The following is a 71,621-nucleotide window of genomic DNA, read 5'->3' on the forward strand; positions in this document are numbered from 1 at the left end:
ATCAGAGGTGCCACCCTCCTCGTTGTGATACCCCTCAATGATGTTGGCCCCCACGAAGGCTGTGGGTCTTTAGGAACACAATGGCCTCAAGGAGCTCACCGGCGGGTACCTCTTCAACCCCAGGCACTCGGAGAAGATCGGTAATGGAGCGGCAGGGTCATTCTTCAGGTAGAACTGATGCAAATGCCACCCCTTATTAGATCTAAAGAGCTGGTAGGGCATGTACTCAGCCACCCACTGCCCTAGAGGTGGATGCCACGCATCCCATCAGCACCAGGGTCTCCCGGCCTCTCTCCTTCTTCTTGATCAAGGAGATGGAGAAGAAATATCTCCTAAGCTCAAAGTAGGGCTTGATCCCTAGGTACCCCTAGCACAACGTAATGAAGGCCACGATGTGCTGGATCTCATTGGGGTTCAGGTGATGTAGCTCGATCTGATAGTGGTGTAGTAGACCCTAGAAGAATGGGTGAGGAGAAACTGTGAGTCCATGCTTGTGGAAGGGCGCGAAGGAGACGATGTAGTCATCGGGCGGTGCCAGCGCATCCTCGCTGCCAGGCATAAGCCACTCTGTCGCATCAGTCCTCTAGCGGAGAAGACCATGCTTGACGAGGCCCTCTATGTGTGCATGAATAACATCAGAGTGATACCACGAATCCATGGAGGATGGAGGTGGCTATGAAGAAGCAAAGGCGGTGGCAGAGGAGCAGAAGCTATGGATCTAGGGATCCAGCGTTGGATTAGCGAGCATGGCAGATCTAAACGACGGCGACGAAGAAACAAAGAAGGTAAGGCTATAGTTTTGGTGTGCAGGAACACAAAGGGGGAGGCCACTATTTATAGGGCAGAGTAGGATGAGAAGGCAAACCATCCGCCTAGATTCACATGCCCGTTGCACCGCATCACGTCACCTCCCTCTGAAGATCACGCGTACGCTACTCTAGCCATGCCCCCAAAGGATACATTGGATGACGGTTTGCCCGTTCAATGGGTCGAGAACCATCGCAGGTAAGAAGGGATCCAGAGCTAAAAATGTTCCTATGGCCCATTTAGGATGAGGAGTTTGAAGGCTAGCCCACCAATGGGTTCACAGCCGTTCTAGGTCACCCTTAGAGCGAGGGGTGGAAAGGGATGGGCCCACTAGCGGCTAGTACCCAGGTGCATGAGCACCGTTGGCATCCTAGCCCACGTTCGAGTCTTGGTTGGTTCCCAGTTCATGGTTTCTCCTCAAAGAAAAGCAACGAGCCCTTGGGACTGGTAAAAGGTCCTTATGTGGTTTTGGTAATTGAGTGACAACCTAGGTGGACTAATTGTGTTTATGTGAGATACACAGGTGATTAGTCCATAGGTACATGTGTATGAGCAACATATGCCATGAAGGTGAAAATGGCTTGGAGATGTTGCAAAGCTCACACATGTGATGATGAAGGAGCTCATTGCAAATAAGACATGACATTGAGTCATGTGATCAAGGTGGAGAAGATCAAGACATGACTTGACTTGATGGACTAGTTGTAAGCGTGAAGGGCAAGTTGGAGGCCATGGAGCGATGGACCGCGTGGCGGTGAAGCTTAAGCAAGACTTGGCGCCGATGGATGAAGGCAACGGTGAAAAGCAACTAAAGTCAAGATCGATGAACCAATATGATCATGTGATGATATGAAGTGGATCATATCATTGTTGATCATGTTGGTGCATGTGTTGCATCAATATTGGAGGAGATGGAGTGGAATGCACAAGGCAAAGGTATAACTTAGGGCATTTCATTTCATCGGTCATAGGTGTATAGAGAAGTTGATGACTAGATTTAGGATAGATGGCCGTACTATCAAGAGGGGCAAACTTGTTTGCATATCGGTCATCTAGTGCCACTCGAGTGATCTAACTTTGCATCATTGCTAGGATTGAGTGGTGTGGCAAGTTGAGTGGCTAATCCTTTGGAAAATGATTGTGAAAATGCTAACACACATACACATGGTGGTGTACACTTGGTGGTGTTGGCACATTTACAAAGGAGATGAAGTTGGAGTTGATGTGGATCAACTTAGTGAAGGAATGGAGGCAAGGGTTCAAAACTCCATCGGCGGAGTGTCCACTTGTAGAGTGCGGACAGTCCAACGGTGCCACCGGCACCCTATATAGAAAAGATAGAGTCTCACAGAGTGGACCGGACGCTAGTCACGTAGTGATTGGACGCTGGGGGTCCTACGTTTGGTCAGTAGCAGCAGAGAGCGCACAGGCTTCGGTCTTTGACCAGACGCTGGTAGGGTGCGTCTGGTCAGGCTGGCATATGGTGACAAAGGCGATGCAGAAAAGTTGAAGAAGTACCGGATGCTGATGCTGCGTCTGATCGTGACTGACCGGACGCATTCGGTCGTGACTGGAACCTTACTGGAAATAACCAGACGCTGGGGTCCTGCGTCCGGTCACTTTGAGCAGCTATGTCCAGTCATCACTTGACCATTAAGATCGAGCGACTGTGTTCGAACGGAGGTGACACATGGCAAGCATCCATTGACCGAACACTGTGGTCCTGCGTCCAGTCATTTCGACCGGCGTGACCGGTTGTCCTGAGTTTTGCCCAGTGAAGGGCTAACTGCTAGTTTAGCCCATGGGGCTATAAATAGAAGGGGGTCTTAGCCATGGCTGGTGCTAAGCACCTTAGGGGACTTTGTATCCATGCTTGAGAGTACTTGAGAGCCCTCCATCTCATATATGCTTGATAGTGATCATCCGATTGTGTGTGAGAGAGCGATTCTAGTGTGATTGCATCGAGTGGCACTAGGTGATCGAGTTGCAAGCCGGTGGTGCTTGTTACTCTTGGAGGTTGCCACCTCCTAGATGGCTTGGTGGTGGTCTCCGTCGAAACCCGCAAGAAGCTTGTGCGATGCTCCGGAGAAGAGCTTTGTGAGAGGCATTGTGCTCGTCCCGCGGGAGCCACGAAGAGCAACTCTAGTAAAACATGTCATTGAGCTACCCTCACTTTCGAGGTAGGTTCTTGCGGTGCCTGACGTGCGGGCTTGGCAGGTGATGTCAATTAGCCGTCGAATCACCAAATGAGCGGTCGACACAACGGGAACGTAGCGTGTTGGCAAGCACATGAACCTTGGGAGAAAATCACCATGTCAACCTTGTTCTTCCTGTTGGTTTGCAATCCCTTTACATAAGCTTATGATTACTTTTATATACATTGTGCTTGTGTAGTTGCTCTTGTAATTAGTTAGCTTGTGTAGCTCACTAGTTACCTTCTTATTTGTGTAGCATAGAAGTAGCTCCCTTGCATAGCTAATTTGGTTTGTGTAACCTTGTTAGTCACATTGCTTAGTTTGTGTAGCTAAGTATTTTCACTCTCTAATTTGGCATTGGTTGCCTTGTAATTAAGCATTGCTAGTGAGCTTAGTTGGCTTTGTGCTTTTGCTTACTAGCATGTGTAGGAGCTCCCTCATTACTTGAAGTACTAGCAGCATAGTTTTATGTGACCTTGCTTCTAGAATTGGTTAGGTGAGCTCTAGCTAGCCTGGCACCTTTGTTGCTTAATTAGGATCTTAGCGAGGTGTTAGAGAATAAAGATAGAGAGGTGTAGTCTTGGCTAGACTGATTGTATTAATTCCGTACTTATTTCAGTTAACCGACACGATTAATTTTAGAAAGGACTATTCACCCTCCCCTCTAGTCCACCATCTCGACCCTACAACCGGCCAAACGGACCCAAGAACTATATGGACTGACCGCCAAGAGTCTAGAGTCGGTCCCCAGCTGACCCATGCCGGACCCTCGCGAACGGGAAGCTAGGGCCCCACTCAGAAATAGCTCACCGACCCTCGATCGGACCCTTGCTACGCACGGGGGCTCAAGGAAAGTTAGACTCATAAGGAGATCGAACGCGCGGTAGCAGTACGACGATGGACCGATCAGATCCTAGGGACCGAAATCAAGAAAAGTCTATCTGACCTCCCGAATTCTTCGGTTACATGCCCCAAGAATACCGATCGTGACAAAAGGGAACCGCCACCCTACTAGGACATGCCGCGGGCTACAAAAAGAAGGCCAAGGCCCTCAGAGTCCTCCCGTCTAGAAAAGCCTCCAAAGGAGTATTCTACTCCTCCGCAGACTTGGGGGCTACTATCGGTATCGATATTAGGGATACCCACAGCAAGGAAATTAGCGCCCACGCTGACTTTTCCGAATAGGGCAAGATGTATTAAAAAGTTTCGCCCGACCCCAAGGCTGCGGGCTCCGCCTCGCCCGACCCTAAGGCCGCGGGCTCTATCTTGTCCGACCTCGAGGCAGTAGGCTTCGTCTCACCCGACCTCAAGGTCGCGGGCTCTGTCTCGCCCGACCCCAAGGACGCGGGTTTTGTCACGTCCGACGGGGACCCATACCACCGTCAACCACTCTAGGTCCAAGCGTATGGGCCTAGGTCAGAACTCTGACACCAGGGAAGATAAAGGCACGTCTAAATGTAACTCGTGGCCATGATAGGTCATACCAGAGGATTCACATCAAGAATAGCGTCGGGCGTGCCAGTGCTATTCTACCTAACCCTTGTACGAACGCTGACAGGCGCGTCAGTTCACCACGACGTTCGCTGGGACGGAATGGAACGCCATGACCGACAGATGACGTATGCGCATGGCATCAGTGATGAGCAGGCCATGACGTGGAGCCATCCCTGTTGACATCTACAGGATCGGCGGGACCCACATGAAGGAAAAGGACCCGACGATCCTGAAAGTCTTCTTCTCTCTTGTTCTTCTCCTTTTTCTCCACTGTAATCCGCGCTTTTCCTTCGCCTATAAAAGGGGAAGCATGGCGTACCATGAAAGAGGATCCAGATCCGCACGAGACCGAACCACGAGATAAAAACACAAGAGCACGACACGAGCACACGACTGAGCAGCGATCGAGCCCTCAGCACCCATTCACTCCTTTCACCAGAGACTTGGGATCATTTCTCTCTCTCGCATGTTTATAACCCCTACCGCAAACCAAGTGCCGGTAACACGAGCAACGGTAACACGAGCAGCAGTAAACTGGACTAGGGACGTTCCGCCCGAACTAATATACACCCTTGTGTCCTCCGAGCACACTATCCGAGCCAGATGCGCAAATACAAATTTACTCGTCGGTGGTCCGAAAACACCGACAATTACCGCCCCGTTCGCTGGTCTGAATTTTGGCTGAAACTGGCTGAAAAACACTGTTCCGGCTGAATTGTTGTGAGAGAAAAACACTGTTCCGGCTGAAAAAACTAAGCCGAACAAGCCAAATTTAAGACAAGCGAACGGGGCCTACGTTTGTTTCCAAGATTACCATGTCATTTGAAATGAAATAAAACTTGATGAATCGTCCACTCTCAATGGAGAGTTTCATTCCATGATTTCATATGCATTTAATTTCAAGACTCATAGAGGGTTGATAATCATTCCAAAAGAGTTTTATCTAAATAAAACATATTTCTTCTCTCTCTTCTTAAATACAATGTCATATTATCAAAAGTAGCTATATAACAATCTATTTCATGGAAATGAACCTCACGTGAAACTCCTAAGGAGACCGGCGTTAACACGTCACGTCCTCGACTTCATCTAGGACTACTCCAGTCGTAACTCTGGGTCCCTGCCTCCCTGGGACCACTTGTCAGACACAGGTGTGCGTTGCCCAAACAGTGCGGGTACGAATCTAACAGCTGATTCAGGATCAGTCGCTCACTCAGAGAGTCAGAGGCAGTTCCACTGGTGAGCGCACCACCTCATCCTCATGTGAGCACGCAACGCCTGATCCCCGTCGTGCCCCTGCCCGTGCTCGTGCTCCGCCCACGGGCCAGTGACGCGCCAACAGTCGCTGACGCCCGTGGTATAGCACTAGAGGACCCACATGTCATGCGCTGGACGGGCTGTGCGCGTTCTTTCGTTCTTTTTGCTCCAAAAAAAGTAACACCGATGCACTTGTGTACAACCAGACCTCATCATTTACCTTTTGTTATGCTGACGAGTAGGACCAGGACTTACGTGGTCCCGCAAGTCAGCATCATAAGAACCGCAGCTGGTTTCCTTAAACCGCACGCTAATACCAAACCCACCACGGAGAAACGAGGACAAAAAGGTCAAAAGGCGCAGGGCCAAAGCCCGAGACGAGTCGCTCCAGTCCCCACCCCCGCAACCACCAAGCCGATGCCACTATGCTTCCGGGGGGACGCGAGGACGGGAAGCGACGCGGCGCCACCGCCACCGCCGACGAGGACGCCACCACCGACGCCGACGCCGCCACCTCGGCGTCGGCGGCATCCCTGAACGACCTCTGCGCCACCGCCGCCACCGCCACCGCGGCGGGGGCGCCCGCGCCGTTCCCGAGGGCGGCTGCGTGGGCGGTCGCCGCGCTGCTCGCGGTGGGCCTTGGGGTCGGCGCCCTCGTCCTCGCCGTCGTGCACAGCGCCGCGCTGCTCGTGGTGGCGGTCCTCCTCTCGGCGGCCGTGGCGGCGTTCCTTCTGTGGAATGCCGCCGCCGCCGCGTCGGGCCGCGCTCTGCGCCGGTTCGTGGACGGGCTCCAGGCCTCCAGCCTCCGCGTGGCGGCCGATGGCCAGCTCGTCAAGATCACCGGAGTATGTTTTCCGTTCCCACGCGCATTACGTTTCCTTTATCACGAATTTTGCTCAATTGGTCTAAGAAATTGTGGTCACCGCTGTGAACTGCAGCATTTATGCTTTGCAATTGAGCTGGTGTTCGCAATTGCATTACGTTTCTCTGCACTTAATTCACTCGCACTAGATGTCTGTGAACAGCAGCTTGCAAAGGGGATATATATAGAGAGAGAGCCCACCCTTATCCGAATTTTATGTCGAATATTTTTCGCAGTACTTTATCTATTAATAGCAGTTACTTTGGATTCATTGTTCAGTTTCAGCTTGCCATTTCACATTTTTGGTACCACTGGTGCTTTATGTTTTCTGTCATGTGAGGGCCACAATCACCAAATTACGCATGGGTTAGTTTCAGTATTCCTAGTATCCTAATCTCAATTTTCCGTTCATTCTTTCATGCAGTCTGTTTCATGTGGCGATATTTCACTGATCTCGTCATATGAGAAGGTTGAGAATTGTGTATACACATGTACTCTTTTGAGAAAATGTGCTAGATGGGGTTCTATGACACTAAATCCTTGGAATCAATGTTCCAAGTGGAAATTAGCACATGCTGAGGTAATAATGCTTTGTTGTCATATGCTCTCAATTTCAATGTCTTCTTACATGTTTTGATATGAATCATATGAGTAGATCCTTTCCTTTATCAACTGCCTTAGGCCCTGATGTGTTAACTCCTTTTGTTTGTCATGCCCTACAGGAGTCTAATGCAATCCAATTTCATCTGAAACATTCCCTTTTTTTTTTCAAAATGGTAATGCTAGTGCTTGCAATAGAAATATAGAATAGCCGAAGTCTCTTTCTGCCGCTTTAGTTTCAGTTCCAGTATATTGTATTCCAACACCTATATTCTTCTGTTTATTGCAAGATACTGAGGAAAGGTCCACAGGGAGTTTATACAACAAACTTCGCGTTCTTCTTCTCCTGACAGTAGTTTTATGGTAGAGTTTCTCAGTTGTATTAGTTGAAAAAGTCTTGTTGCATAGCTGAATAATACTACAAGAACTTGCAATTTGATATTTCGTTTTGACTAATATTGTTCACTAATACAACTTTCCAAGTTCCAAAAAGTCTAAAGTTTATAAAATCTATAATCTCTGTCATTATTGTAGACAATAACACCTTAATAAGAATTTAAGTTGTCAAATATGATATATTTCTTATTCAAACATTCTGTGGGGTTGGGCAGAGGTTTGCTGCTGATTTCTACATAACGGATGCAAAATCAGGTAAAAGAGCCTTGGTGAAAGCTGGGCACCACTCAAAGGTTGTGCCTCTGATCGATGAAAATCTTCTGGTGACAACAAGCAGGGACACTGAGTTATCTTCTACTCTAAAGTATTGGCTCGAAGAAAGAAACCTTTCTTCTGAAGAAGCTCAGCTTGTCCGTCTCGAGGAAGGGTAATCAAATGATCCAGAATATCTATTCCCTTTTTTCTATGGACTATATGTATGCTGAACCCTTGTAAACTGAATAGTACGATCTCACATGATTACAGGTATATCAGAGAAGGAATGCGGTTGAGCGTGATTGGAATGTTGAGCAAGAAGAACGGGGATGCCATGATACTTCCTCCTCCGGAACCTCTATCAACGGGCTTTGTGTTGCTGTCGTGCCTCCTCCCATCATATTTTGACGGAATAGTGCTGAGATTGGTCGAAGGGCGGGCCTGGTGTAAGCGGTAGAGTCTTACCGTCTGTGACCGGAAGGTCCCGGGTTCGAGTCGCGGTCTCCTCGTATTGCACAGGCGAGGGTAAGGCTTGCCACTAACACCCTTCCCTAGACCCCGCACAGAGCGGGAGCTCTCTGCACTGGGTACGCCCTTAGTGCTGAGATTGGTCGACAGAAGTTACTTCATGCCAAACTCTGGCGTCTCATGAAGAGCTGTGAGAACTCGGTGAGATGTAACAGCTAACAACTCTTGTGCGGTGCCCTTGCCCCTTGGGATCTTTCTTCCTGTATGGGTCCACATTTTTTTGCTTTTGGGACTCGATCATGTGGTTCTTTTCAGGTAATCCTAATGTACATTCTCACTTGGTTGATAGTTGTAGTGCTAGTCATTTCTGGGGGATGGATTGTGTGTGTTTCAGGTTCCTTTGTTTTTCCATTTATATAAGATGAGATTCGTTGGTCGTTCCTATACCATTTTGCTCTGTCTACTTCGTTGGGGTTTGAGGACGGAGTTTAGCACTCTATCCTGACTGCCTCTATCTTTTTTTTAGCAAAACCTGACTGCCTCTATCTGAAATACTGTATGGCAGACTGGTAGTGGACTAATGGTACTATGGTTTTCGGTTTGGACCGCTCCAGACCTCCCGTCAAGCCGGGGACGGCTGGAGGCTCATTTCGTGCCTGTTTGGGTGATGCGGTTTTTGAAACTGTAGATAAAACTATGGTTTTATAAATTAAAGAGACATAAAACTATGGTTTAGAAAAAAAAAGGTCATGAGTAGAGTTTCTAGAACTCTAAAAAACTACAGTTTTGATAAGACCACGGTTTTAGAGACTACAAGCAGCCTGTTCGGCAGACCGTAAACGATCGTGGATTATAAGTTGGAACAGTATTTTTCTCTTACACCAAACCAGTCAGCAGTAAATAATCTATGATCCAGTCCAGCCAGCCGAACAGACTGAAGATTTGTTGCATTTAAACACCTAGTAACTTTTAAAAACCAAAGTATTTTATAAAACTATAGTATTTCTCCATTACTGGCCTTCGTTTGCAATTCGATTTGCATCAAACAGGGCCTTCGTTTGCAACCTGGTTTCGATCCCTTTTTCTGGCCAATTGGCAAATGGAAATACAGTCAGAGTGTCAGACTCAAGCGTCGAGCATCAAGGCTGGCGGCTACGTCAGACGTGACGCATTCCACTCCATGCACGCCAGCACGTGCTGCTGCTGCTGTGCTGGAAGCCCACGGAGCACATCTAAAAAAAAAAACTCAAAGCATTGACGCATTGCATCCATAGGAACTCGTGACTCGTGGTCGTGGATGGCGAGAGCACCTGGCGCCGTCGATGTGATTAAGGATGGCAATGGGTAAATCCCCATCGGGTATGGCCACCCCAGACCTATCCCCGCCATAAAAATTTGGTACCGCCAGAATACCCATACCCGCCATGGGTGGAGAATTTTCCCCAGACCCATACCCGGCCGGGTAAATCATACCCGGCGGGTCACCCGTACCCGCCAATAATTTATTCACGCACATGAAAATCAATAATTCAACAGCAACCACCACTAACCAGAGCACATAAAATTAGATAAATAATAGCATATAATAATATCTTCTGCAACCAGCAGTCACATTACACCATCACACAAAGTCATTCTATCATAAATCATTATATTACGACGCGCTTTACTCACACGCCTATTTTTTCGGCGGCGGGACCGTGGGAGGCCTGGCGTCAAGCCTCCCTCGAGAGGTCGAGGGCTCTAGCGGCCAAGTCGCCAGGTGGGACCGACGGGTGAACCTAGGGTTTTACATGGGCTAGTGGGCTTATTTAGTTTTGGGCCGAGTATTTTTCACCCATGGGTAAACGGGTACAGGAATTGCTGGAACATACCCACACCCGCGTACCCGATGGGTGAAGGGTTTAGTCCATTTACGTACCCGTGGGTAGTGTGTTTAGTCTATATTTAGACCCTAATGGAGTAAATACCCGTCGGGTATCGGGTCGTGGGTCCCCATTGCCATCTTTAGATGTGATCCTCCACGGCGGCGTATCCCAACTGATCGAACCGTGGATCGTTGCCTTTTTACTCGAAGATGTGCCAACTGGGCTCCGATCATCACCGGACAATGGCCCCTGGCCCATGGCTACCATTGGTCGTACAGAAGCCGAGACACAGAGCTACAGAAAAAATCCACATTACCTCCTCAACTTTCACGAAAGTCCATTTTTTCTTCTTGAACTCCAAAACCGGACAAAACACTTCCCTTAACTTTTAAAACTGTTCATCTTACCTCCCTGGTCCGGTTATAAGCGGTTTTAAGGCAGTTTTGTCTTATTTATTTATTTATTTTGGCTGAATCTTTGAAAAATCATAGTAAATTATAGAAAAATTATAAAATTGATAAATCCAATTTTGTTGGACTCCACATGTGTAGATCTACACAGTGAACATATAATATGTCATGCTTTAGTACATAGTTTTTGTTGTAACTTTAGATTTATGATTTTCTGTAATTAAATGGAATAATTTATAGCTACAGTTTCTATGGTCCAATTGTGATGATTTTTTTATGGTAGGCTAATTATTGTATGTGTAAATTGTAGTAAAAATTTCATACCCATTGGATCATATAACTTATAGATTTTATTTAGGTTTATGTTTGTTAAATATAAAGAATACTATATGCTATTTAGTACTCCCTCTGTCCGCAAAAGAATGCAATTCTGGAACAGTGTCATGGTTTAGTACTAGAAGTTTGACCAATTATAGTTTAAAAAATATAAATATTTATAATATCGAATAAACATCATTAGATTAATTACGAAATATATTTTTATAATAAATTAATTTAGAATTATAAATGTGAATACTATTTACTAGAAACATGGTCAAACGTGAAGCACTTTAACTAGCACGTATACCATAGTTACTTTCTTTCACGGACAGAGGTAGTATTTGTGATTGATTGATTGCACTATTATCTAATGTTAATAGTGATGTAACTGGGGCCTACTGATTTATGGTGTAATGATTTTATCTTTTTGTCCTAAAATTCTAATAAGTGTTGTTTATATTGCTTAAACTTTCGGCTATAGGGCCTGCTTGGTTGGCATCTAAAATTTGTCATGCCAAAGATTTGGCAAGTCAAAAATTGGGTAAAAACATTACCATAGATTTGGCAAGCCAAATATGAGAGTTTGACAAGTTTTGATAGCAAACCAAATACTAGCCAAAGTCATGGCTTGTCAAATCATTGGCATGGCAAATTTTGAAAGCGAACCAATCAGGCCCTGTCTCTTTAGAATTTTTGATGATGTTTCGAGATTTTGGGTAGGTTAGGAATAACCGAACTCGAAAATTAAGGTATTCCAAAGATCAGGTACTGTTTTCGTTATCAAATTTGTAAACGAATTTCATAAAACCCAAATTAATCAGGTAACTGGAGTGCCCACACCTAAGCCCAAGCCATGGCCGGAGAATGTGGCATCCCCGTCCCTTTTGCCTGTTTATGTTCACTTAGCATTTAGATGGCATGACCAATCCAACTCAACCTGACCTGATCAGTGCATCTGGTGAGCTCGGGTTATAATTTCTAGCTCCATTAGATTGAACATGAACTGCAATTTTTTTACCCAAAACTTAACCTAATAACTCGAAAAAACATTAGAAAAAAAAGACCGTCCGATGCACTAAATTTTAGATAAGTAGATCTCAGAATCTTAACGGTTTCTTTAGGCCTTATAAGGCTCTCGATTTTCCAATGCAAAGAAAAAAATGTCTGATCATACAAAAGCCATTGGAATAATCATCATCGTAGAAGTCCTATGAAGCACTTATGATGAGGGGCATAGGCCCTAACAGACGTGCCACATTGGTCAAGTGACGTATCCGGCATGTTCGGAGATCTGGTAATCTTCGAGTATCTCTCAGCTGCATTCGTTGTCTAGGTATAGTTATAGATTGGTTCGTATACTGTGTATATATGAGGTGTGTGTGTATAGTAATGTGTGTCTGTATCCGATAAGATCCTACAACTGCAGAGGCAACTAAAAAATCGGAGCCTGATTTTTTATGTTGTTATTATATCGATCGCCGAGTGCGACGTCTAATTATTTCCCAACCCCGTCTCCCCCTTGCCCCAATGGAAAAAAATTGGTGTTGGTAGGCTATCCCTGTCAATCGCCCCCGTGATTCGTGCGGATGATGCACGTAGACACCGTGTTGGTTTAGATACAAACAATATCGATTGGACTATGTTAATCGACACGATCGCCGATATGGTTTATCTGCAAGTGCCACCGTAAAACTACAGCCGCGAACTGCCCGGCCAGTGACGTATTTGACGTGTTGATTATTTCTTTCTTGTGCCTACAGCACCGAGTAACATCATGGGCTTCTTTTTAGGTTTTTGCTGATCTGTCACCGTCAATCTTTCCTGCTGCCGTGGTCGCCAGCAGTGTCGTGTTCTTGCTGCAGTCCCTGCGTGCGCTTCGAATTTCCGTGGGAAGCGGCTCGCCCGAATGAATGATTCCGGATTTCAGGTACAAAATCCTCGAAAAGCTGGATTGGATATATCGCCATATCGGCCGCGGCAGACACCGTACCACTCGCTACCACCACAATCCCGGCGCGCACCACCACACGAGCGCTCGACACGGGGTGATCAGCGCCGTGCGACCCACCTTTTGTCGCCATCACGCCTCAATAATTCACTGCCCACCCGCCATCGCCACCAGTCGTTCCGCCCACCACTGGCGTACGCAGCCCGCCAATAATAACGCGCCCAAAGCAGAGGCCGAAACCCGCGAGGCCGCGACGCGCAGGGCCAGTGGCGACCACGACGCACGGGGAAGCGCCAAGGAGCTGAGCCTGAGCGGAGCGGAGCCCGGCACTGCCTGCCGCCGGCCATGTCCACGCCCCGCCGCCGCCTGGTCACCACCGCCTCCCCGTCCCTCCGCTTCCTCGGCCTGCTCAAGCAACCCGACGAGGCCCCCAGCGCCCACGGCGGCGTCCAGGAGCCGCTGGAGCTCGACGAGCGCGACGTCGTCTGGTCCTCCTCCAGCGCGACCTCCTCGTCCTCGACCTCAGCGGCCTCCTCGCCGTCCCCGACCCCGTCCCCGTCCGCCAGCAGCCTCCGGAGGCCGATCTCCACGTCGTCGCGCCACTTCCCCGCAGGCAGCATGGGCCTGTCCGCGCTCCTCGCCGACGACCACCCCCTGCACGCGCCCACCACCGCGCCCGTCCCGGCCGTCGCGCGCCCAGAGAGACAGCACGCCCCGCAGCCGTACCACCAGTCGGCCCCCGTCGCCGTGCCGGCCTGGCCCAAGGCGATGACGGCGGCGGATAGGCGCCGCCGGGAAGCGGAGCTACAGGCCGCCGCGGACTACGAGGACGACGACGACGGCGAGCCCGTGGTGCCGCCGCACGAGATGGCCGCGCGGCGCGCCGCGGCGGCGGCGTCGATGATGGAAGGCGCCGGGCGCACGCTCAAGGGGGCGCGACCTCCGGCGCGTGCGCAACGCCGTGTGGCGCACCACTGGCTTCCTCGACCTGTGAAAAAGGACGTCCCTTTCCTTTGGAGGTTTCGTCTCGTTCTCTGGCCACGTCACTCCAGTCCACTCCACTTGAGCTGCCTCGGACCTTGGCAGCTTCTTGTTGCGTAGCGTAGTGCTGTGCCAGCTGCCAGGCACTGAAAATGCCAAAAGGTGGGCGTTTCCTTACTAGGTTTATGAGGTGTATTTTTTTGTGGAAGTAGCTGCAGGTGCTTCAGTATTTTTCCTGGAAGAAAACTACTGTGATCAGTCTGCAACAAAGGGTCCGTTTGGCTTGCTGAAACTTGGCTAAATTGGCTGAAAAATATTGTTTTGGCTAAATTGTTGTAAGAGAAAAACACTGTTCCAGCTAAAAAAACAAGCTGAATAGTGCGAATTATAAGATAAGCCGAATGGGGCCTAAGTATGTTCTAGGATCTCTGCAACTCTCTGATAAAGAGATTTTCTCGGAAGATGATGCAGAATAGCTAAAATTGTTGTGTGTAGCAGAGCTCATGTCACTGTTAAACCTGTGGTCTAGTGTGCAGAAGTGTAAAATAGATGTGGTGTGTACATAGCTTTTGTATACCACTGTGGCTAATAGAGTGCCTTTTCTAATCTGTACTAATGGACTAGTATACACCCGTACTAGTATATCCGCTTGCACAAATGCTTTCCTTTTGCATTGCCTGATCATGTTGATCAGTCATGGCCTTCGAAGCCGATTTCTGGAAGAAGAAAAAAAGCTGGATATGAGGATGGTTTTAGCTTTCCTGGGCTCATGGTTTTAGCTTAAAACTTTAAGTGAAACTTTCCTAAAATGGTAAGTAGCTTCAGATTCATATTTTGACTCGGTAAAAGTAAAACGTAATGCAGAAGGCACCTAAAGGAAGGATAACAGCAGTTTACTAGACGTATCATCTTTCACTGTTAGAGGATAAGAGCTTGTTTGGTCGGTAAGTAGTTTGCCATGTTCGACCTTCCGCAAACTATGGCTGCCACAGAAATTGTGACGAGTAAAACTAAAGACATACTTGTGGTAAAGTTTGACAAAAATAAATTTATGGTATTTGAGATAGAGTGCTAAGAAGTGTAGCGCGCTATAGTTATGGCAACGAAACAAACAACTGCCGAAAAAACTATGGCATGACTAGCCATTGGCATAGCAAGTTTTAGTCATGAACCAACTAGAAAGTGATGACATGTCCTCAGCCCTGTTCGTTTGACTGCCAGATGGTAGAATCCAGTTTTGTTCGCCAGATTCTAGAACATCTTAAAAGATTATATAAGTTGGAGAGCGTGGATAATATAAGGTGGCCTACAATTGAGATGTCTGTTGGCCACTCGAAGTAAACACTCAATTATATACTAAGGTTCTTTATATAAACCCGAGGTAAGCAAACAAACCTTAACATCGTTGCTCGCTTACCGCTGTCGTGGTCTCCTCACGGGACTTTTGGGGCCGAGTGGGATGCCGGGTCACCTCCTGGAACGATAGAAGGATATATACTGGAGGTACTGATACAGGCGTTTTGCTTTTTCCGTGAAGGCGACACGGCGCCCAATCGCCCATACCAGGGGAAGTTAATTACTCTCAAGATTCGACATCATTGCTCGGCGTACATCGTCAGTCTGTCGACGGAGTAACGACGATGCCCCAGTCCGGCCAGTGGCCGGCTCCATCCCAGTATGCGCGCGCTGTGACAAGAATTTTATGCTCTAAAACTTTTGCTGGTGAGGGCGGCTTTGCTGGAATCTGTTAGGAATTTTACACGTACGGGGCCAGTTCCCTTCCCCTCTCCGCCTTTACGTATTCCAAGTAGCGGCAGCGACTTGTTTAGGTCTTGTATGTACGAGAATTCCGTTCTGGCCCGCAAATATGCTTTGCCTCGCTGCTTGGTGGCCGGCCCTTGGAGATGATCGATCCCTCCCGTGCCAGATTGGCAGCTCTCGAGCCTTTGCGGCGAGGCAGACCGAGCGACCAAATGACAAACTGAATCAGAAGCGCAGACGACAACGCTACGCCAGGGTCCGGTTCCGGTGCCGAGCATAGGATGCCCATTTCCTTTCCAATGGCTGGAATGGTGGATCAAGGCAGTCTTGGACCGTTAAACTCGACCGGTAGTGGAGGTGGAGTACTATACGTACCAATCAACCGAACAGGACTGGACTGCACAAAGTGTATTATTGCTCCTCCATTTCAATGGCACCCGCACAACACGAGCCAGCCGATGCAAAGTCACTACTAGGGCCGTAGGCTACTAGCAGTATTCCAAGTAGCGCCAAAGATTCCGCGACACCCTGCGCCATCCATCCATCAGTAAACCGATCGAGCAGCATCTCAGGCCGTTCAGACGTCTTTGATGAGTAGGGAGCACTCTTACAATCAGCGAGGACATCAGTGAGTGATCGTCCCAAAGTCCGAACGATGCCGATCTCCAATCAGCAAAAGGCATCGGCGAAACGTCTGATGGGCGTCGACCCACGCCGAGCGGTTCGCGTGGGAAGTCCTGGGCGCCTCCTGGTCCTGGCACTGGCATCTCGCCGCGAGATGCCCCCCGCCCCCGACTCACCCATCCCTTTCAGGGCTTCCACGCGCCAGCGTCAGCTGGACCGCGACGTGCGCGGAAAGCACCGAGGGGGGCAGAAGAAACGGCAACTGTAACCGATCATCACTTTACTGTATTGTTTCCGGCACAATCTGTGGGCTGCAAGCATCATCCCTGCCTTCTTTTGCCTTCTTTCGAGATTGTTTTCTCGAAGAAGTTTTTGGCCCAGAAGGCACTTTCATGTCTGGCCAAGTGGTCAGCCATATCCTGAATACCATTATTTTACTGTCTAGTGATGATGTAAGTATGAGCCCCTGGAAATTGACAGGAAAATAAATTAGAGGGTTACTTCTGCTTCAAGAACCTTATCATGGCGGAATGGGTGGAGTCAACCAAGCTACTCATGCCAAACATGGGAGGGAGGGACGGAGGGTGGGTCCCCCTGCTACAAGTCTACAACCTGGAGGGCCCACTCCGTTTGTTTGCCTTGAGAAAGGGCCAGGTTGAGATTCTTATCCTCCAAAGATTTCACTGAATTTTCTGATTTTGATGGGACCAAATGTCCCGCTTTTTCTCTGAAAAGGAATGATCAGATGTAGAGATAACGACAGGAACTAAGTTGCACGGATACGGATACGCGGATACGGCAATTTCCTAAGAAACCCGATACGTGGATACGTTTTACTGTTTTTTAATAAATATAGATAATAGCGCATATTAACATTGTGAAAGAGTGACAGTAGTAAATTACCTTGCAATAGCAAGTACCAGCCAAAGCAAAGATCGGAACTCCGGAATCATCTCCATTCTTCAAATCTTCAATTGTCCATTCTCGAGTTCTCCAAGACTCCAAGTCCAGAATTTGCACAGAAAAACCAAGTAACCAACTATCAATCAATTTATTACTAAAACTTAACTACTTGAGTATTCAGTAATCAGTAATAGATCAGTACATCACCTTGTACTACTAGTGTACCGGAGTCTGAACTCTGAAGTAGACAGGAGATGAGGAGAGGAGAGGACAAAGGAGTACTGTAACTGCTATTTAAAACTGATAAGTGATAACAATAAAACATTGCAATTAACCACTTAAGACTCTAAGAGTACTATTATTACAGCACAGAAGGTCTGCAGTCTCATCAACTCTCAAATATAGTAGTCTCAAATTTAGAAAATTAATAGAAGGCATTTAGGCTTGCAATTCATGCAGCAGCAAGTTCCTATTCCTCAATTGTTTCATTGTCATCCACAATATCAACCGGCAGCTCATCCAGACCAAAAGACACAGCTTGCAGTTCAGGTTCATCAAGGGACAGATCAGCCACTTCAAGAATGCCAACACCACCAAGTGAATCAAAAGAATCCCTTCCTACATCCCACATCCTTGTCTCTCCTGTCTTGTATGCATCAGTTCTTCTTGACAGATGCCTCAGATTTGAGTGCACAAAGACCAAATCTTCAGCACGTTCTGGAGTTAAGGCATTTCTCTTGACACTATGGACAAAGCTATAGGTGCTCCAGTTTCTTTCACAGCAAGAAGATGAGGCTGGCTGGCTAAGCAATTTCATGGCCAAACTCATCAATAAGGGAACAGATTATCCATGATTTGTCCACCAAGTCATAGAGGAAACAGCCCATCTATCATGGATTGAGTCAGGATCATTAAATTCTTCTGAACAACTAGAGAACCTTGAGTACTCTTCTTTTACTTTAGTCAATTCTTCTGGCACAGGAAAGAACTTCTTGAAGCAAACCATCCTCATTTTTTATACCTCTTTATCCTTGTGGGGTGGTTCACGGCCAGGACCTTCTTCAATCCACTTTTTGCTATAATATCTGCAATTGGCAATGATGATTTTAGTGAATGAAAAAAAATCTGTACTGACCATTCAAGTCAATGAAAAAAATCAGAATGGCAATTTGTACCTTGGATTAAGTGAATGAGCTAAACAATGAAGTGGATTATTTCCTTTTGTCCACCTAGCAATCAATATGTCATAAATAACCGAGTACAGACTTGACTCCTCATCTTCTTGCTTGCCCTCGTATCGATATATGACTTTCTTCACTTTCTCTATCATTGAATCCCACATCTCATAAACTAAGTGAAGACATGGTGTGTCGGTGTCTGTCATACGAATCATTTCATAAATAGGAGTAGTAATCTTAAGAATGTAGTCCACCTTGTCCAACCATACATCACTAAGTATCAAGTCCTTGACAATTTGGGCTGTTGGAGTTGGAGAATCATCTCTGACTTCTCTGTACACACTCCATTTGTCACTAATCACCATTTGTTGGAGGGTTGTTTTTACCTCAACAAACCGTTTCAACATACAAACAACAGAGGCAAATCTTGTTTCAACAATAGAAAGTAACTTCAAAGGGCTGAACTCATTGAACATTGAAAGCCGCATGCCATGATTCATTATGAAATTATTTATCATAGCAGCCTCAGTTTTAACATCATACATAAATTCAAGTTCCCCCCAAGCAAATAGTTCTTCATCAGAGGGGTTGTTTCCTATTTTAGGTTCACATATACTTTTCAGCGCAAGATTGAGAGTATGCACAACACATGGTGTCAAAAATATGTTATCATACTCAGATTCTATTATGAGACCAGCACCTTTGCAATTTGCAGCATTGTCTGTAATGATTTGTACTACATTATGTTGACCTACTTCTTCAATTATACCCTTCAACTTCTCAGCAATGTATTCTTTTGATTTGTACTGACCTTCACAATTATCAGCCCTCAAGAACATAGGTGCCTTGTCAGAAACAACAATAAAATTGATGATTGGTCGCCTCTGAGGATCAGACCAACCATCAGAGCAAATTGTGACTCCCTTCTCTGCCCATGTGCTCTTTGTGCTCTCCAACAAAGTCTCTATGTGCCTCCTTTCTTGCTTCAGAAGCCCCTCCCTAACTCTGTTGTAACCAGAAATCACATAACCTTGCATGTTGCGGCTGCAAGCAAAGGTAAAGACTTCTCGGATACGCGATATGCGCCTTCCTGGACGTATCCGTGTAACATAGGACAGGAATATGCACCGTGGAATGTTCAGCGACGACTTTTTTTTTTAGAACAATGTGTCATTGGATTGATTTTGTTGAATGGGTACAGTTTTTCTTCTTCAAGGAACCTGTTTAATATACATAACCATACATGCATCTTTTGCTATCTGTTCACAGCCACACATCACCTGATGATTCACAGAATCTATATCGATATATAACTGACTGCATTTTGTTTATGATAAAAGGATGGAACAGACGATTTTACAATTGTATCAGACTATCTGATGCCTGACGAGGATGCCTCTTACTACATTGCATCTTGTTAAACCAGGTTATGGCAAAACCATACATCAACTTATATACATGGTTTGCTAACCATTCACAGTCATGCATCATCTGAAAACTTGCCGAATCCACTTTTATATATCTGACTGCATTTTTCTTTTACCAAAAGCAGCTGGAAATCGACAATTAACAATAGGATCAGCTGGCCTTGGAAGATGCTTTGCATACTGCGACTTGTGGATCCATAGTATTGCAAAACTATAGGGGGGTACTGGGGTACATGTTAGTATTTCAATCTATGGTGCAAAATTTTGGCTACTATTAGCTCTTGCATCCATCCATGATTTGTTCTGATGTGATGAATCATCTTGCATATGATAAATTTTACTGGGGCACCACATTACATCATTATATGTAGGTAACATCCTGATAGGTACTGCACCTTTACCTACCTGCATGTATCACAGCGCAACTAATTACCGACGAACTTGGCATGCCAATATCTCCTCCGATTGGGCATGGAGCAGTTCTCAGATGTCAAGTATGTTTGTTACTCTTTTTTTCTTTTTTGAAACGAAGTATGTTTGTTACTCTAGTGTGAAGACCTGAATGCCATGCACAATGGTGGACTGATCTTGGCCAAGGCAAGCAAGGATTCAGGGAAGATCCAAAGCCCATCGCCACATATCAACCCAGATGCAACTGCTGGCACCATTAAAGATGCTTTACTTTTGTCAATCATGTGCCAGATGAAGACTATCAAGCTCCCCACACACATGTCGATAGCAGAGCTCGCACCAACTAGGAAGGGAACCCCCATTGCCATTGGTAGAGGAACCCATTTGCCATACTTTGGTGGCAAGAGGTCCCTCATCAGATTGGCTGCCACTGCAAATCCGAAGAATCCATAGCACAGCTGCAAACAATGTCGGGGCAGAGCAGAGAAGCCCTGGATACCAAGAGTTGCCATATTGCGGTAGATTAGAGCATATGGTGCCTTCCAGTACCCATCAGGGTTGCCAATGTCAAAAGCCTTGTAGAACAGAAAAAATGTCAGCGGTCCAATGACACAGCCCATGGCAGTGCCAATAGCCTGAGCAGTAATCATTGATTTAGGTGATGTTAATGTAAGATGTCCAGTCTTGAAGTCATGCATCAGATCAGCGGATATTGACACCAGTGATTTCACCAAACCACAGCCCACTAGGCCAGCAACAACACCAGAGTCCTTCCCAGCCCAGGCCGCAAGAATGAAGAGCGCAACCTTCCATAATTGTAGGCCATGTTGATATCAGTAAGGCCAGCACCATAGGCATTGCAGAAACCCAATGCCGGAGCCAATAAGTATGCTATGATAACATAGTACCATTTCATCTCATGGAACATCAAGGGAATGGCAAACACAGCAACAACTGATAGTGCAAGATATCCAGAGTAGGCTAGCCAATTGGGGATACTGTCTTTTGTAAAAAAAAACTCATTGCGCTGAATTTCATCAAGCACTGGAATGTCTTCCTCTAGAAATAGGATGAGACCCACATAAGATCATATTCACAAAAAAAATTAAAAGATATTCACAGGAGTTAGTCAGACTATTCACCTTTCTTTGCATTCTTCAGTCTTGATCTGTCAAGCAGACTCTTCACAGTGAATGCAACAATCTTAACAAAATTGTATGTCTCCCAAGATGAGCGCTATGCAGATGAAGGCCTAGAAAATAAGAGAAGGTATGTAAGACATGACTGATAGATTTGCACAAACGAAATGGAACTGTTAACAAACCTTATAACCTTGCAGGCTTCTCATACTGCTCTCTGGCATATCTGCAGGATACCAATCCCCTTTCAAATCACTGATCAGTAGCCACATTATTCCCCATGAGAGAAGCGCACCAAGAAGGAGAGACAGATTAACAAGGTGGGAGCAAATCATCCCAGCACCAACATATGTTATGTTAGACTGAAGTCGAAGAAAAAGCTGAAATCCAAGAAGCATATATCTCATCAGGTGAAATTTTTATTAGTCAGGAACTAATTTGAACGGCTAATGAACCAAAAGACCTGTGTTACGTTTGTTTCCAAGCTCTAAGTCCAAAAGTGGGAAAATGTGAACCCACAATTGTCTCCACCTGAGTAAAACCACTGGAAGAAGCTCCAAAAGAAGCTGATTGCAAAATATTTTGTGAACCCATTCACTTGCTGCCTATTGTGAAATACACAAAAACTATTCAATAAATTGAAATTTTGTCTGAATCTGCAGGATGAGTTATGTGAGAGAACGACATACTTTGCTATTGCATCTCCATGAGTTGTGTGGAATCCATTTATAAGCACAGCTGTTGCAGTACCACTTGGGTAAGTTAATTTGTAGTCAATTATCATGACCTGAAATGGTACAACGTCAGTAGCAGATTTACATCATCCACTTACACCAAACAACCTAATAAATTCCATTAGTTCTTGAAATAGCATGTGTAAACGCTCAGAGGAACTGGGTCCATTTTTAAAGGGCTCACAATACACATGTTCAGTTATCGACTTTGTGCATGAGCTTATCAACTTATGCATGTGTCGGTGCACTTGTACTACTTGTTAACTTTTATTCAGCCAACAATGGTTGTTTGGTTGTAACAATGTAACAATTGCAGCTCTATGCATCTATGGACGCAGAAGCCACATTACTATTTATTCCATTATCTAAATAATATGTTTATCCCAAAAGGCCAAAAACGAAGGCAAGGATAATGACATTGATGTTTGTTTAGTTATGTTTCTAGTTGAGTAAAGCTAAATGGCTATTCAAAGTTGTAGTAATAAGTATCTCCTCACATTTTAAGATATGCAATCCATTTGGCAATGTATACCTCAACCCACAAGTAAAAATGGCTAGCATTCAGTACGGAGAAACATTTTTTTTCACCAGTCATCGTCAAACCATATGTGCTTGAAATAACTAGCTATCACCTAGCTGGTTAAACAACTGAAGCAGGCCCTTGCGACCGTGTTGACCATATAATGTAGCAACGCAATTCAATCAGCGGACATGGTGAAATACTACCCATTGCGCTGAAGAAAAGTGCCTGTCGATGTTTCACCACCGATAGCCTGCCACGGGGGTACCCGGGGCAGTATGTTCGGGCTTCGGCGTATGCCGAACTCGATGGTTAACGCAAGACACAGTCGATTTATCCTGGTTCAGGCCCTCGATCGTAGATCGAGTAATAACCTTATGTCCAGTCGGCGTTAGCCTTTGCGTTGGATTGATTGTCAAGTGTTGTGTTGTGTTGTTCAATGGTCGTTCTGTCTCAGGAGCCCTGCCCTCCTTTATATAGTCAGGAGGCCAGAGTCCTAGTCCGTTTACAATGAGATTTCCTAGTAGGATTACTTAATAGCTATACTACTAAGATTACATGGGGAGAATCCTAGTTGGACTAGATCTTCTCTCTCCCTTGCGGGGTATCCTGTGGGTCCCGCATCGACAAGCCCCCGAGCACTTCATGGTTGAGCTCTGAAAGTCTCGCTTTGCTTCTTCAAGTTTTGTTGAGTAGGAACAAAATATCATCCGAGTACTTTCTGGAGCGAAACCTTATAGCGCTTCTTGGGATCTTCGAGTGGTGAGTGCTTTTTGAAGAAAAAGTACATCCACCTGGTTGTAGCCCCCGAGCCTCTCGCTATTTGGAACAAGGAGCTGGAGGATCTTGTCTTGAAGTTGCTCTGATTGTTTGTTGAAGTTTTATGAAAAAGAACTCGAATATGGCTCGTTCCGGGTTCTTTTTGTCGTAGTGTCTTGAAGTGATCTGCGTTGAGGAAGTCTTTTGGTGACGTGCGCTTTTTTGAAGAAAAAGTGCACTCACTGAGTGTAGCCCCCGAGCCTCTTGCTATTTGGAACAAAAAGTTGGAGGGTCTTGATTCTTGTCTTTGAAAAATTCTGTGGCTATGTATCCTGCTTTCTCCGTGTTCTTCTTTTTTAGAAAAGAAGTCGGATGGAGAGTCTTGATGTGTTGTCGTCGTTGTAGTCTTGAGCTTCTTGTATTCTTGGTCTTTTGTCTTTGGTTCCGAGCCTCCGGGGGGTAGTTGAAATGAAAGGCCGAGCTCCCTAGCTTAGTGTTGATTAAGCTATGATGTTGGCCGAGGCCCCGAGCGTATATCCGTGTTGTTTTGTTCGGGAAGAACTCGGATGCGAGGTCTTGGCGTATCCTTTGATAGTCTGCTTGTTGTCAGATGTAGTTGTATGGTGGTGGTTGAGTGTAAATGCCTTTTGTTCACGGGTTGTACTGTGCTGGTATATTCTTCCGAATATGCCCGTCTTCGAGTACTGCCTCTTCTCGCCTGAGTCGTCCATTATTGTGTCCTGTCTTTTCACTGTGTCCTTTGTTAGGCTTATTTCGTTGGTACTCTTAGTCCATGTGCGCCGATCCTTTGGTCTATAAATACTGTCTCGGAGTGCTTGTTTTCATTCATTGGATATTCTGTTGAAGCCTTGGTGGTCATGAACATGGTAGTTTGTGAAGTAGAGCAGCCCCCGGGCATGTTTTGTAGTTTTTGTGTGTCTTGCCGTAGCTGGAGGAAGTCTTGTGATAGGGATTAGAGGTAGGCTAATCCCGCGACAGTATTGTGCCAGGATGTACATGGTGGTAGTTGGAGGAAGTCTTGTGCTGTGGGCTTCGTTCCTTCATCCAGCAGTTCTGGGTTGATCCTCGTCGCCTGTCTTGAGACCGTCCAGTGCAGATCAACACCATATCCAGCATCACATCGGTCTTGGGTAGACAGATGCCCGCCGGCCTTCTCTGCTCCATGTTGCCCTGCCGTGCTGCCGATTTCCGCCTTGGATGCACCGCGTTCGTCCTTTGAAGAAAACAGTGTAGCTGATGGCGGTCTGTCCTTCCGAGTAGCAATTTGGGACACGTAGTCGTTCCAGAGCCTAGTCGTGTCCGTGTTCCTCTTTGCTACTTTGCTTTTCGTGGTGCCGAGTTCGTTGGGTCTTGTATGATTTGTAATCTTCTATTTTTGAAGTCACTTGTAATGTAACGAATCTTGTCTTCTGAGTTGTCTTTAACTTTTCTGTTGTGATCCCTGTCGTTCATGAGTCTACCGAGTTCTTTCTTACATAACCGAGTTCTTTTGTTCCTCGTGAGGTAGCCCTTTTTTTTCTTGGTTCAACGAGTTGTTCTTGTGGCTATCTGATAACCCTGTTGTGATGGTGATCCCTGTCGTTCATGAGACTACCGAGTTCTTTCTTACATAACCGGGTTCTTTTGTTCCTCGTGAGGTAGCCCTTTTTTTTCTTCTTGGTTCAACGAGTTGTTCTTGTGGCTATCTGATAACCCTGTTGTGATGCTGCACGGATAAGTCTGAAATCTGTCCGTTGGTTTGTACCGTTGTGTGGATTCGTGCCCTCCGTCGTTTTAGCTGCATCGGTAAATGGACCGTTGCGTTCCCACGCTGTGCTTTAACGGGCCTTATGGGCCGTTTGTATCACTGAGAAATCTATTTAAAGACCTTTTATCTTCCTTTCCCTTGTCACCCAGCTCTTGCCTTTAAACCCTAGTTCTCAGAAAACCGCCGCCGTCATTGTCGTTATCGCCCGAGCACCATCATTCTAGCTTCATCCTCCTTAGCGCCTTTGTTGCTTCCGCCAGTTCATGGGAAAGAAGAAGACCGCAAGCAAATCTCAGGCGACCTTCGTGGACGAGGAGTCATCGCTGCCTTTGATTGAAAACCAGGAGTTCGTGGCCATGAGGGCAGCTCAGAAGGTTTGGCCGGCTCCAACAACCAGCGAAGACCAGCTGCGCGAGCTCGTTAGTGATGGCTTGATCCAAAGCAAAGTCATCGCTGAATGGAGAGTTTCGGGCGAGCATCGGGTTCCGGCCCCGGGTCCTGGTGAGATTGTCCTTTTTGTTTCTTTTGTCCGCGCTGGTCTTTGTCTTCCTGCTTCCGTCTTCCTTCATCAGTTTCTTGGGTATTTCGGGGTTAGTTTGAATCATCTAACCCCCAATGCCGTTCTCCATCTTTCTGTTTTTGTTCACCTTTGCGAAGCCTTCCTTGGGATCCCTCCTTCTCTATCTCTTTTTCGTTTTTTCTTTCGCCTGAAACCTCAACCCCGCCGCGAGGAAACCAGTGCACTCGGCGGTTGCGGGATTCAGTTTCGCCAGGGTCTCAAAATCAAGTTTTTTGATTATGACCTGGTCGATTCTGTCAAGGATTGGCGCGCCGAGTGGTTTTATGCTGCCAATTTGATCCCTTCTCTTGTTGTTCACTCCGGATCCGGTCCTGTGGCGAATGACCGGTGGGACAAGAAGCTTGAGTCTCCTGCTGAGATTCAAGCGATCCAGCCACTCCTTGATAGGATTAGCACGCTGAAACAGCAGGGATTAACCGGCTTTGGTATTGTCTCAAGTTTTCTTCGTCGCTGGGTTCAGCCCTTGAAAGAGCGGGAACATCTCGGCTTTGAGTATTCTGGGGCCGAGGATCCTTCACGCATGGTCCTAGCTCTTGAGCTGATCGGTGAGGAGGTACTCGAGCGTCTCCAGAAGATGCTGAAAGGAGTGAGCGTCATTCCTCCTGCCGTCCCTGAGTACTCGGCCAACAACCCGCCCCCAGCTGTGAGTTGTCTATCTTCTTTTTTTCTTTTTATTTGAGTTCTTTATGTACTCTTGCTGCGTCCGTTCTTGCTTAGCTTTTCCTTGTCTTGGTGTTTTGTCTATTTTCGCAGGAGCTTGGGCGGAACTTTGTTGATTCGATCCCCCTTGATGTTCTCCCTGCTGTGGCGGAGACTGGGGATCGTTTAGCCGGTACTTCTGCAATTAGTAAGTCTCAAACTTTTACAGCCCTTCCTGGGGTTTCTTTCAGATTTGATGATGTATATGAAGAGTATGTTCCTCGTCTAGTCCCTCGCGGTCCTCGCAGTGTCCCGAAGAGGGGGCGAATGGACGGGTCTTCATCTGGCTTGCCTGTCTCCAAGAAGCCTCGCAAACCAAGTACTCCCTCAGGTACTCCAGTTGTTGCTAGCATGCTCTTAGGTGAGCACATTTAGTACTCTTTGTTCTTTTATTTTCATGTTTCTCTCTTGAACCGAGTACTTTTCATCTCTTTTTCAGCAGGTGCTCTGGTTTCGCTGGCTGAGGAAGAAGAGGATGATGAAGTTCCCCTCATCATGCGGCGGTGAGTTGTTTTTCATATTCTTGTCGCATTGAATTTTTCCTCTTTGTTTTTAATTTTAGTCTTGAACTTTTTTGAAGTAATCGGAGGTCGGGTGTGAGTTCTTCCGAGGCTCTCGCGCCGACTTCTTCCGAAGCTCCGGGGTCGAGTTCTTTGGTTGCCTCTGCCCCGAGCTGTACTGCTCCTCCGGTGCGGAGTTCTTCCATGGCTCCAGCTCCGGCTTCTTCCGCGGCTCCGCTGTCGGCTGTCCCGCTCCCGTCGCTGGGTGGCGGGGACATCTTTGCCGTCATGGTTCCCCCTGCGAGGCCTTCTCTTGGCTTCGCAAAGAAAAAAGTAGTCGGGTGAGTAGATTCTTGCTTCATCTTTTTGGCTTTTATCTTCCTTCCTCTGGTTCTTATTGGTGCTTCCTTTTATCACTTTTCAGTGCTTCGTCTTCTCTAATTTCTTCATCGACTTCTTCTCTGCCTCCCGCCGTGCCAACGAGTTCTGAGCCTCGAGACTCACAACATTCTGTTGATGAAGTCGCGGTGGGGGCTTCAGAGCTACCTGGCGGAGTCGCGGACTTGGTCGCTCTGGAGGTAACTGTGGCCGTCGCGCCGGGTTCTTCTGGGGGTTTGGCTCCGGCTTCCCTAGAGGTTGCTCTGGTCGCTCCTGCTTCGCCCCAGCCGGCTTCTCTTTCCCCTTCTTTTGCCTCCGGCGGCCCCTCCCTGTCCGATGACGTGGTGCAACAGTTTGATGCCACTCATCGGTTATCGGAGCTGACCGCAGCCTGGGGGAGCTTGTCGACCCTTGCAACTTCTTTTGGTGAAAAGCTCCAGGTAAGTTTTACTGCCACTTCTCTTTTGCATGCTTGTTTTTCTTCTATCCTTACGCCTTGTTTCTCTTTGCCTCTTTCTGCTCAGTCTTTTTCTCGTGATCATTCTGGCTTCTTTTTCTCATCTGAAAATGAGAGGAAGTTGTCTTCGGAGGTGGACGCTCTGAAAGCCGATCTTGACCTTCTCCGGGTTGAGTTGGAGACGGAGTGTCAATTGCACCAAAAGGAGGAGAAAGCCCTTCGCGCTCGGGTAGTGGAGACGGAGAAACAGAGAGATGCTGCGGTGGAGTCTACGAAGAATGAATGCAAAGGTGCCGCGGGTTCTGCCTGTTTCTTCTTGTATTTTGACTTCTTTTTCCGCTGACTTGTTCTTTGGTGTTCTGTCTAGCTCTCCGAGTTGAGAAACAAAAGCTCTCGGAGAGTATTGATGAAATGAAGGCCCTTGTCCGTTCTAGTCATAATAGAGCTAAGGAGGTAAACACTCATGCTGAGGAAGAACTCGCCCTTGCTAGGCTGATTAGGCGTGGAGCTGACAGAGATCTTGTGCAGGCCCAAAAAACCATTGAAGGCTTGTCCGGGAAGCTGGCGACGGCTACCGAGAATTGGAATGCCTTGTGGAAATCTTTTCGCTCGGTGGCCGATGTCCTTCGGACTCCAGCGGATGACGGGCAATCTTGGGCGCAGTTCATTCCCTGGATTCCGACTCGTTTCCAAGAGTTCGCGAAGAGGTGTGCCTAAGTATGTACCAAGAATGTGCTGGCCCAGGTCCGGGTCCTTGCTCCAGAAGCGCCTCTCTCCAAAATAGCAGAAGAAGCTGAAAGCCAAGAATATCTTGACGCCGTTGAAAGGATGGAACCCGAGGTTGAAGATCTAGCCAGTAGGGTTGTAGATAGTCTAAATATTGATATTTCCCTTTCTGATGACAACGCCTGACTCGGTTGAGCGTCCTCTTGTAATATTACACTTCTTTTTAAATGAAGATTCTTTATCTTTGTTGATGTATTCTTTGCATGGGTGTGGTTGAAGTTACTTGACTTGCTGAGTACCTTGTCTTGTTCCCGTCTCTGCTTCGTAAGACAACTCTGTGCGTTATTCTGACGAGGCCCCTCGATTTGTCGAGTACTTTTATTTTCTTCTTTCCTTTGTGATTCGTCGAGTGCTTTGTTCGTGCTATGACTTGTTAGATGTAGATCTTTTGTGTTAACAACCTTTCGCCTGCGCTATGTAAAACGACTCGGTATAGAAAGTTGCCTCGACAAACTTCGTTGTCCGAGTGCTTTCTTGAGTGGCGCTTGTGCTTTTGTGAGGAAAAAGTATTCCTATCTGGATGTAGCCCCCGAGCCTCTTGCTTTTTGGAACGAAGTGCTGGAGGATCTTTTGAAGTTAAATTTTGGTCGACTCAGCCAATTTGCTTTTTGTTAGCTTTTAGCTACCCTCATTGGCGAGTTGAGGCGTTTTTTCAGCTATTTTGCTCTTGGCCGGGATGCTCAGGCATGTTTTCAGCCATTTTGCTTTTTGTTTCGGGTGTTAGCTTTTTAGCTACCCTCATCGGCGGGCTCAAGCGTTTTTTCAGCTATTTTGCTCTCGGCCGGAATGCTCAGGCATGTTTTCAGCCATTTTGCTTTTTGTTTCGGGTGTTAGCTTTTAGCTACCCTCATCGGCGGGCTCAAGTGTCTTTTCAGCTATTTTGCTCTCGGCCGGAATGCTCAGGCATGTTTTCAGCCATTTTGCTTTTTGTTTCGGGTGTTAGCTTTTAGCTACCCTCATCGGCGGGCTCAAGCATCTTTTTAGCTATTTTGCTCTCGGCCGGAATGCTCAGGCATGTTTTCAGCCATTTTGCTTTTTGTTTCGGGTGTTAGCTTTTAGCTACCCTCATCGGCGAGCTCAAGCATCTTTTCAGCTATTTTGCTCTCGGCCGGAATGCTCAGGCATGTTTTCAGCCATTTTGCTTTTTGTTTCGGGTGTTAGCTTTTAGCTACCCTCATCGGCGGGCTCAAGCATCTTTTCAGCTATTTTGCTCTCGGTCGGACTGCTCAGGCATGTTTTCAGCCATTTTGCTTTTTCGTGAAAACAACTCGTTGGAGTTCGTGACAAGACATGCTGTGTATGAATATCATCTTTATTGATCATGAGTATAAACTAATACATATATTGTTGAAGAGTATTGTCTTTCGTTGATTGTAGGTCCCTTGTGGCTTGCATATCTGTTTTTTCTTGAGTTGTTTTTACGCGTAGAATCTTCTTAGCTGGCTGATGTGCCATGTATTGCTGACTTCTTTTTCATCTTTGGTCATCAACTTGTATGTGCCTGGTCCGGTGACTTTTGTGACAATGAACGGGCCTTCCCATGGACTGAGTAGCTTATGTCATCCATCAGTCTTTTGTATCCTTCTTAGTACTAAGTCTCTAACTTGTAGTGATCGCGGTTGGGTACTCTTGTTGTAGTGCCGTCTTAAACCTTGTAGGTATCTGGCTGATTGGAGGGTAGCGTTTATTCTGACTTCTTCTGAGCTGTCGAGTTCTAATCTTCTTGTGTGTTCTGCTTCTCCTTCATCATATTGTTCTATTTTTGGGGAAGTCCAGATCAAGTCGGCGGGTAGTACGGCCTCTGACCCGTAAACTAGGAAGAAGGGTGAGTGGCCTGTTGCTCTGCTTATCTGAGTTCGTAGCCCCCATACTACTTTCAGCAATTCTTCAATCCATTTGGACCCATAGTCCACTAGTTCTTCGTATAACCTTGGTTTTAATCCGGCTAGTATGAGTCCGTTAGCCCTTTCTACTTGTCCGTTGGCTTCTGGATGTGCAACGGACGCATAGTCTATACTGAAACCACAGTCTTGTGCCCAGCTCTTGAATTCCGTAGCCGTGAAGGGGGAGCCTAGATCTATGATGATTCGATTGGGCATGCCGAAGCGGTGCATAATGTCTTGGATGAACTCAACTGCTTTGGTTGCGCTGTACTTTGCGAGCAGTTTGTATTCAATCCACTTGGTGAATTTGTCGATTGCTACGAAGATGTACTTGAAACCGCCTTTTGCTTTTTTCAAGGGTCCTACTTGATCTAGCCCCCAGCAGGAAAAAGGCCAAGCGGGTGGGATGCAGATAAGATTGTGAGCTGGTATATGGGCTTGTCTTGCAAACATTTGGCAACCTTTGCATTTTCTGACAAGCTCTTCGGCGTCTTTTAAAGCGGTTGGCTAGTAGAATCCGGTGCGAAATGCTTTGCCAACCAGTGTCCTTGAGGCGGCATGATTTCCACAGCAACCTGAGTGTATTTCATTTAGGATTTCTTTGCCTTCTTCAAATGAGACACATTTTAGTAGTACTCCTGATGATGCTGCTCTTCTGTAGAGTTTATTCCCTACTAAAACGTAGTTTTTGCTTCTGCGAACAACTTGTGTGGCCTCTGCTTTATCTGCTGGCAGTTTATTTTCTTTGATATATTCAATGAAATCTTGGGTCCATGAAGTGTTGATTGTCAAGATCTGAAGGCTTTTAGCCTGAATTTCATTTGTTGTTTCACCGGGTTGTTTGATAGAGGGAACTGATAGCTCTTCTATGAATACGCCGGGTGGAACCTTTGCTCTGTCTGATCTGAGCTTGGCAAGGACATCTGCTGCAATGTTAGAATCGCGTAGGACGTGTAAAATTTCTAATCCTTGGAAGTGTTTTTCAAGTTTCCGTATTTCAGCACAATAAGCACCCATGTTTTCTTTGGTGCAGTCCCAATCTTTGTTGACTTGGTTGATGACCACTGCTGAATCGCCATATACGAGTAATCTTTTTATTCCGAGGGTAATCGTGACTCGTAGCCCGTGGATGAGGGCTTCGTATTCTGCTTCGTTATTTGTAGCTTGCCATAATATCTAAAGGACATACTTGAGTTGTTTTCCTTCTGGAGAAATGAGGAGAACGCCTGCACCGGCCCCGCCTAGTTTGAGTGATCCGTCAAAGTACATTTTCCAGTGGTCGAGGATTGTATCTGATAAGGGCTGTTGAATCTCTGTCCATTCGGCCACGAAATCGGCGAGGGCTTGAGATTTGATTGCTTTCCGTGGGGTGAAATTGATATCAAGAGCTCCAATTTCAACTGCCCATTTGGATATACGCCCTATGGCATCTTTATTATGTAGGATGTCTCCGAGTGGAAAATCTGTCACTACGGTAATCTTGTGGCTTTCGAAATAGTGGCGAAGCTTCCGTGAGGTAATGAGTAGAGCGTAGAGTAGTTTTTGTACATGTGGGTACCAGATTTTGGATTCTGACAGTACTTCGCTGATGTAGTATACTGGACGTTGCACTTTATACACGCGCCCTTGTTCTTCTCTTTCTATGACTATTGCTGTACTGATTACGGTGGGAGTTGCCGCGATATATAGCATCATATCTTCATCTTTCTTTGGAGGTGTCAGGATGGGCGATGAAGTGAGGTATTCTTTAAGTTTTTTGAAAGCTTCGTCGGCTTCTATTGTCCACTCGAACTTGTCTGTCTTCTTTAGTAGTTTAAAGAAAGGTAACCCCTTTTCACCGAGTCTTGATATGAAACGGTTGAGGGCCGCCATGCATCCTGTTAGTTTCTGCACATCTTTGACACTCCTAGGTGGGCCCATTTCTGTTATAGCTCGAATTTGCTTGGTGCTGGCTTCGATCCCGCGCTGACTAACCAAAAATCCGAGTAGTTGTCCTGAGGGAACTCCAAATACATATTTATTTGGGTTCAATTTCCATCTCCATTTCTTCAAGTTTTCGAAGGTTTGCTTTAAATCTTCAATTAGAGTGTCTGGGATCTTTGTTTTCACCACCACATCGTCCACGTATGCTTCCACGTTTTCACCTATTTGATTCCCAAGGCAAGTCTGGATAGCTCTTTGGTACGTGGCGCCTGCGTTCTTTAGTCCAAACGACATGGTCTTGTAGCAGTAGGCGCCAAATGGGGTGATGAAAGATGTCTTGCTCTGGTCTTCTTCTTTTAGTGCGATCTGGTGATACCCTGAATAGCAATCGAGAAAAGATAATAACACAGATCCTGCTGTTGAGTCAACTATCTGGTCAATGCGTGGTAGCCTGAACGGATCTTTTGGGCAATGTTTGTTGAGATCTGTGTAATCGACGCACATACGCCACTCGTCCGTGTTTTTCTTCTGTACAAGGACCGGGTTGGCTAGCCAATCTGGATGAAGGATTTCCCTGATGAATCCGGCTGCCATCAGTTTTGTTATTTCCTTTTTAATTGCTGCCTTCTTGTCGGGTGAGAATCGTCGTAACCATTGTTTTACAGGTTTGGAGCCTTCGTTAACATCAATTCTGTGCTCAGCCAACTCCCTTGGGACTCCTGGCATGTCGGCTGGCTTCCAGGTGAAGATATCTTTGTTGTCCCGAAGAAAGTTGGTGAGCGCGAGTTCCTATTTTGCCGAGAGGTGAGCACTGATAGTTGCTGTCTTGGAGGTGTCGCCTATGCCTAAGTCGATTTGCTTGACGTCGGCTTCTTTTGGTGGTGCGATGATACTGGGTTTTTTAGCCGGTATTTCTAATTCTTCTTGGCTTGTTTCTACAGTGATTGCGGCTATTTCTTTTCTTCCATTGTCAGCTTGTGCTTTAGCCGCAATTGGATTGCCTGAACGTCGCAGTCAAAAGCGCGCTTTAAATCGCTTCGAAGAGAAAGGATACCGTGGGGTCCTGGCATCTTAAGCAGTAAGTACGGATAATGTGGTATTGCCATGAATTTGGCTAGTGCTGGACGTCCTAGGATTGCATTATATGATGAATCGAAGTCGGCGACTTCGAATTTGATAAACTCTGTTCGGTAGTTTGAAGGAGTTCCAAAGGTAACAGGTAAAGTAATTTGTCCAAGTGGCATGGCTGCTTTGCCGGGTACTATTCCATAAAAAGGTGTGCTTGTTGGTGTAATCATCCCGGCGAGTTGTAGTCCCATTTTCCTTAGAGTTTCTGAAAAGATGATGTTAAGCCCAGCTCCTCCATCGATTAGTACTTTGGTGACGGTCATGCTAGCTATAGTCGGATCCAGAACCAATGGGTAATGGCCTGCGTTCCCCACGCTAGTCCATTGGTCTTCTCTGGTGAATTGGATAGGATACTGTGACCAATTGAGGTATCTTGGTGTAGCCGGTTCTGCTGTCATAATGGTCCGCAGTGCTAGTTTTTCTTGATGTTTGCTTCTGCAATCCGGAGCCCCTGAGAAAATCACTGCTACCGTTCCCCTAGGTTTTTGGAATCCTTTGTCCTCGTGGTTGTCTTCTTCTCTTTTCTGATTGTCCTCTTTGGTGTCTTCCTTACTATCTTTTCTTGTGTATCGATCTTTGAAAGTATAGCAATTTCCAATGGTGTGCCTTCCACTAGGGTGCAATGGGCAACGTATGTTTTCAATGTCATCATATCTTCTGGGTTTGTTGAACTTCTTTGATTTGTCGGCCATTGCCACAGTATTGTCTGGCCTACGTTTTCTTTCTTGATGTCTGCTATTTCGATGATTTTGCTTGTCCGAGTTGTCCTGGTTGTTTCTGTCCGGGAACCTTTCTCGTGTTTTTTCTTCTGCAGTAATCATCTTTTCTACTGTTCGTCTGAATTCTTCATTGTTTCTCGGATTTTCTTTGCAGAAGTCTTGAAATTGCCACCTAGCCATGATTCCGTGAGAGAAAGCTTCAATTACTTCTCGTTCGGTTATGTCATGCACTTGAGCTCGTAGTTCGCCGAATCGTCTATAGTAATTTCTGAGACTTTCACCTCCCTTTTGCTTGAGTCATTTTAATTCTGCATGGGTGATTGGATGTGTAATGATTCTTGCAAAATTCTCACAAAAAGCTCTTTGCAAATCCTCCCAATTTCTGATAGATCCTGGGTTCAGTTTGTCGAACCATTGGAGAGGCATGGCTTCCAGTGCCATGGGAAAGAACAGGGTTTTGATATCGTCGTCTCCTCCGACTAGTTCAATTGATTGTGAATATATTCTGAGCCATTGCCTTGGTTCAGTTTTGCCATCATACTTGGAGTGGTTAGACGGTTTGAATTTGTGAGGTAATCGTACCAATGCAAGCCTGTTCGCGAAACAGGGGAATCTGTCGTGTGTCTTGGTTTCTTTGAATTCGGATTCGGCACCTTCTTCTGGCCAACTGTCGTTCTGACGAGAATAATCTTGCGAGATTGTCTGGGTAGGTACCCTACTCCTAGTCTTGTTTGGTTGTTCAAATCGGTGGCCTTGATTATGTTCCTTCCTACTTCCTTCGTCATGGCTTCCACTCGGCCCAAGTCTTTCGAAAGCGGATTTCCTTTGATTTTGATCTTCTTGCCTGTGGGTTGTTGATCTGGCGGGTAGTCTTGATCGAGCTCTCTCTTCTTGCGTTTTCGGGATCGTCGGTCAGAGCAAGTCCTGGAGCTGTTCATACTTCTCACTGGGATGTGAAGTTTTTCCGAGTTCTTCTAATGCTTCTCGAATCTTATCGTAAGGTGTATTCGCCGTGCGTCTCCCCTCGACTTCTCGTTGCGATTTTCTTTTGTCGTACTCTGCCAATTCTGACTCGTATCTGATCCAAGCTTCCCTGCGCTGCCTAGCACGGTGTTGACGCCCTTGCTTCAACTTGTTTTTTCTTTCTCTAGCTTGTTTCTAACTATCTGTTTCTCCGTCGTAGCCTTGGGCAAAAGGTGATATGTTGGATTCTGATTCATCTGATGATCTGACATCGGGTACTTCTGGGGGATTTAATGGTGACCGCGGTCGTCGAACCATGAGCACTTCTCGCGCATGAGTCGTTCTGTTATTGGCATTAGTTTTCATGCTGTCGGAGTAGTTAATAACTTTAGTGGATGCCTCGGTGTCGTAGATCGAGTCTCCTTATTGGTAGGGTAGAATTGCTGTCGTCGTCGTGCCGACTAGTTGGGTACCGCTGTCCTCAGGAACAGAACCTGGCCAGTGGATGATGCAGTCTTGGGATGTTATTGTTAGCACGAGACCCTCCTGAGCTCCTGTCAGTGGTATCCCGCATCTTGGATTGAAAGATCTTTTGAACTGTCCCTGATAGGATTTTGCCATGTTGTCGAGCCCAAATGGAAAAAGAACTCGACTTCTTGGAAGAACTCTGAGGGTAATCCGAGTTGTTTTGGGTTGTGCTCTGGAATCTTGCCAAAAAAGAACTCGGTTTTTTGAAAGCACTCGGATAAAACTTCGCCTTGATGTTTGAATTCGAATCGGATATGAGTGGCTGTGAGATCTGATTTGAATTGGATAATGTGAGCTGTGTGAATCTTCTGGTGAGCTGATCCGTTGTAGTTGGTGAAATATGAAATTCTTTATGATGATTTGGATCTTTGAGGAGATGGCCCTGAAGCTTGCCGTTGTTGTCCGCCTCGCAGATCCACGAGCCGAAGATGAAAGTTGATCCCATCGGGAAGATTATGTTGTCGAGGTCCATCGAGTTCTCGGATGCAAAGTCGCCGAATTCCCCTACCTGGCGCGCCAGCTGTCGATGTTTCACCACCGATAGCCTGCCACGGGGGTACCCGGGGCAGTATGTTCGGGCTTTGGCGTATGCCGAACTCGATGGTTAACACAAGACACAGTCGATTTATCCTGGTTCAGGCCCTCGATCGTAGATCGAGTAATAACCTTACGTCCAGTTGGCGTTAGCCTTTGCGTTGGATTGATTGTCAAGTGTTGTGTTGTGTTGTTCAATGGTCGTTCTGTCTCAGGAGCCCTGCCCTCCTTTATATAGTCAGGAGGCCAGAGTCCTAGTCCGTTTACAATGAGATTTCCTAGTAGGATTACTTAATAGCTATACTACTAAGATTACATGGGGAGAATCCTAGTTGGACTAGATATTCTCTCTCCCTTGTGGGGTATCCTGTGGGTCCCGCATTGACAGTGCCTAACTATAATTCTAAGAACTTTTGTCCCTTTTCCCCCTCTTATATGTAATCCGTGAAGAACTCTTGTGCACCTGAAATAAGCTGACGTTCACAAACTGTCGGGTTCATAAACCCGGGGTCCCTCAGGGATCGGCTTCCACGCCAGGGCTTGGCCCAGGAAAATGGACTTTCTTTCTTCTGGACCGGTCCGAAAATCTAAAACCAATAGACCGGAGCACCCGCTTTAGGCCCAGGCCGCCTTCGGCCCATCTCTCCAACCGGAGCACTAGCTCAAGCTCAGGCCAGCTCCGAACGGCCTCTCCGATCGGAGCGCTAGCGTCAGGCCCCGGCTGCCTCCGCACGGCCTCCACTCGGAAAGCCTGACCCGAGGACCGCCTCCGACTCCGACCCCGTGTCTCCAACCGGGATTCATAGAAAAACACCGCCATCACTATTCTCCAACTGGCGCGCCAGAACCAACTGGGGACCATCCGACCGGGAACGCCCACTCGGAAAGAACTAGAAGGCGTGCGGAGAAAGGCAAGCCATGGCTCACAAGTCAACACCACTGTACCAGGGACCATACCCTGCACGAAGCAGTGCTCTGCAGCCACTCTGACACAAAGTATTGTAGTGCTCTGCAGCCACCCTGACACAAAGCATTGGGACGCTTCAACCATTATCCAGTTTTCATCACCGTATGCAGCAAGGCTTAGAAATATCTGTACTCTCTCCCTCTCACCTGTAAAGAGCCATCTCCTTCATCTATAAAATGGGATGCGCTCCCTCCAACCAGGGGAGATCGACTTCTTCAAGCTCAGACTCACTAGATCGACACCAACCCCTTACAACCGCAGTACCACCGAGTTCCGACCGCAACCTTTCCGGTCGGAGCCTTCTGAACCTCTTGTATACCCCCTCCTTTCTCCTTCTCGTTTGTAACCCACTAGACTTCGAGCACCTAGGCTTAGGAATAAAGTCGTCGATCGACCCTGACTGGACGTAGGGCACGTTGCCTGAACCAGTATAAATCCTGTGTCATTGAGTGCTAGGCCACCTCCGATCACAACGTACAGCAAAACTACAAATATTTACGAGTTGGTCACTTTCTGCACCGACAGTTGGCGGCGTCCGTGGGGAAGACGTTGTACGTTCAACACTCTTTTGGTCATCGGATGGCCCATTTTTCCGCCACCCCCGCCATGGCGGGCTCGGGCGATACGATTCGCTTCGGCTTGCTGGAGTTCCCTGCACTCTCGCCTGCCGGGATGTGGGTTCCACCCATCTTCGAGCCGTCCTAGGCCTTCTGCTTCAGGAGCCTGGACTTCGTTGCCAACCGGCTCGGCGTACTTCACCTCTACGATGAGGCTCATGACCCAGCACCCATCATAGGGACGTCCTCCATCGACTCCGGGACGCGCGACTTCAACGGCCTGTACGACGCTCTCTCCGACGACCTTGGAACAGCTATGTCTTTTCTTCTCTTCCTAAGTTTCAGTCTTACCTTTACTTAGCGAACGCTCCTGTAAGAGCGCCCCGACCCGAACACTTTTCGGCTTGGGACGCTCAGGGGCTCCACTAGGGGGCTCTACTACCCCTTTGTTTTTGTTTTTACCCTAAGTACTCTTTTGGTTTTGTATGAAGAAACTCCTTCCTACCTGAACAAAAGGGTAGTTCGTTCCTTTGTTTTATCTTACGTAATTTTGCTTTAGAACATTCTGACTGATCGCACCTCGCCTTTTCCTACGGCTACGACCGGTCGAGCCTCGCGGGCCATGCCCCGGGCTCGCAAAGTTGCGACCTACGGAACAAACGGGCAGATACGAGATAGAAAGAAATTTAAAACAAAATTATGCTAAGAGAGAGCTAAGGAACGAAAGGGAACAAGCTTCCCCGAACGGAGCAACTCCATCACAAAAACAAAAATCGATTGCAGTCATTTAAATGCACATGAATGTTTTACATAGGGGTCCCCCCCACGAACTTAAACTTTTTACATTTACTAACTACTTGTATTTAAAAAAAGGTATTAAATCGACCCGGCGGCATCTACTGACGGCGCGACCGACGAAGGCGTAGGCTGCTCGCTCTCCGGCAGCACGACGTTTGGCTCGATTAGGGCCGAGGCAACGTTACCCCCCGAACCAGGCTCTATGCTATCTGCAGGCTCGGAGGCATCCTCTCCACGCATGCTTCGGGCCATGTCCTGACGGCGAACATCCATCACCCACTCGGCGGAGACCTGCTCTGACACCAACCGCGTGTGCGGTGGCAGGCTCACCCCGATTGACTAGATGTCCTCCATGCTCAGGCCTTCAGCATACCCGCCGTAGATAGTGGCGAAGTCCAGGTTCGGGTGGTACGTCGTCACCGAGGTCAGCACCCCCGATGCTCCATAAAATAGCCCGCTCCTGATGAGGTCCTTGACCGTGTCCAGGACTTCCACCAGCTGAACCGTGGACACGCTGGTACTTGGCGCTGACCCAAAGACTTCCGAGACAATGAGCTGGGCAGCATTGCGAATCTAACCAAGCTCCCCCTCGAGAGCACGTCGCTCTTCATGGGACTTGGCCAGCTCCTCGACATTCTGGCTGAAGTTCGCCTTGGTCGTCTCCAGGTCTCACTCCAGCGCCTTCACCTTTTCTCCTAGCTCTACGAGGAGGGCAACAAGCTCAAAAATAGGCTGGGGGAAAAGGAATCAACACCACGAGAAAATAAAAAGGTATGCATCGACACAAGAGGCCTCAAGGGTGGAGAGATCCTCTGCCTGCCGAGCCGCCTGCTTGCGTAGCCAGGCACTCACGTCCTCCATCCCCATCACCTGGTCCTGGAGCGTGAGCACTTCCCGATCCGCCTCCGACCGGGCCCTCTGCTCCGCCTCCAGGGCCTTCTATGCCGACTCCAGGGCGGCTCGCTCTGGCTCAAGGGCTGCCAAGGCCTCTTGGAGCGCCGCCTCAATGCTCGCTAGGGACATGCATAGCCCCGCCTCAGTCTTCGCCTGACGGACCTTTGTCGCCTCGAGCCCTTGCTCGGCAGCAGTCGCCCGCTCTGCCGCACGCTGCTCCTCCGCCCACGCCACAGCCACCTCGGCCGCTCGGACCTAGGACTCATGGCAAGCGGACTCCGTCCGGTGCTCTAGCTCGGCCATCCGAGCGTGTTCTGCCCGGAGGAAGTACGACTTGCGGGACGACACCTTCCTTATCTCCTGTAAAAAACAGGCGTTATAAAAACAACCGACGAAAGATTCAAAGGGCAAGGAGAAACTAAGGAACGGAAGGGAACAAGCTTCCCCGAACGGAATGACTCCATCACAGAAAACAAAATACCATTATAACTGTTAAGCACACGAACGTTTTATACGGGGGCTTCCCCCACAAATTTAAAACTATCCGCTTCCACTAAACTACTATTATTTTTACATGCTACTGGGGCGGCCTGGCGACATCCGACGACGGTGCAACCGACGAAGGCTCGAGCTGCTCACTTCCCAACGACGCGGCATCCGGCTCGGCCAAGACCGGGGCGACATTCACCTCCAATCCAAAATCACGCTTTGGGTTTGCAAAAGGATCTGTAAGTCCTCCCCCTCGCTCACTCTTCCTCTCACTTAGGAACCGCCGCAGCATACAGGCACTCTCGGTGAGAAAGAAGAAGGAAGGAAGAGTGAGGAATCTCTGCTAGAAGAGACCACCAGACCTCCCTAAGTCGATCGAGTCACCTAGGAGAGATCAACCGGCCTCCTGAGTCGATCGATTCACTTAGGATAAGCACCTGAGATACAGGTAGGAAGCGAAGGAACCGCCGCAGCATCTTGAATGATGAGCACGGGTCTCGGTCGGACATTTCCGACTGAAGCTCTCCAAACCCCGTCTCTCAGGTCATCAAGGTAAACATGTGTTCATTAAATACAAAACTGTTCACACGAGAGCTAACCCACGATTGATAAGCGTAGGTCTCGAACGAGCGTTTCCGACTGGAGCTCTTCAAACCCCGTCGCTCTAGTCTTCAAGGTAAAACACCATCAAAGCCCCTCTATTTCATTACAAATCATTCATACATCCATACGCGCATTCATCTCATATGCCTGAACCCCCCAGACGGTTAGGGCATGAACCGCCCGGGGGCTCAGGAACTAAGCATCGCACGTGCAGCGAAATGCACCAAAACGCTCCGTGTTGCGCCACGAAGTGGTGGCTTGCCCCATTCGACATGAGCAACCAAACAGAGTCAGGGGAGAAAACCGTAGATGAGCACCATGCGGCCTTCGCCCGGTCTGGCAAACTGGGTCATCTCAACCTTCTCGTTTGATCCTGAACCTCTCGCCAAGCCCATGGAATCTCCATCGAGGGGAGGCTGTCAGACCACCCGGGTCGGTCTATGGAACGACCTAGGCATCTGTCGGGCTGTAGGTAAAGGAGTAGTGGAATGCCACAAGAGGGCTATGCCGACCCCGTCACGAACGATGGACCCGGATTCCACTCAATCACACCCATTAGCGAGCTCACTGAGCTAGTCTTCGAGCCCGAGCGATCGGGACAGGCGACGATACTCAGCCCCTCTAGTTGTGAGGAATCGGACGGGGTAGCGCAAAAACGACTCACAGCCCCCATGAAGGCCTGACAAGGCTCGGGGGTTTAAACACCATGGGACCGTGACTCCGAACTTGCGTTGATGGGATAGGTGACATCCGGCTATGGCTTGGGACCGTGACTCCTTAATTCGCGTCGATGGGATAGGCGACATCTGGCTACGGCTTGGGACCGCGACTCCTTAATTCGCGTCGACGGGATAGGCGACATCTGGCTACGGCTTGGGACCGTGACTCCTTAACTCGTGTAACGGCTTCAGATGGCTCCACTAACTAAAATTAACTCTTTTGATCCACGGCGAGCACTGACGCCTGGGTCTACTCGCGACTCCACCTTACCCGATCCCACGGTGCGCACCGACGTCAAAGATCGAACTCTGTTGCATCCGAAACTAAGTTATTTCTGTTCACGGCGCGCACCGACGTTGGGGCTTGTTTCAAAAACTAAAAACTTCCTCGTCCGATCCCCGGCGCGCACCGACATCGGGATCATTAAGTTCTGTCTCAATCCAATCCCCGCGCTTAAAAACACCTCGGCTGCACAACGATGCCATGGTTAAACAAAATTCCGTCTCAAACTAAAAAACATGCATACACACCTACTGAGACAACACCCCCAACCGGCCCGGCCTGAACCGCCTGGGGCTCGGGGGCTACACCCGCAGGTGCGCTCGCGCGCACCCGCCGGCAAGACAAAAATCCCCCGGACGATTCTGCCCGAATCGCCCGAGGGCTCGGGGGCTCCTGTCGGGTTCATAAACCCGGGGTCCCTCGGGGACCGGCTTCCATGCTAGGGCTCGGCCTAGGAAAACGGCCTTTCTTTCTTCTGGACCGGCCCGAAAGTCTAAAACCAACAGATCGGAGCACTCGCTTCAGGCCCAGGCCGCCTTCTGCCCATCTCTCCGGCCGGAGCACTAGCTCAGGCTCAGGCCAGCTCTGAACGGCCTCTCCGATCGGAGCGCTAGCGTCAGGCCCTGGCTGCCTCCGCACGGCCTCCACTCGGAAAGCCTAACCCGAGGACCGCCTCTGACTCCGACCCCGTGTCTCCAACCGGGATTCATAGAAAAACACCGCCATCACTATTCTCCGACTGGCGTGCCAGAACCGACTGGGGACCATCCGACCGGGGACGCCCGCTCGGAAAGAACCAGAAGGCGTGCGGAGAAAGGCAAGCCATGGCTTACAAGTCAACACCACTGTACCAAGGACCATACCCTGCACGAAGCAGTGCTCTGCAGCCACCCTGACACAAAGTATTGTAGTGCTCTGCAGCCACCCTGACACAAAGCATTGGGAGGCTTCAACCATTATCCAGTTTTCATCACCGTATGCAGCAAGGCTTAGAAATATCTGTACTCTCTCCCTCTCACCTGTAAAGAGTCATCCCCTTCATCTATAAAAGGGGATGCGCTCCCTCCAACCAGGGGAGATCGACTTCTTCAAGCTCAGACTCACTAGATCGACACCAACCCCTTACAACCGCAGTAGCACCGAGTTCCGACCGCAACCCTTCCGGTCGGAGCCTTCCGAACCTCTTGTATACCCCGTCATTTCTCCTTCTCGTTTGTAACCCCACTATAGACTTCGAGCACCTGGGCTCAGGAATAAAGTCGCCGACCGACCCCGACTGGACGTAGGGCACGTTGCCTGAACCAGTACAAATCCAGTGTCATTGAGTGCTAGGCCACCTCCGATTACAACATACAGCAAAACTACAGATATTTACTAGTTGATCACTTTCTATACCGACACAAACCAACAAGATAACAAGACAGATGTTAAGGCTCACGCATGAGTGCATAACGCCAAGGAAGAGAGATACAGCCAAGAGATGTTAAGGGTCAGGCATGAGTGCATGACGCTAAGGAAGAGAGATACAGCCAAGAAATCGTTTCCTTTTCTTTTGAGAACTTTAGTTCTTTTTTTACTCAAAGATAACCTTTTTTTAAAAGAAAAGAGCAGGATGGTGGAAAGATAAAAAATGGCTTATTTTACTGCTTACTAGGTAGCGTGCTCGTGCGTTGCTATGGGATAGCTAACATTTTGTACTAAAAACACACGGATCGCACGATAAGATAGCAATATTGTAAAAAATAAATACCAACGTTAAAGTGACATTTAATCTAAAAAACAAAGTTTATGAATTTAACACAGTCATAGAGTGCACGGCGTCGCAGGCTCATAAACTCTATTTTATAGATCTTTCCGTGATGCGGTTAATATAATGTTTTATATTTGCAAGAAGAAATCTCCGATATCCATTTCTTTCGTGCTCACAAACTAACGACCCTAGTGTAGCAATGGGAAATACAAAGGAGCTATCCTCCTGAATGCGCGGAACCAACGCCACTACGATCGTGCCATCCCACGACCACTGGTATGATGTTGTTTAGCACTATTGTTCATTATTATCGCTAACTTGTTTCATTGGTTTTATTCAAGTAATTTATGTTTGTAATTATGCATGTGCTATTTCGGGTGATCCCACATTGGCACATGAGAAAAGTGGGGAAAGTCGATAAAACTCATGGTTTTGAGAACATACACGTGTAATAGTTATGAATGCCCGTGCGTTGCAACAGAAAAAAATAATACCACGACAATATATGTACCAATGTGTGTTTACTATTACTGAAAAAAAGAGTTCAGAATATTAATATTACACGAGTTTTAGTAAAGGATAGACAATTAAAATATTACTCAAGTTTTGATATGAAATATACATTACACATTTCCTAGTGTCGCCTGCACTTCTGCACCACCACTCGCCTCCCCTGCTCCCCTTATCGCCGATTGGCAGCGCTGCTCCTTGCCGACTTCCCCACTCCCCTCCCCACCCTCCAGCGAGTAGCCACCAGTGATGCTCCTTCCCTTCCTCCACATGTTTATAGCCAATCGTCATCATTACAGAAGTGTTAGTGGAGCATATACAATTAATGATAAATAAAGCATATAATTTAAGAAGGACGGGCCTGGTGCAAATAGCAGAGTCTTACCGCCTGTGACCGAAAGGTCCCGGATTCGAGTCGCGGTCTCCTCGCATTGCACAGGCGAGGGTAAGACTTGCCACTAACACCCTTTCCTAGACCCCGCACGGAGCAGGAGCTCTCTGCACTGGATACACCTCCCTTTAAAGCATATAATTTAAGTTTTTCTTTGAAATCAAAGCAAGCAAATTCATTCATAATAGCCATGTTCGCTGCGACACTATTTTACTATATTTTGCCTATAACGTGTTTAAGATATTATTGTAGGCTTGCAAGAATTAAGAATCTATAGGAATTCCCTTCATACATCAATAAATCCATAGACAAAAGAAAAGTTCTTGCCCAACAAACATTCAATTAGAGAAGGTGGTAAGATCCTCAAGTTATAATGAAAAGCTACATTGTATTCCTCTTTGAAACATTCTTCACCAATGAACTAAGAAAAAAAAAAGCAGAAAATGTATGGCTAGCTAGCAGGTACAAATAGGCATTTTCATTTTTTTTTTTTTTTTTTTGCGAACAGGCATTTTCATATTATTACATCAATATACTTGAAACTGGCAGGTAGCATTTCTAGGCAGCTAAAACTGAAACATGACCCTGATGCTGCTGCTGACGCTCTCATCAGTTATGATGCAGCGCTGAAGTTCCAGCTCATCGGCCAGTCCTGTGGAACCATCAATCCTTGTCCCTGCTTAACACGACCAATTCAGAAGCAAGAAATGCTATGTACAAAAGATAAACAGAAGCCTACTGCAGAAGACGCAGCCCCGCAGATGACCTTCTTGGGCTCTAAACAGAGGCAGCCTCATTAGGCTCTGTGCACCAGAGAAGTAGTAAAATGAAGTGTGGTTTCATTCTAAAAAAAAAGGCAGGAAAAAGATACTGCTAAGAACTTGTAAATTTATTGCAGAGAACAGCAGCCTTTTATACTGCAGAGAACAACATCTATAGTACATTTCATAGCTAAGCAGTCTTGCACCACAATGCAGCATCGTTTTTTTTTAAAATACTACCATTTTGAGGGCAAAGAGCAATGCTGGACGAGCAATATATTGGTGAGGAAACTAAACAGGCGCGACGTGGATATGAACTACTCTGAACGCAGACTGACAAATGCTCCAAGTCATGAAGTCAAAGACAGTATCAGCAGTTCTGAAGACTGACCGCTATCACCTATCAGAATGAATGTAGATGCAGTGCAAGAAACACCAAACACAAGCAGCACTACAACAAGCATGCAGTTAACATCAGCACTCAGGGAAAAGACCTCGTGGAGTCCCTGTGACAGTGATTCAGCCTCACGAACTCTGAAAGTCTGAAACCATTTGACACACACTCTGAATAGTGGACTGGTGAAGCTAAACAGGCTTCAAACTCTGGCAATCAAACCTATTACCTATGAATCCTGTTTGAATTCTTGCAAACACTGCACAATGGAAGGACTGGCTCAAGCAAGCAATAAAGCATCTCCAGTGATTCAAGGAAATACCCATCCAAAAACTCTAAATTCCTTTCATGCTTCAAATCAAACTGAGTTCACTTTTATCTACTCAGATCATCTAGAGTGGTACAACTATTTTTATGTTTCAGAAAGTAAGACCATAAGAGAAGCTGCTCTCTGCAATTGACATGGTCAAACATGAGTTTCCTAGGATTATGAACTGAAGTCCACCAACAGTTGACGCGCTATGATGCAATTTAAGCTTGCAGATTGTTGTCACCTACAATGCAAATATTATGAATAACCTACAATGCATTATTTAATCTCCAATGTTAAAATAATGGGAATCCCCATAAAAGGCTGGTCTGATAGCATGCATTGAACACAAAGAGTAGACCAGCTAACATGTAAAAAAAAAGGGCGTACCCAGTGCAGAGAGCTCCCGCTCTGTGCGGGGTCTGGGGAAGGGTGTTAGTGGCAAGCCTTACCGTCGCCAGTGCAATGCGAGGAGACCACGACTCGAACCCGGGACCTTCCGGTCACAGGCGGTAAGACTCTACCTCTTGCACCAAGCCCGCCCTTCAGACCAGCTAACATGTGAGGAAAATAATAACGATCCTTGGTTTTTTAGAATGAAAGCTACTGTAATGTTTTGAATATATTTTACTCATTTTTAAAATCATAAAATTCATATTCATGTCAGACCAGCAGACTTGGTTCCGAAACAAATGGCAAGACAAGCAACTAACAAAACTGTACCATTTAAAAAGATCAATAGGAAATGCTCTGACTGGAGAATTGAAAAATGAAAGTAAGTAGTTCTCTTTAGTGTGCCATCACCAGTAACATATAAGGAAAACACCAGACATACAAATTGCAGTGAATTTCATCGTCCATGTGGATATTCAAGTAACTATTTTCATCCTCCCTTTAGCTATTAAAGACATAAGTGAAAATCCCTGGTCGACTGTAGTAGGTGGGTTTCTGAAAGATTGGCAAAAAGGATAATGTCTGGAAACACATAAGGATATTGGGCCATTTTTTAGGAAATTTATGTGCTACCTTGACGATGATTTCACATGAGTGAACCTGAGGCCCGTTAGTTACTGAACTGCTGCTCAATGCATTCTCTAAGATAAGACAGTGAAATGAAAGAAATACAGAACCATGTACACCACTGCACAAGTTTCACAAGGCAATACAGAACCTTCCTCACCTGTTTGTGCATGCAAAACCAGTTCTGGACTTCTGGTTACCGGTGGCTGGTGGGCTGTATTTCTAATAGCTGTTACGGTGAGGTTGATTTTTAATTTATGTTTGATCAATCGTGATTATATTCCCTGTGCCGAGAACTCGTCTGGGGATTCCACCAATTTAGCATGTCCCACAGAGACAATAAAGAACAAGCTGACTGCAGGCAGCAAAGTAACATGCATTGTTCAAACATTCAATCCTATCATTGGTCATTTCTCATTTGCAGAATTCCAAAACATTCTGAACATAAGGGAGTGAGGCCAAACCTGGATCTTTTGCTGTTGCCTCTCCAATGTCGCAGCGAGGAGGGAGTATAGGAAAGCGCAGCGCCACTGTTGCATCGAGGAATCAGTTGTAGTATCAAATCAGTGGTAGTAACAAATTAACTAAACGATAATTTTGATATTGACCTCCTGCTTCAATTACTGAAATGTTAACATACTTCTTTAGATCAGGATACAACTTTGCCAAGTCTTCATTCACAAAGTCGTGCAACTCTGCAGCAACTATAATCAGAGGCCAGGGGCACAATAATTACTCCCCAAATCCCCAATTAGTAACCTCCTCACAAACACTAACAGAGAAACAGTAGATTGGCAGCAGCAGCAGCAAAGATACCGTTGGCCTGACCGCATGGGCAAAGCAGATCAAAGCACGCCAAGGTTGGGAGGATGGGAAGCACAAGGGCTAGGACACATTCAGAGCAAAGTATATCAAAGCACACAGAACAGCAGACTCAGATCCAGTAAAGGACATTGGGCGTGCACATGTACGCCTCGGAACCTTTGAAAGGGGTCAAAGTTAGTAGGCATAATACATTTATACACTTGTAATCAGATCAGATTCGAATACAAACAGCCAGGGTTCATATCTGTTGGGTGGCCGTCGCCGGCGAAGGGCCCGACCAAGACCTGAGCACCTGGCGTGCGCCGGCGGCGCGAAGCAGCAACGGTGCCGGGATGCGGGATGGCGGAGGGCGGCGGCGTGAGCGCGATAGGGCATGGGGCCAGGGTTCGGATGCTTGGTTTCGCACAGCACAAAGGGAAGAGAAGGGGTGATCATACCTGTTGGGTGCTCGTCGCCAGCGAAGGCCCGACCAAGACTTGAGCACCTGGCGTGCGGAGGCGGCGGTGTGAGCACGACCGGTCATGTGATCCTCGGAAGGAGCGCGATTGGAGGCAGCATCTCGCGAGGGCAGAGACTCAGAGAGCGTGATTGGAGCCTAGTGGACGTCCGGTTTCACCGCGCGGGGGAGCGTGCGCGCGAGCGCCAGGGAAAAGAGGGGGCATTTACATATTTATTATTATTATGGATGACATCTTACACTGTGTCACTGATACATGAGTTATTAATATGATACTTTTTATACCACTCATATCATAATGATGGTAAATATGTAAATATGTAAATAATCCAAAAAGAGGATGTTTGGGTCCACCGCGCGGAGGAGCGTGCGTGCGCGCCGGGGGAAGCGAGCGAGAGCAAGCGACGCCGCCAAGGAGAAAGATAACGAACCGGGGTAGCACGCGGGAGCCTCGCCGAAGCACCATGGACCGGCCGCTCCACCTCCCGCCCGCGGGGTCCACGTCCGCGCGTATCGTGGCCGCCTGGGGAAGCTCGCGTGCTAGGGCCGCAGCTTCCGCACCGCCGGGTCCGCGCGCTACCGAGCCGTCTGGGCTGCACGCCGGCTTCGCGTGCTCCTTGCCGCCGATGCTGCACACTACCGGGGTCGCACGCCGGGCTGTTTGGCCTCTTCCGCGGCGCCTCCACATGTCGGGGCTCGTGTGTACCTCCTCTGCGCGACGTATGGGGAGAGAGGAGTAGAGGAGGACCTGGTCGCGCCGGAGGCCTCAACCGTGCCGCTAGGGTTTGCCCTTGCCGGTGCCCCTGTGGTAGCGCAGCACAGGGTCGAGCCACCGGAGTGGGGTAGATGGAGGTGTAGCGCGCGTCGCGAATCGGAGCCGGCGAGGGTGGAGCGGCGGCTTCGCGGCCTCGGCGGCGCCGTGGCTACCAGCGACGGCAGCGCTGCCTCGAGGGGTGGTGGCCGGAAAACCCTAGCCTCGTCGGGGTAGGGCAGCCATGGAGTGCGATGGCGTGGGCGAGCGCAGTGATGGAGCGGCGGCGCGAGGGCAGGGAGAGAGAGGGAGCGTCGGCGTGCGTTGCTACGGGAGAGGCGGATCGGACGCGTGGAGGCGGCGACGGCGAGACGGCTCGGCGCGGCATCCGTGCGTGCTACGGCTAGGGGAGAGGAAGAGGAGGTGGATGCGGAGCGGTGGCGGCGGGCGAGAGCTGGCGTCGGCGTGGATCGAACGCACGGTGGGTGGGGGCGGTGATTGCAGAGTATTAGCGATTTGCGCAGACGGGAGGCGGGTATCGCGGGGGAGGCAGAGCGAAGATGACCAAAAAGAGTCGCATGGAAAAATAGTAGTTGTAGGAGATTACCGGAGGATAACATTTTGACGGCAATAATGGGGAACGAAACAAGATTGGGGTAGAAGTATAGAAAGGTAATGTCGCAGTTCTTGACTTCTTGGGAATAAATAGGAGAGCTCAGTTTACCGACCTTCCTTAGAGGTATCAATGCAACAATCCCGACGAAGCTTACGGCGAAGAGGAAGCCGGTCATCCAGCCAATGCCGGGCTCCTTGTAGCTTCTCGACACATTACCTTCTGTCTCCTCCCCAGCCATCTCGTAGGTCCTCTTGTTCAGCCCAAGCAAGAAGGAGCCAAACCGACCTGCGGCAAAATCATCAATCCGAGGTCACCATAGACAAGAACGGAAGATTCAATCACAAAACTCCGCACGTCTCTTACCTCCAGTGGAGATGCTGTAGCATGCGACGGCGCAGGTCTGGACGACGGTGTTCTCCTGGCGGGTGAACGGGCGCATGGCGATGCTAAAGCGGGCGAGCGCCTACGTCCACCCGCGGAGGATGACGAAGGCGATGAGCGCAGCGGAGACGTTGAGCGTGGGGACGAGCCCCGTGGTGAGGCCCAGCTTCATGACAATCACACTATACATGGCGCCGACGGCGAGGCTCACCACCATCCCACGTGTTGTCAGCTAGTCCCGCCACGGCGGCACGCGCCCCGCGCCGCGCGCTTCGCCGTCCAGGCAGACGGTCGCCTCCACTACATCCTTGTGGCCCCCGATGTCCCATGCGTGCGCCATCGCTAGCTCGAGGTGCGGCGGCGGCGACGGCCTATGGTGTCGGTGTTGCTCCTCGTGTTGCCGCCTCCGCCGCTCCTGCTTCATGGCAGAAAGATTTTCGCAGCGTCAGATTTGTGCCCGTGGGGATTTGTGAGGGTGTTGGTGAAATAAAAAGAGAAGCCTCGCATGTCAGTGAGTTCTTGGCCTGTTGGTCGTGAGAGATTTAACTTTTTACCATTATAACAAACCTCCTAAGATCTCACTTCAACGGCTAGAATACGAATTTGGCACGTAACAGAGAGAAGAGATACAGAATTGTCACTTTTGCACTCATGGCACGCCAGCGTGTCAGTCCAGGTTAGATCCGAGGCAGCATGGGGTGGCAAATGACCGCGGCTGCCCCTGCCCTCTGCTGCTAACCCAGCCGGGCCACACTGAGTCACCTCGCTCTGCCTATTTGCTCGCTCTTCATCTCCCAGCTCTCGCCGTAGCTCTCCACCACCGCTGCCGCCATCCAACACCACCGCTGCCTTCCTCTCCCAGCTTTCTCGATGGATTATTACTCGGAGTCATCTAGAGGTGGATGGATGAGGAGCAGGCTTCACGGTGGCCCGAGCACCCACATTGCCTTGGTCGGTCTCGATCCCATTGGTGAGCTCAGCAGTTTCCCATTGATCCCTTGCCCAGATTGCCATATTGCTCGAGTGGTGGGAGGGCGGATGTAACACCCCAGCCCAGGGCTTAATAGGATTAATAGGATACTCATACCAACAAGTTGCAACTTCTTTTCTGGAAGCCCATCTCTTAAGAACTCCAAGGTTAAGCATGTTTGGCCTGGAGCGATGGGTGACCGACCGGGAAGTTCTTCCCAGAGGCGCATGAGTGAGGACAAAGTGCGTAGAAAAGACTGGTATTGGTCTGTGAGGACAGTCTATGTCCTAGGAAAGCTACCAAATATAAGCGGGTCTGGCCTCGAGGAGGTGGGATGTTACAGAATGGTATCAGAGCCGACCCTTACGGTTTCACGGGCGCGTGTGTTAGTTGCGCAGGCATGGTGCGCATGGCTGGTGTGGACCCAGAGTGGTCACCCAGCATGGCACATGCGCTGGCACTAGACACACGGACGTGGCCAAGAGGGGACGTTCCTGGCCTAGGGTTGACCAATGAGGATGTCGGTCTCCTTAGGGGGTGAGAATTTAACACCCTGGCCCAGGCTTAATAGGATTAATAGGATACTCATACAACAAGTTGCAACTTTTTTCTGGAAGCTCATCTCTTAAGAACTCTAAGGTTAAGCGTGCTTGGCCTGGAGCGATGGGTGATCGATCGGGAAGTTCTTCCCGGAGGCGTATGAGTGAGGACAAAGTGCGTAGAAAAGACTAGTGTTGGTCTGTGAGGGTAGTCTATGTCCTAGGAAAGCTACCAAATGTAAGCGGGTTTGGCCTCGAGGAGGCGGGACGTTATAGCGGACCAAGAAGGGCAACGAGAATCATGGTCGTCTGTACTTCAAGTGTGCAAGGAATGGGGTGAGTTATCTCCTGGATTTTCCTAAATTAGCATAGTTAGGGTTGTAATTTGTGTCCTTTTTTAGTTCCCCAAGTTGTGTGGGTACTATCGATTCGAGAAGCGGTACTTTTAGCACTTGAAGGATCTCAACATCGTCATTGTTTGGCCATCGAACTGGGCAGAGGTGGTGGAAGAAGAAGCTTCAGTGGGGAGTCTAGATGGTGATAAGCAGAGGAATGAATTAGAGCACAAGCTGGAGAAACTGATGTTGAAGATGAACATGTTAATTGCTTGTGTTGTATGTGTTGTCTTTGGGTGTGTAGTGATGTATGTTGTAATGAAGTAATGGATGAATGAAACTGAAAAATGTTGTCCCCATAATTTTAGTTCGGTTCTGAAACTTTGTTAATCTAGCTTTGTTCTACCGTGAAATATCAGAAGTGGATAGCAATTGCTAGTATTTTTCTTGCCGTGGAGACCAAAATTAGTTTAGTTCTGAAACTTTGTTTTTTGCTACAACTATTATACTTGTTGTTGTCTATCAAAGGAAAGTTCAGAGAAACTATTTTATTTTATCTCATACCAGCAAAGATTGGGACAAGTATTTAGGCACCACAGGCTTGGTATTTGCTTCAGATCAGCTTGGTGCTCAACTAGTGCACGATGTGATTTAGGACTGTTGTCTAGTTGGATGGATGAATGAAATTGATGGATGACTGAAACTAAATTGATGAATTGACACATAATTCACAGAGGTATGATAAAAACATATCACATGAACATCATTTCATAGAGCAGTAGCTTAAGGCCACACATTACATAGTCATTTAGCCAATTCCAACACAAAAGCTTACGGCCACACATCACATTATCTTGTGGCCACATAAAGCACATAATGTTCAGGTGTTTCACTTTTTCTTCCCCTTCTTTGCTAGTCTTCTTTCCTAGAGTCTTCCTGGCCTTAGATGCCAGCTGTTTCCTCCTTGGTGTCATCTTCCTTGGAGCACCATCAGCAGGCATGTCTTGAATCTGGTTTACAATTTGTAAATCAAGGCAGGTGTTCCTATGTTCAAACATCTAGGAGTTCAGGGTTGCATTCTTTGGCAAGCATAGAATTGTAAAGTTTGTATCATACCTTGGAGGTGTTCTTGGGCTTGATGGTGGAATTGTCTCTAGTGGTGGCACATCCAAGAGATGCCTCTCTGCTTGTTCTGCTGCTTCTGCTGCAGCAGCAGCAGCAGCAGCACCCTTATCTATTGCTTCTGCAGCCTCTCTTGCTGCCTTTGCATCTGCCTCTCTAGCCACTGCTCTCTTGTCCTCGGTGTTTCTTGGTCTGTTGGTGGTTGGTCCTTCTTGGCCTTCTTTCTTCCTGGTCTAGGTGTTGTCTTCTTGGCCCTCTTCCTGTAAATAAACACCATAGTTAGTTGTTGCTTATTTGTTGAAATAAGATAATAGTTCAGTATTGACCTTTTCTTTGTCCCTGTCAGTGCACACCTCCAGCTACCAGTTCTATGGCCATACTCACCACAGCCAGTACATTTTACCTGCCTAGTTCTTTTGGTTGGAGATAGGTACCTGCTCTTCTTCAATCTGCCTGGTACTTTTTTCTTCTTGGACAGTGGTGGCAACAACTTGAAACCCTTGTCAACCTTAGGCCATTGGTCCCTGTCAGTGATGTTTAGGATAATACCATGGTAGGTAGCCTAAAACTTCTTAACAGAGTTGTATTTGTCCACATATAGGTCCATTTGGGGCTGCCTCATAGTGGTGATGATAGCCAGTGCATGTGGGCATGGCTTCCCAGTTACCTGCCATTCTCTATAGGTGCAAACATACTTTGTAAGATACACAACATGCCTCCTCACTTCTTCATCTTTGTATATCTCTGTGACTTCTGCTTCTTCTAGATGCCCCTTGGTCACTTTGAGGTGGCCTAGACCCTTGAAAGCTGCATTGAGTTGGTGTATGACAGCAGGTAAGGTTCCTCCAGTCAAGGCAGTGGAGATATTCCTTCTCTTAGCAAACAGGACCATTGTTTTCTCCCCGATAGTATCAGCCAAACAATGCATAGGTAGATCCTTGTGCTCTTTGGTCCATGCATTCTAGGACTCAGCTAAACTATTGTTGATGTAGTCACATTTGATGTCACTATTGAATTTGCTCCTGGCCCAGAGTAGGTTCTGGTGTTCTTTGAACCAAGTAAGCACACCAGGGCTAGCTGCCATAACCTTGTCAAAGAAATACTTGAATTTGTGAGGAGTATAGGCCCTAGCTGCATGCCATATGTTTTTGGCATAGATATCTTCATTGCAATATTTCTTTATATTCTCCATCAAATGTCTGAAGCACTCTCTCTTCTCACACTGAGGCCACACTTGAGCCACTGCTGCCTCAAGACCCTTGTGAAAGCATCTAGGCCTCTAGTTGGATTTCGGTGGTTAATGACAATACAAGATTACTATAACTAACGTGTGTTTTGTAGAGGCAATTAAGTTAGGTCATGGTAATGGGGATCGATTGGGCAATCGAGGTGGTCATGCCCCTACGATGGAAATCATTTTGGTTTTCAAAGGATGGACGACAAGGTTAAGGATGACTAGTTCTAAGTGTCGATTGGAGTTGGAATGACACTTAGAGTAGTTTAGGACTTTGTTTTTCCTTTGGCCATACTATTAAGGGGGGTATGGACGGGTAGGTTGACCTAGATGAGTCTAGTGAGTTAGGTGTGGTGCACACTTATTAAAACTAGCACTAGGTAGCTCCTACATATGCCTAAGATCCAATGGAGCAAACTTCATTCACATATGATCGAGAGTTGGAAGTGAATGGAGGGTCAAATGCTGACCGGACGCTGGCTCCGGTGCGACCGGACGTTGGCCACAGGGTCCAATCAGTTCATTTGACCAAGGTGATTACGTTCGGTGCGACCGGATGCTGGAGTGGTCAAGTGACCGGACGCTGAGAGGCAGCATCCGATCGACTCTAGTAAGGTTCCAGAGAAGGAAATCTGTGACCAGACCTTAGGGGTTCAGCGTCCGGTCAAGTACAGTAAGCATCCAGTGAGGGTTTAATGCGACCGGACATGTCCGGTCAGTGGTGATCGGACCCTACCAGCGTTCAGTCAACACTTAAACACTGATGTGCAGGTTGAACCGATCAGAGCGTCCGGTCACCCCGTAGAGGCTCATAACGGTTCGTTTTTCAGGTTGCCTTATAAATAGAAGCTCCACTCATGTGTAGAGTTACTTTTACTCATTCCAACAGCTGAGAAACATGTTTGTGAGTGCCAAAAAGAGCAAGGTCCTAGTGAGGTGATTGAGATTTGAGAATCCAAGAGAGTAGCCTCATTAGTGAATCAAGAGTAGCAAAGTGTGCATCCACCGTTCTCATTAGGCTTCGCGTGGTCAAGTGAGAGTTCGTGCTTGTTACTCTTGGTGATCGCCATCACCTAGATGGCTTGGTGATAATTGGGAGTTTGGTGATCATCCGGCGGAGCTTGTGGGTGACCCAACTCAAGTTGTGAGCGGTTTTGGGTGATTCACCGCGATGAAGTGTCGAAGAATCAACCCATAGAGAGCACTTGATCCTTGCGCGGATCAAGGGGGAGCTACACTCTTGTGCGGGTGCTCCAACGAGGACTAGTGGGGAGTGGCGACTCTCCGATATCTCGACAAAACATCGCCACGTTCCTCTCTCTCAATTTACTTTGAGCATTTACTTTGAGCAATTCAATACTTGTTCTTACATTCATAGAATTGCCATGCTAGAGTAAATTTGGAACATAGGTTGCAAGTCCTTTATGCGTTAGATTGATAGAAACACTTTTCTAGGCACAAGGGGTTAATTGGGCTAACCGTAGGATTTAATTATTGCAAGAAAATTTAGAATTAGCCCAATTCACTCTCCTCTTGGGCATCTTGATCCTTTCAATTGGTATCAGAGCCTTGTGCTCACATTTTTAAGCTTAATCGCTTAGAGCAAGATGTCTCACGGGGATGGATCTCCTCCTATCTTTGAGGAAGATGACTTTCCATATTGGAAAATCCACATGGAGGCATACTTAGAAGCTCTAGACGTTGGTATACTTAGAGCCGCCTCACAAGGCTTCCCAAAACCTCGGGATGCTACTAACCTACAAGGCGATGAGGTTAATTATGAAAAGTGGAATGCAAAGGCTTGAAACACCATCTTTAGAGGCCTTTGCAAAGATGTGTTCAACCACGTAAGGAACCACAAAGACGCCCATGCTCTATGGTCAGACGTTTGTGCGCTCCATGAGGGAACCAAGAGTGAGCGTGAAGAACGCTATCATCTTGTAATTAAAAAGCTAAATTCATTTGAGATGCTTCCTAAAGAAAGTGCTAATGAGATGTATTCACATTTGAATGTTCTTGTAGAGGAAGTCAATGGGCTTGGACTTACTCAAATATCACCATCCGATGTTGTGAGAAAGATCTTTAGTGTCCTTCCTATTGATAAATATGGGCATATTGTTACCGTGCTACATCAAGGTGATCTTTCCGCTGCTACACTGACACAAATCTTAGGAAAGATCAATGCTCATAAAATGTAATGCACATCACGCCACAAGATGGCCCATCCTCTACCAAGAAGAAAGACAAAGACTTAGCATTCAAAGCTAGCCAAGAGAAGAGCAAGGCAAGACTTGAGTATGAAAGCTCAAGTGAATATGAAGTTGATGATGAAAGTCTTGCTCTCATGGTGAAGAAGACTGCCAAGATGCTAAAGAAGCTCAACAAGAGTGGCATCAAGTTCGATGGCAAGAAAAAGAAGTTCTTCACAAGCTCAAGAATAAAGCCAATCTCTGAGATGGATTGCTATAATTGTGGAGAACTTGGCCATCTAGCTCATCAATGCATAAAGCCCAAGAAAGACAAGTTCAAGAACAAGAATAAGGGCAAGAAAGATGACTCAAGCAATGAAGATGAAGATGAGAAGAAAAGGAACAAGCCATACAAGAAGAGAGATGAAAAAAAGAGGGACTTCCACAAGAAGAAGAAGAGTGGAAAGGCCTACATCATCGCTGATTGGCTCACGGACATTGATTCATCTAGTGGATCATCCGATGATGATAGTGGAGATGAGAAGGTGGCCGCCATTGCTATTGATCTTTCATCTTCACCGCCACCATCGCCATCATCCTCTACACACCATGCCTTATGGCCAAGGGTGAACGCAAGGTAACTAATGATGATGATAGTAGTGATGATGAGCAAGCCAGTGATGATGATAGCGATAGTGATGATGATGATTGACCTTCATATGATGATCTTGTCAAAATACTAAGAAAATACACTAAGATCATTAGAAAGAGTAGAGCTAAAAATGAAAAGCTTGATGCTAAAAATGATTCACTCTTAGCAAAATGCGACACATTGGAAAAGGCTAATGTTGAGCTTAAAGAAACAAATAATGCTATATCATCCAAACTCAAGGAGCTAAAATCTTCTAAGAAAGAGCTTAGATATAAACATGAAAAACTTGAGTTGGTACACAATGAGCTCATCACTAGCCACAACAAGCTAAAAGATGAGTACACTACTCTTAAGATCAATCATGATACCCTTGTTATTGCTCAAGAATTTTTACCAAATGAGCCATATGATGCTACTAACCATGTTGTTAAGATTGATATAGCTACATCATGTGATGATTTAATTAATGAGAGCATTGAGCAAGGATCTAGTGGCAAAGGCAAAAAAGTGGTTGAGTGCAATGACTATGATGAATATGTCAAGCTCAAGAATGCCAATGAAAAGCTCATAAAAGATCTTGAAGAGATGAAAAGCCACAACACCATTGTGCTAGAAAATCTTGATCATGATGAAGAGTTGATCCTTGAGAATGAGAAGCTCAAAGAAGAGAACAAGAAGCTCAAGGAAGAGAAGAACAATGACATTCTCAAGGAAGAGAACAAGAAGCTCAAGATGGAGAAAAAGCATCCCAAGATGGGATTGAGCAAGTTTGCAAGAGGCAAGCATCTCTAAAGTGAGCTACTCATGAACACCATCATAAAGATGGATAGAAGTGGCATTGGATATGTGGCAAGTGTAGAGAAGAAGAAGGCTCAAGTTCAACAACAACAATCAAAGCCAAAGCCAAAGCCAAAGAGATGTTTTGAGTGTGGACAAGAAGGTCACTTTGCTCATGAGTGCCAAACTCCACCGCCACAACCCTTGCCCAAGCATGCTAGACCCTTTGCCTTCAATGCTCACTACATGCTTAGAAAGGATTCTAGTGGAAAGATGAAAGTCATATTCTTAGGACCCCCTAACAAGAATAGGCCTAAGAAGATTTGGGTGGCTAAGTCACTTGTTGAGAAGGTGAAGGGCCCTCAACAAGTTTGGGTTCTTAAAACTTGAATCTCTTGTATGTAGGTGAACTACAAGACCGGTGGAAGTCATTGGGTTATTAATAGTGGTTGCACTCAACATATGACCGGTGATCCTCGTATGTTCACCTCACTAGATGAAGAGGTAGATGGACAAGAGAAAATAATATTTGGAGATAACTCAAAGGGCAAGGTTAAAGGATTGGGTAAAGTGGCAATATCAAATGATCATTCCATCTCCAATGTGCTATATGTTGCTTCATTGAGCTTCAACTTGCTATCCGTTGGATAATTGTGTGATCTTGGCTTCCAATGTTTGTTCACCGAGAAGGAGGTTGTTGTATCCAAGGTAGATGATAATCAAGTGATATTCAATGGATTTAGATACAACAACTTATATCTAGTAGACTTCACATCCGAAGATGCAAACTTAAAGACTTGCATGTTCACCAAAACAACACTTGGGTGGCTATGGCATAGAAGACTTCTCATGTTGGGATGAGCTCACTCAAGAAGCTTATGAAGAATGATTTGGTGAGAGGGTTGAAGGATGTGAAGTTTAAAAAGGACAAGCTTTGCAGTGCATGTCAAGCCGACAAGCAAGTTGCAAATACTCATCCAACCAAAGCTTTCATGTCAACCACAAGAGTGCTAGAACTCCTTCACATGGATTTATTTGGACCAACAACATACAAGAGTTTGGGAGGAAATCTTTATTGTCTTGTGATTATTGATGACTATTCAAGGTATACATGGGTATTCTTTCTTTATGACAAATTCAAAGTTGCATCTTGCTTCAAGAAGTTTGTCAAGAGAGCTCAAAATGAATTTGAAGTGAAGCTCAAAAAGATTAGAAGTGACAATGGAAAAGAATTTGACAACACAAACATTGAAGCCTATTGTGATGAAGTTGGAATCAAACATGAAGTCTCCGCAACCTATACTCCTCAACAAAATAGTATAGTTGAGAGGAAGAACTGAACATTGATCACTTTTGCAAGGACAATGCTAGGTGAGTACAACACCCCCAAAGCTCTATGGGCAGAAGCAATCAACATCGCATGCTATGCATCAAACCGCCTATTCCTTTAAAAGTTCCTTGGCAAGACACCTTATGAGTTGCTCAATGGGAAGAAGCCAGACGTCTCCTTTAGGGTGTTTGGTTGCAAATGCTACATCTACAAGAAGTGACAACACCTAGGGAAGTTCTAAAGACGTTGTGATATTGGTTTTCTTGTTGGTTACTCATCAAAGTCCAAAGCATATAGAGTATTTAATCATGCCACTAGCTTGGTTGAAGAAACATATGATGTGGAATTTGATGAATCTAACGGCTCCCAAAGAGCACATGAGAATCTTGATGATGTATGTGATGAACCATTGAGGGAGGGTATGAAGAACATTCCGGTGGAAGACATCAAGCCAAAAGATGATAAAGATGATGTACAAGTCATTGATCAACCCTCTTCATCAAGTGTGCCACAAGATGGTGAAAAAGATGGGAGAGTAGAAAATGAAGATACTCATATCTCCCATGAGCAAATGGTGGTACAAGCACAAGATATTGATGCTCCATAACCTCCTCCTCAAGTGGTCAATAGAAGAAATACACCTCTCCTACAAGATCATCTATAAGATCTCATCATAGGGAGTTCATCAAAGGGTGTAATGACTCGATCTCAAAAACTTGCTTCATTTATTGCTCATCACTCTTTTGTCTCTTGCTATGAGCCTACCAAGGTAGAAGAAGCTCTTAAAGATCTGGATTGGATCAATGCCATGCATGAAGAGTTGAACAACTTCACTTGCAATGAAGTTTAGACTCTTGAAGAGCGACCAAAAGGTGCAAGAGTCATTGGAACAAAGTGGGTGTTCTACAATAAGCAAGATGATCAAGGTGTTGTTGTGAGGAACAAGGCAAGACTAGTTGCAAAGGGGTTCTCCTAAGTTGAAGGTTTGGATTTTGGGGAGACCTTTGCACCGGTTGCAAGATTAGAAGCCATCCATATCCTACTTGCATATGCATCACATCATGAAATGAAACTATATCAAATGGATATGAAAAGTGCATTTTTAAATGGCTTTATTAATGAACTAGTCTATGTTGATCAACCTCCTGGGTTTGAAGACTCTAGATATCCTAATCATGTTTATAGGTTGTCCAAGGCACTGTATGGGCTTAAGCAAGCCCCAAGAGCTTGGTATGAGCGCCTTCGAGACTTTCTCATTGAGAAGGGCTTCACCATTGGGAAGGTCGACATCACACTATTCACCAAGAAGCTTGATGAGCATATCTTCATTTGTTAAGTATATGTTGATGATATCATCTTTGGATCATCAAATGAAGACTCATGCAAAGAATTTGGTGAATTGATGTCAAAGGAGTTTGAGATGTCCATGATTGGTGAGCTTACATTCTTTCTTGGTTTTCAAGTCAAGCAAATGAAAGAAGGTATCTTCATCTCTCAAGAGAAATACACAAAAGATCTTCTCAAGAGATTCAAGATGGATGAATGTAAGCCAATCAAGACACCAATGCCTACCAATGGACATCTCAACCTAGATGAGGGAGGTAACCTGGTTGATCAAACTCTCTACCGTTCCATGATTGGTAGCTTGTTATATTTAACCGCATCTAGGCCCGACATCATGTTTAGTGTGTGTATGTGTGCTAGATTTCAAGCTAATCCTAAGGAAACACATTTAATTGCCATAAAAAGAATCCTTAGGTATCTTAAGCATACACCAAGCATTGGCCTTTGGTATCTCAAAGGAGCTATATTTGAGTTAGTTGGCTATTCCGATTCGCATTATGCCAGTTGCAAAATTGATAGAAAAAGCACATCCGGAGGATGCCATTTGCTTGATAGATCACTTGTGTCTTGGTCTTCCAAGAAATAAAATAGTGTGGCTTTGTCCACCGCCGAAGCGGAATACATTACCGCGGGTGCTTGTTGTGCACAAATATTATACATGAAACAAACTTTGCTAGACTATGGTGTAGGTCTAGAAAAGGTACCTCTTTTGTGCGATAATGAAAGTGCGGTAAAACTTGCAAATAATCCGGTTCAACACTCTCGCACCAAGCACATAGATATTCGCCATCACTTTCTAAGAGATTATGTTGCTAAAAATGATATATCACTAGAAGGTGTGAGAACCGAAGATCAATTAGCGGATATCTTCACTAAACCACTAGACGAGGCTACATTTTGTAGATTGCGGAATGAGCTCAATGTACTTGATTTTAGTAACTTCACTAAAAATTAAGCTTGTGTTGTCCCTTGCATTCATTGTAATATACAACATGTTTAATTTTTGGTAATGCATATAGGGCTTGTCTAACATGGTTAAGATAACCGCCGAAAAGCGTGTGAAGAAGCTTAACCTTGGATCAAACTTGACAAGCAACTAGATTTACTTACAAGTATTGCATATGCATGGATGTTGTTTTGTCGTTTTATTCCATTTGCCCCTTTATTGCCTATTTTCTTAAAAAGAATTATAGCCTAAGGCAAAATATTTTGAAAAATATGAGGGTTTGAGAGAGATCACTCACATCAGTCCCAATTAGTGTTTATTTGGATCTTATACAAGTTGGGACTTGATTGGGAACAGGCAGCGTGGAGGAACATTGTAGATTTGCTGGAAAAGAGTGACCGGATGCTACAGTCCTGCATTCGGTCAGTTCACGGGAGGTGAACGGAAGCTAAAGGAGTGACCGGACTCTGTGTTTGAGCGTCCGGTCAGGAAGGGTTCCAGCGTCCGGTCGATCTACATGGGTTAAGGGCAACTAACCAGACTCTGGCTGCGTCTGGTCATGGACCACCAAACGCATCCGGTCATGATTCTAGAGGTATTGGACCTCTCTAGAATCGACCGGACGCTGGGTGGTAGCGTCCGGTCGCTACCACCGGAGCATCTAGTCAGTAGGAATCATGCGGACTTCGATCTCTGTTTTCATTTCCTATTCTGTCTCGCTGGGATCCCTTTATAATCAACTCGGCCATACCTAGCACCGCATTCGCCTTTGCCCTAGCCTACTTCCCCACGTCGATGCCGCCGTAGCTCCTCCGTGCTAGCACCGACGTGCTAGCTCACCGCGCCTGCGCCACCGCTAGCTTGTGCGCACGCTGCAGCCCGCCCATGCACACGCTGCCGATTGCTCCTGCGCCACTAGTGCCCTGTCCATAGCACTGCCGAGCCAAGTCCCAGTGCCCTAGCACCGCTGTCAGTCCACATCGTCGATTCACAGCCGTAGTGCGATTCTCACCCTTTGCTTCGCGCCGGGCTGTCCATTCACCGCTCAACCCTAACCCTAGCCAGTTCCGAAAGTTCCCCACGTGACATCTCTTCTCTTCTCTTCTCGGATCGTTAGTTCATTAGGTAGCAAGCCACTCACTTCTATTTCGCATCTAAATTGCTTGCTCTCATAGGGTTTCGCATCTATTAGATATATCGTATTTACTTGTATATCCATCTATTCCATCATGCAGCGAGTTGGTGTCGTTGAGGTGACAGGTGTTGTTGTCAGTCAACTCAGAGCCAAGCTCATGAGTACGGATTGAGGCCAAGCCTCAAAAGTGTTAGTGGATAGTTGATCTTGTCAGCGGCAATTTCTCTTGTCAGATCAGATGGCTCACACCAAGAACGTTGGTGGTGGTCCAGGAGATGACGATCGGAGGCCCCCACCTCATCAGCCTATAGGACCTAAAGGCAAGGTGATGAAGCAGGTTGTATCAAAGAAGCGCAAGTACCCTGATGTAGAGACAGCGAGAGCAGCAGCAGTCGCTGAGGCCACAGAGCGTGCTGAGAGAGGAGGTGCCCGCAATGGAGTTGTCATCGTAGATCATCTGGCACCAGACGCGCAGGGTAGACTTGAGCAGATTGAGCATCTTCATGGTAGTCTAGCTAGGACTGTCATGATGGCAGGACGACGTCTTCCTGTTGTGGATCCTTAGCCTTAGGGGGAGTCACAGCAGGAGTCACAGCAGCAGCCCCCACCAGCAGAGCCTTAGCCAGCTCAGGGGACACAGGAGGGACAATAGTCACAGCAGCCTTAGGAGGGTGAGGAGGGCCAGCAGGCCGAGGAGACCAAGCAGGCACCCCAGCCACTGCTACGCCACTCTAGTCGTTCCTGTGTTCTAGTCTCACCGAGGCCACTGACTCAGTGGAGGGGATCTCGTCCACCGCCTAGACCACAGGGTCCGCCTCCAATGACCCACCTTGACTTGAGGGTCGTCATGGCCAAGTAGGTCCGATAGCTAAGGTTTGTAGAGTTTGAGGTGTGGTTTCCTCCGAGGAGGGATGAGAGAGCAGCAGAGGGTTTCTATACACCGCTCTAGGAAGACTTCTACAATGCATATCTGAACAGTGGGGCAGTCTTCCGATCTCAGAGAGTCAGTAGTATTAAGGCTATTGTGGCAGCAGCTGGAGAGCATATCCATCCCTACTTATCATATTTGTCAGGGCTGATAGATCTGATTGGCCGGACAGGATTGTATGTACCATCTTGGGTTCGGTAGTTTTATGCTTCGCTCTACATTGACCCGCAGCACAACTTCATACACTTTGCATTCAGAGGCAGAGACTACATGATGATGAGTTTTAGGGCCAGGGAGATACTGAGGCTATAGAAGCAGCCTATCAGGTTACATGAGGTATGTTATGGATAGCAGGAGCCTCCTAGGCATCCTCATGGTGGTTTGGTGCCCCCTACAGATCTTGTGCGCCATTGCTTTAAGGAGCCCTTTGGTGAGGGGTCGAGGAGGAACCCTAGTGACCTTACTCCTACAGCTCGAGTGCTAGAGGCTATCATTAGGAGGACACTACTTTCTAGGTTGGGATACAGAGAGGGCTTGACTCGCCTCTAGCTTTGGCTTCTCAATGCCCTGATGCAGCAGATAGTGTTCGATATTTGGGATCTTTTTCTGTCTAAGATGGAGGACACAATAGCTGAGGGCTTCAAGAGTTGCAGGCAACTTCCATATGCACATTGGATCACATTCTTGATGCTCAAGGCTGTGCAGGCCAGGACCCCAGAGATGGTTGTCGAGTACAGAGGTGCCACCATAGAGTTTCCAGCTCATAACATGGCACAGAGGATCAGGCATAGCACACCATAGGCTCCCACTCAGTCTCGCCATTGTCTAGATGTACCAGAGTCCGTAGCTCAGTAGGACAAGATTATCAGAGGCATAGCAGCTACTGAGGAGGAGGAGCTTGAGGCTCAGCCGAAGAGGAGCGAGTCTAGTGATAGTTTGGATGACGACTACCGGCCTATTCCTCAGATGCCTCCACGTAGACATGATGTAGAGGCCGACAGTTCCAACTCAGCTCCACCTACACCACAGACGGACCCTGCGTTGATTGCTATTCTTGAGCAGATGCAGCAGGATCAGGCACAACAGGCTCAGGAGATCGCTGCCAACTTTGCATAGTTTTAGCCTTGTTAGGACGAGTTCCAGCGACAGCAGCAGGTCCTCCAGCAGCAGCAGCTTATGGGATTTATGCAGCATGTAGTAACAACACTTGGGGCTCCACAGTCACAGCCTCCACCCCAGCTTGCTCAGCCTGCCACCACTACGATGACTCTAGTAGTACAGCCCAGTGGGCTTCAGAGTCAGGGATAGCCTCTAGCTCCATTTACTTCTCCCACTATATAGGTGTCCCAATGGTTATCCTCGCTAGTGGTAGCCCTACAGTTCACACCATATCATACGGGCTTCACACTAGATCAGTCACCCTCGCTATTTGTGCCTGACACGTCAATCTCTAGGAGTCTTGGAGCATCTTTTAGCGAGTTGATAGGCATGCCTACACCGCCACATATGCATATCGCCAGTCCTTCTACAGCAGCTCCTGTTGTTGTGACTACTCAGAGGCTCCCTTCTTCTGTCACATCTTCAGATCCTATGACATATATCCTAGCAGCATCACAGGCAGCACCTGCCCCAGCTCAGACCCAGACCGCTTCAGCAACGCTTCCAGCCATAGAGGGTTAGTCAGTCCAGAGCTTAGGGTCAGATGATGATGATGCCTAGTTCCAGCTTGCCCCTCGTACCTCAACGCTCGGCTTGTCTGCTGCAGCCCCGCCGACCGACCCTTAGGTTTTGGTGTTTGACGCCAAAGGGGGAGAGGGTTTGAGTATGTAGACTCAGGGGGAGCAACTTTTAGGAGGGGGCCTAGTTATCTATTAGTCTAGTCTATTATATACATTTGGAGTTTTATTTGTGTGATACACTATTACTATTATGCATTCGTGTGTTACTTTCATGCATACTATTATATCTATGTGATAGTGATATCTACGTGATTGTGATATATGACATGTGTGCTCTCTACTTTGAATTCCTTTATATGCCATATCACTTGTGTTATGCTCATTTGCCCTTGCTTCCGCATTTATACTTCGATGCAAATGAGTTTTATTACTTGTACTCATGCTTATTTCATATCCTTTGAGTACATCGTGTTGGCTTGGGTCATATAAGCTTGCCTAACTCTTTTGTTCTTATTGACAAAAGCTTATATGAACCAAGCATGTCAAAAACCTCACTCTTTTACATACTTGAGGTGGTATTGTCATCGATCACCAAAAAGGGGAGATTGAAAGCATCTAGGCCCCTAGTTGAATTTCGGTGGTTAATAACAATACAAGATTACTATGACTAACGTGTGTTTTGCAGAGGAAATTAAGTTAGGTCATGATAATTGGGATCGATTGGGCAATCGAGGTGGTCATGCCCCTATGATGGAAATCATTTTGGTTTTCAAAGGATGGACGACAAGGTTAAGGATGACTAGTTCTAAGTGTCGATTGGGGTTGGAATGACACTTAGAGTAGTTTAGGACTTTGTTTTTCCTTTGGCCGTACTATTAAGGGGGGTATGGACGGGTAGCTTGACCTAGATGAGTCTAGTGAGTTAGGTGTGGTGCACACTTGTTTAAACTAGCACTAGGTAGCTGCTACATATGCCTAAGATCCAATGGAGCAAACTTCATTCACATATGATCAAGAGTTGGAAGTGAATGGAGGGTCAAATGCTGACCGAACGCTGGCTCCGGTGCGACCGGACGCTGGCCACATGGTCCGGTCAGTTCATTTGACCAAGGTGATTGCGTTTGGTGCGATCGGACGCTGGAGTGGTCAAGTGACCGGACGCTGAGAGGTAGTGTTCGGTCGACTCCAGTAAGGTTCCAGAGAAGGAAATCTATGACCGAACATGTCCGGTCAGTACTGACTAGACCCTAGGAGTTCAGCGTCCGGTCGAGTATAGTAAGCATCCAGTGAGGGTTTAATGTGACCGGACGTGTCCGGTCAGTGGTGATCGGACCCTGCCAGCGTCCGATCAACACTTAAACACTGATGTGCGGGTTGAACATGACCGGAGTGTCCGGTAACCCCGTAGAGGCTCATAACGGTTCATTTTTCGGGCTGCCTTATAAATAGAAGCTCCACTCATGTGTAGAGTTACTTTTGCTTATTCCAACAACTGAGAAACACGTTTGTGAGTGCCAAGAAGAGTAAGGTCCTAGTGAGGTGATTGAGATTTGAGAATCCAAGAGAGTAGCCTCATTAGTGAATCAAGAGTAGCAAAGTGTGCATCCACCGTTCTCATTAGGCTTCACGTGGTCAAGTGAGAGTTTATGCTTGTTACTCTTGGTGATCACCATCACCTGGACGGCTTGGTGGTGATTGGGAGTTTGGTGATCACCCGGCGAAGCTTGTGGGTGACCCAACTCAAGTTGTGAGCGGTTTTGGATGATTCACCGTGACGGAGTGTCAAAGAATCAACCCGTAGAGAGCACTTGATCCTTGTGCGGATCAAGGAGGAGCTACACCCTTGTACGGGTGCTCCAACGAGGACTAGTGGGGAGTGGCGACTCTCCGATACCTCAGCAAAACATCGCCACGTTCCTCTCTCTCAATTTACTTTGAGCATTTACTTTGAGCAATTCAATACTTGTTCTTACATTCATAGAATTGCCATGCTAAAGTAAGTTTGGAACATAGGTTGCAAGTCCTTTGTGCGTTAGATTGATAGAAACACTTTTCTAGGCACAAGGGGTTAATTGGGCTAACCGTATGATTTAATTATTGCAAGAAAATTTAGAATTAGCCCAATTCACCCCCCTCTTGGGCATCTTGATCCTTTCACCTTGCAAGCATCAGTGCATACTGCTAACTTGTCCATTGGTCCAATTGCTTTGCTAAGCTGCTCCATGAACCAAATCTAGTTTTCCTTGGTTTTTGAGTCAAACAATCCAAATGCTAAAGGATACATCCAGTTATGACCATCTACTGCTTAGGCTGAGGGCAACTAGCCATTCCACATCCCATTAAGGTTTGTGGAGTCTATACTAATGTATGGTCTACATCCATTTCTAAAACCATCTATGGCTGCCTTGAAACAACAACAAAATCTGCTGAAATAAATCTTCCCATCAACTTCTTTAGTAGCTATCTCAACTATGGTACCAGGTGATCTCATTTCTACCTCTACCTTAAATCTATACAACCAATCAAAGGAGTCATCCCACTTACCAAAAAGCTTGTTGGCTGCTCTCTGTCTGCCATACACTACAGTTTGGTAGGGGATCTCAATCTTGTATTTGGTCTGCAACTCCTCCTGCACTTCCTTTGGACCCATGCTTGGCTTCTTCTTGAGTAGTGGAATAGCCCTCTCTGCCACCCAAGCTTGTGAGGCCATCCTGCCAACCACTCTGCTTCTAGAGGCACAATTATGTTGCCCTTCATTTATTTGCACCTACACATGCATAAAACAGCCAAACATAAGTAACCAGACAAACATAACATCCAGACAGTTTAAATGAAACAAAACAAATCTATAAAAAAATCTATACCCTGACACTCCCATCGTGATGGGTTCTAGCTCTAATAATCCAAGAATATCCAAGAGAAGCACAATTTCCCCTAAACCTTTGTATCAGAGTGTGCAGTGTGAAGCTCAAACTCCTTGACAATTGCATGTTGTCTCACAGCTAATCTGAAATCATCCATAGAAGGGTAAGAAACCCCTACAAACATGTCTGGATTATCCCTGTCCCAGTCAAAAATTGGCTCCTCAACCACATGATCATCAACTGGTACAACTCCATCTGCCATATCACTCTGCATCTTAGCTATCATGGTAGGGATAGGCATAGCTTCCCTAGCTGCTTCCTCTGCTCTTTCATCTGTTGCTTTGAAATCCATTGCCTCATACACTTTGTCCTCATCAGCAACTTCCTTGGCCTCTCCATCCTCATTAGGCTCTACCAATATAGTCAACTCAGCCTAATCAACCTCTTCTGCTTCTTCCACTGGCACAGATGGAGGTGGAGAGCTGCCGGTGTCACCACTGCCTTCAACATTATCAGGAACAACACTGCCTTCTACATTATCAGAAGCACCACTGCCTTGTGCATTACCAGGAGCAGCACTGCCTTGTGCATTACCAGGAGCAGCACTATCTTGTGCATTACCAGGAGCAGCACTGCCTTGTGCAGAAGTGACACTAGATGCACACCTAACACCAGAGCTAGCATTGACACTTTGAGCATGTTTGCTGACTACATCCACTACAAGCACAGCTACCCTGTCACCCCATCTATCCTTTATTAGCTGCTTAAAATGTTCATCCCTCCTAACTTTCCATTCAGATTCACTGTCACTGTCAACCACCCAAACATCCAATGTCTGTGAAGGTCCCCAGATTATCTTACTGGCCATTTCATCATGAAATTTAGATAGAGAAAACTGCACAGTTCTATCCAGCCATAGTTCATGCTCCTGTGGTGACATTTCTACTTGCCCATACTCACCATTAGCAACATACTTAGAAACCTTAACAACTAATCTAAAAGCGTTCCCAGGATCAATCCTGACACAATAACAAACAGAAACACAAATCAAACTGTTAGACAGTATCCTACTACACAGCATCTTCTCAATCCAGAATCAAAGCGAGGACGAAGTGCAAGGAAGTTTAACTTACCAAATAGGGCAACCACTCGAATCCATTGCGTCTCCAATCTCCACAGCAACAGAAACCACTACATCAACGGCCTACGAAGCAAGGAAGGAGGACAATTTCACCATCACTGGTAGGAACCCTAACCTAACCTACAATCCCATCAAAATCAGTGCAACAAAACGAGCGGGATGGCGACAATGGCGGTCCACACGTACCTTCAATCCATCGAGAAAGCTGGGAGAGGAAGAAGGGAGAGGAAGGCGGCATCGACGTCGGATGGCGGCGGTGGCGGCGGAGGAGGGCTACGGCGAGAGTGGGGAGACGAAGAGCGAGCAAATGGGCAGGGCGAGGCGACTCAGTGCGGCCCGGCTGGGTTAGCAGCAGAGGGCAGGGGCAGCCGTGGTCATTTGCCACCCCCATGCTGCCTCGGATCCGACCTGGACTGATGCGTTGGCGTGCCACGAGTGCAAAAGTGGCAATTCTGTATCTCTTCTCTCCGTTACGTGCCAAATTCGTATTGCTAGCCGTTGAAGCGAGATATCAGGAGGTGCCGTTTGTTATAATGGTAAAAAGTTAAATCTCCCATTGGCCGTGGGTGAACAAGAGTACGGGGTGTCAGAGATCTTGCGATTTGCGAAGGAACATATCATCAGAGCAAGCAATCCATGGAGCAAGAAAATAGCTTGATGAAGAATCCATGGAATTTATTTTTGAGTGGAACGGAAGAAAATTCATCAGAGGGAAGGAGAAGAAATATCTCGCCACACCTGGGCTCCTCCTGCTCCAGCCAGAAGGACAACACAGCACTGAGCCAGTGAGGGAGGAAGAAATGTAGAGTTCACCGAAAAGAGGGAAAATGATGGATAAAAGGGAGAAAGGGCATCTCCAATTTTTGACAGGCCAATAACTCACAAGAAACATAAAAAATGTAAATTCCCATACCTGGGTGATGCTTCTCAGTATGAAGTGCTCCTCATCAGCAAGAGAGAGCTCTTGCGCAAGAAACTAGACGGGGGCTGCAGCCATAGAACTCGAAGCTAAAAATAAAGCGAGGGAGAAGAATCCACTTCAGCACACAATGAGATGCTGGGTTCCGTGCAAGAAACACTCTTGCGCACCCGGTCCCGGACGAGTGGCTGGGGTTAATTTCTGTTCAGACAAAAAAATTTTGAAGTCAACACGGATAACAGGGGTGAAATCGACCCGCTATATCGAACATCGATGATTTCAAGGAATTTATTTATTGTTAATTAGTGGCGTATATGACAAGAAGACGTTGCCTACCTGGGAACGGAAGCTCGACATGTAACGAACGCCATAGTGACGCGACAAGAGCGGCTCATCAAAAGAAAACTTTGCCCCGGACCTCACTTCCCTCTTACAGTGACGCGACGGCAGCAGGGAGCTTGGGAGCACCCGGGCCGCGGCCGTGGTCTTTGTACACGCGGGCACCAGTGCCAAAATGGGCAAGCGACAAGAATCACTGCCCGGAAAACCACACCAACCGGTGCGCGGCGGCGCGGTTCATGCACGCACGCAAAGGCGTCCGCTTTTTCTGGTCATGCTGCGGGAGCGGGACGTGGACAGACGCTCCTGATACTTGTGTACAGTGCCCTGTATGTGTGTATGTATCGTGTGGGGAGGACGACAGGTGATTTGGTTTTCTATACTTTTCTCGTGTGCGGTTGCTTTCAAAGGAACGGGATACGTTCATACGTTTCCATTAGAATATGCCCATGACGTATCTCGACAAAGCGCTCTGGAATCAAGCGAGCCATTGTTTTATAATTATAATCCTTCCTTTTTCGTTCGTTCTAAGTTAATTTTAACAGCACTGCTAGCGTCTGAAGTCCGGACGGATGTCCGCAGCTACAGTCATTTCCACGCCTCCGTTTCACGCATCCACGCAGGGCTCGTGCCGTGTGTTTGCGCGGGGACGGCTCGTGGCTCGTCAGATTCCCACGCGCATCCCATGTGTAAACACCCGATCTATTTTTGAAATATTTAGATTCAATGCTTGCAATATGCAAAAGAAGACTAATAAAACATTTCGAAACATGCGTCTGAAACACTTGAAAAAACTATTGCAACACACACGCAATATCTAGATAAAACACTTGCAACATATGTGTGAAATATATGCAACATCCAGATAAACACACATACAACATACGTCTGAAAAACAGATAAAAGATTGAAAACAGACACTTGCAACATACGATACAAACCATTGCAACATATGCAACATCCTGATCTAGTTTTGCAGCATCCGTATGAAACATTTGCAACATACCTCTAAAACATCTAAAACAAACGTTTGCAACACGCGTTTTTAGCGCAACGGGCGGTGTGGCAAACTGACGCGGTGGAGACGGCCGCCACAGCAGATGGCGTCACTCGATACAGTGGAGGCGGATGCGGCAGACGGATGGAGGAGCCCCATCGCAGTGGAGTCGGTCGCGGCAGGCCTAGGCGCTGCAGCTCGGGGACGGTGGTGAGCAAATACATGAGGCCGGTGCGGCCGAAGAACTTGGCGACGAAGACGGTGGTGTGGCCCTGCACCTCGGCACTGTCGATCCACTAAAGCGGGCGGGGCGAATTTGTGTTGGCGAGGGCACGCGGCGCGGGCTGGAGCGAGCGGCGCGAGGTGAGCGAAGCGTGTGGAGTGCTTTGTCTGTGTAGATGGTTGGATACGTCCGGATAGGAACAGAGCGTCCGAACACCCTAAACAAAAGCATTACCGTAATTTTAACAAACATTTTTTCGGAAAAATATCTATAAACAACATGCATTAAGACATATTTTATGAAAGAATTAATAAACAG

At 47.0% G+C, this 71,621-nt stretch overlaps 2 protein-coding genes, 1 long non-coding RNA gene and 2 pseudogenes across 3 annotated transcripts; 2 read left to right on the plus strand and 3 right to left on the minus strand.

Annotated features, from left to right (window-relative positions):
- The first annotated feature begins 6,146 nt into the window (after positions 1–6,146).
- Positions 6,147–8,682, plus strand: LOC136493438 (uncharacterized membrane protein At1g16860-like). The gene is made up of 4 exons (XM_066489524.1): positions 6,147–6,598; positions 7,040–7,195; positions 7,827–8,038; positions 8,137–8,682. The coding sequence occupies exons 1-4, from the start codon at positions 6,179–6,181 to the stop codon at positions 8,321–8,323; spliced, it is 975 nt and encodes a 324-aa protein (XP_066345621.1). The 5' UTR covers positions 6,147–6,178; the 3' UTR covers positions 8,324–8,682.
- Positions 8,683–13,072: 4,390 nt separating this feature from the next.
- Positions 13,073–14,470, plus strand: LOC136493441 (protein S40-7-like; annotated as a pseudogene).
- Positions 14,471–18,464: 3,994 nt separating this feature from the next.
- Positions 18,465–19,365, minus strand: LOC136492222 (uncharacterized). Its single transcript, XM_066488315.1, has 2 exons — positions 18,583–19,365; positions 18,465–18,473 (listed from the first exon to the last, which is right to left on the minus strand). Exons 1-2 carry the CDS (start codon positions 19,363–19,365, stop codon positions 18,465–18,467), a joined length of 792 nt encoding a protein of 263 aa, XP_066344412.1.
- A 935-nt stretch (positions 19,366–20,300) lies between these two features.
- LOC136493442 (probable metal-nicotianamine transporter YSL9) lies at positions 20,301–50,029 on the minus strand (annotated as a pseudogene).
- On the minus strand, positions 44,269–48,048 carry LOC136491237 (uncharacterized). Its single transcript, XR_010767971.1, has 3 exons — positions 47,075–48,048; positions 46,771–46,965; positions 44,269–44,801 (listed from the first exon to the last, which is right to left on the minus strand). It is a non-coding gene; the product is annotated as an uncharacterized lncRNA (long non-coding RNA).
- Positions 50,030–71,621: the final 21,592 nt, after the last annotated feature.

This window comes from Miscanthus floridulus, chromosome 11 (assembly GCF_019320115.1).
Source record: "Miscanthus floridulus cultivar M001 chromosome 11, ASM1932011v1, whole genome shotgun sequence".
Taxonomy (NCBI): domain Eukaryota; kingdom Viridiplantae; phylum Streptophyta; class Magnoliopsida; order Poales; family Poaceae; genus Miscanthus; species Miscanthus floridulus.

Excerpts from the sequence above, each read along its gene's own strand:
- LOC136493438 (XM_066489524.1), top strand. The coding sequence starts at position 6,179 with ATGCTTCCGGGGGGACGCGAGGACGGGAAGCGACGCGGCGCCACCGCC. Across the intron at positions 7,196-7,826 it reads GGAAATTAGCACATGCTGAG|AGGTTTGCTGCTGATTTCTA; the intron begins GTAATAATGCTT and ends GGGGTTGGGCAG. Across the intron at positions 8,039-8,136 it reads CTTGTCCGTCTCGAGGAAGG|GTATATCAGAGAAGGAATGC; the intron begins GTAATCAAATGA and ends ACATGATTACAG.
- LOC136492222 (XM_066488315.1), bottom strand. The coding sequence starts at position 19,365 with ATGCAAGGTTATGTGATTTCTGGTTACAACAGAGTTAGGGAGGGGCTT.